The sequence below is a fragment of the Fusarium coffeatum genome (genome assembly GCF_003316985.1).
Source record: "Fusarium coffeatum strain FIESC_28 chromosome Unknown BRIP53273_contig_69, whole genome shotgun sequence".
NCBI classification, from domain to species: domain Eukaryota; kingdom Fungi; phylum Ascomycota; class Sordariomycetes; order Hypocreales; family Nectriaceae; genus Fusarium; species Fusarium coffeatum.
The window spans coordinates 1-69,404 of record NW_022157865.1 but is presented as its reverse complement, the minus strand read 5'-3'; the positions used below and the strand labels follow the sequence as shown (position 1 = coordinate 69,404).

Genomic DNA, 69,404 nt, shown 5'->3' with positions numbered 1-69,404 from the left:
GATCTAAACACACTATCCGACTTGGCATATAGCTCCGAGACAGTAGAAAACTCGACTACGCGTCCAGCATCCATGACGATAACCTTGTCGCACGTAGCAACAATAGTATCAAGTCGGTGGGCCACTGTAAGGACAGTTGCGTTACCCATAACCTCGTTCAGCATCGCTTGTAACTTCGCATCGGCTCTGCCGTCAATTGAAGCCGTCGCCTCGTCGAGAATGACGATTCTTGAGTGACGCACGAGAGCACGAGCGATGGAAATTAAGGAGCGTTGCCCTTGAGAGATATTGGAGCCGTTCTCCTTGACTTCAGAGTCCAGGTTCAGACTTGGTCCGTCACTGGAGTCAGAGTCTTGTTTCTCGGCAACCTTGTAATGTTCGGAGGTCAAACCAACGCGGTTCAAGCATTGTTGGAGCCACTCGTCATCGTATTGCTGGAAGGGATCGAGGTTGTAGCGGATCGTGCCGGCCAAGAGGACAGCGTCTTGACTGATGACTGATAGGTTGGATCGAAGCAGATGGAGGCCGATCTTGTGGATGTCGACGCCGTCGATGAGAATTCGTCCGGTGGTAGGCTCGGCAATTCGTAGGAGAGCAGATATCACTGGGAAGAGGTTAGCTAGCTGCTATTCAAGGCGATTAAGATGTGGACTTACGGGTTGTCTTGCCAGCACCAGTACGGCCGACAACTCCCACCTTCTCACCAGCCTTGATATCCAGATTAATTTCCTTCAAGGCCGGCTCCAAGCCAGGTCGGTGACTGAGGGTAAACTCCTGGAACTCAACACGCCCGGCAGTCGGCCACTGCTGCCTCTCCAACTCCTCATCCAGCTTGTCAACCCGATGTTCAGGCTCTTGCTCAATATTATAGGCATAATGCAGCATTCTCTCCACCGAATTCATGTTATTCTCAATCTCAGCGCTCTGGCGAATCATGTTTCCAAAGACTGCCTGCGCTGTAACGATGTATGATAAGACTACACCACCAGAAGATGGGTCAATGGTGCCGCGGAGACCGACGACGAGAAGCCCTGCTGCCAGGACGAGGGTTGCACCACAGAGATCAAGACGGAGGTTGAGCCAACGTTGGCAAGCAACGGAGAGCCAATACGCCGTGTTTTCTGTATCGATCTTTCGCGCGTTGTCGTCAACGAAACGAGGAACTGCACCAAAAGCCTTGAGAGTGGGAAGACCTGATAGAGACTCGCCGAAGTGCTCATAAATGCGACTTCGAAGAAGATTGTTCAGTCGACGAAGTTCTCGCGATGAAGGCCGGTAGTACATTCCCGTCCACGTGTAGACAAGCAGTAAAGCAAAAGCAATGGCTAAGAATGCTGGAACGACGATGCTCACGACGATAATCGTACCCAAGACCTGGACAAACGTAGAGATGAAGAGTCGCAACGTCTCGCCGACCACGTTATCAACAGCATCAACATCCTTACTGAACCGATGTGTGATTCGTCCTTGAGGAGTCGTATCGAAGAAGGTCACCGGCGCAAGCAAAACCTTGGACAGACTAGCCTGATGAAGCTTGTTCGAACACCAGAAGCAGAACAGGGCAAAGGTAGCGCTCATACAGAACAGACCGATCGATTGACCTGCTCCGAAAGCTGCGTAGCCACCCATGTATGCGTCCTCGGAGATAGATATGTACTGAGTTTTCTGCCACCAGCTTAGCCAGAGTGGTGAGACGATGCTGGTTCCTTGGTAGATAGCGATGGACAGTATCAGGAGAGGGACAGTGAGGAATGCGTTGCCGAACTGGGCGTAACGAATGTAGGTTCTGCCGCTGACGGAGCCGACGACTCGTTCCTCTGACTGCATGACTTCCTTTCCACGGGTCTCTGATGGCTTCTTCTCAGTTTCTGACTTAGAAGACTCCTTCTCGGTAGGCTCATCGATAGCTTGTTCGGAGCCACTGCTGCTGGCCGTCTCGAAATCAGAGTCTTCGAGCAATGGCGTAGATCCAGCAAACGCAGTAAAAGCACCGTTTTGACTTTGAAGCTGTTCATAAGAACCCTGCTCCACGACCCGGCCCTTCTCCATGTACACGATCTGATCAGCCTGTCTAGCAAATCGAATAGAATGCGTAACCAGCACGATCGTCCCTTCACCATTTCTCCGAGCCTGGTTAACTACCATGTCGAACACACGAGCACCGACATGAGCATCCAAAGCAGAGAAACAGTCATCAAGAAACAAAAGTGAGCTTCGACCGTAGATGGCTCTAGCAAGACTTATACGTTGCTTCTGGCCACCAGATAATGAAACACCGTTCTCACCGACCACTGTCATGTCACCATCGGGAAGAGCCTTCATATCAGGATGGAGACAACATCTTGTGAGGACTTCGTTGTACCATGCGTGATCGAAGGGTCTACCAAAGACGATGTTCTCGCGGACGGTCTCACTGAGAAGCCATGCGCTTTGGGGTGCGAAGGCGATTTGGGACGAAGATTTGGAGAGACCGAGGTGGAAGGATCTTGCTTGTACGAGATGAAGATCGCCGAGAAGGGCTTTCAGGACGGATGATTTTCCTGATGCCACTGCTCCGACGATGCCGACTAGTTGATTGCGCTTGACATGGAATGAGTCCAAGCATAAGCGTTGGCTGGTGGAGGCGCTTTGCTTCTCCTCGTTCTCGGCCAAGAGCTGCTCATCGTCGTGATAGGCAAAGGTAGCGTCTTCAACGCGAATAACGGTATCAGGCTCAGAATCAGAGGGATACCCAATATCTGACTCAGGATCCGGCTTCTCGCTTTGCGATACATCAGACGCAAGCATGAACATAGCCAAACGCTCAAGGGCAGCTCTGGCATCAGCCACAGCAGAGAGAGCAGTAGGAAGAGCCATAAGTGGTGTTCTCAGTAGCATGAAATATGCAAGTCCGGAGAACACGACACCGGCATCCATACCATTCTCAGCGGTTGCACCATAACAGACAATGGCCACAACAGAAGCTAATGTGGGTGCAGTATATGAAATGGCAGTGTTGAAGGCTCTGAGAAGCATTCTCTTACGGATATAAACCACTTCATCAGATCTCAGCTTGCCAATCTTGGACAGTAGACTCTCCTCGTAGGCGTTTGTCTTGACTAGACGAATCGCAGCGACTGCTTCCACCACAGCCTTAACGCGTGCGTCCGTGAAAGGCATACTTCCCCTGCGAAGAAGAAGAAGTTTGCGCATCATGAATGACTGGAGGGGATACAGCAGAGCGAGCAATCCAAAACCTGGTAAAGCACTATATCCCATAGTCCAGATCGTCAAAGCGAGACAAAGTAGCATCTGAAAGATACTCGTCCAAGCAACATGAAAATAGCCACAACAAAAATCCACACGTGTGACATCAGCACTGATGAGACTCATCAGCTTACCCGTTCCGAGTCCATGTTTGAGCTTTGCGCGTTCGCTGAGCTGTGTTGTTGCTCGGCGATAAATAACATGCATAAGAGCACCTCGTAAAAGAACACCAGTGGTGTAAGATCGGTAGAAGCCATGGACGTTGGATGTGACTGAGAAGACCAAGAGTAGAAAAAGTCCGACTGCGTAGCCAAAGCCTGAGCGAAGGGCTTGTTGCGAAGGGTCTGATAAAGTGCCGATGAGGAAGCGAATAAGAAGTGGTGAGAGAATCTGAGATAGATCACCGGCCAGCTTGAAGATGCCTCCTAGCCAGAACCACTTGAAGCAGACATCGTTGAGCGCTAATGTCAAGACAGTGGTATCGGTTGTTTTTCTTGCCCAGAAAGGTCGCCATTTCGCTGGCTTTTTACCATGGTTTGTGGCAAGTCTCGTAGCCCAGGCCTCTTCTAGGCGATTCGCATGATCTTCTACCAATCTATGGTTTGGCATATCATACAAATCGTCTGTTTGGAGAGGTCGAGTATAGCCTGTCCGTAAAAGACGACCTAGCCAATTGAATGTCAAAATTGACAGCCAATTGGCTTGTGTTTCAGGAAGAGGAAGTTTGTCTTGTGCATTGTTCTGATCTTCAATATTTGCTGGTGATGGTGAAGATTTGGGAGCAGTGAGACGCTGCTGTATTGGCGTTGTGGATAGAAGAGGGACTCTTCTGTACCATTTCCTCGGAGGGAAGCTCTTCCCATCGTTGGTCGCCATGGCTGGGCTAGAGTTGGAGTCTCGAAACAAGTGCTGCCAGGCTAGAGCACAAGTCTTGGTCTTCTCTCTCTCCCTTGATCAAGATCCAGGAGACAAAGATTAGATCGGGTCCCTGCAAAGGCGTCCGTATTCGGAACGCACATCCCTTGACCTTCCCAAAAACAAGTCACTGTGCGGGTCGGTACTTGGTGTGCAGATCCCGGCCCTGACGTTACGGTGCGGATCCTCACAGTGGGCGGAATACGAGCGGTTTAAGCTTACGGCCGGGCTCTACTGAACCGGGTCTACGGCCGGCACTTTTGTGCGCTAGAGAGGGCCGATCCCTGGATGTTTTTTAATTTTATGCTTCAGACGGTGAAAAACAAGCATAAAGTTAAGTAAGATCATGACGTTTTGCGTGGGAGAGGGTGGGATAGGAAGGTGGATGTCCTGTAAGCTCTAGGGTACAATAATAGACTGCTGGTAAGAGTGGGATAGACTGATCAACTTATTTGGTCTCTTTTGGATCTGATAATTCAGGGAATGCGATGCAGGTCGGTTTCTTGCTCCGACCATGCCTGTTCCCATGTGCTTGTAGGATTGATCAGCGGCGTGACAACGGACTCGGAATTCCGTCAAAGGTTTCATCGAAACGTCAGTGAGCATTTAATGGCTTTAATCCTTGGCTTCATGATCTGGGGCATGTCTTACTGTAGACTCGGTAGAGGATCTGAGGTTGGGGGATGCCATGTGGGTTAATGGCCGTTGATCATTGTTGACCAAACAGAGTCAAGGGAATGCGCATTACAAGTAGTATAACTACCGAGCTGTGTCGCATCTTGGCCATCGTAATTGTTTCGTTGTAGTGATTAAAAGACTTGGCCTCTGTATTATTTTATCTACACTCTATCCATCATTCTTGTAAGTTATGCTGTCGTTGTTTAACGTGTCGGTGTCTAATACCTGCTAGATCGCCCATAATGGCACCAGGCCCAATTGACGTCGTTCCCCCACGCAACCCAACACCACCAAAAGAGGACTGGCAAACCTCCAAAGAAACCTCCTTCAGACTCCCCGACGGCCGAACAAACATATGGATTGCCAACTCTAGCAGTGACTACCTCGTCGGTTCTGGCGAAGCTACCCTAGCGCGATGGTCGACCGACGGACGAGAGACCAGAACATCCCCGCCCATGATCAACGATGACAGAGCGCAATCTGGTCCCGTCTTTGAGCTTGAGATATTCAATGCTGAGGTCAATAATCCTCACTCGCCGTTCGCGTCCCATGGTGAACATGGCGATTTGGCGTTGGCCTGGGCTTCTGTGTACGCGCTGTGGCTCCATCCCGAGCACCGAGACGACGACTTGATCGCCATCTCCGTCGACAGCCAAAAGATTGGCGACTACATCAGAAGCACTGGTCTGGGTGTTCTATCACCTTACTCATCGGCATCTACACCGCGCGAAACTGTTTACTGGCTCTCTCACGATACCTTCTGGCAAGGCGCTGGAGCACCAGACTCGCTGCACTGGCTTCAATCGCGACCCGAAGTGACAAACTTCCCCGGCTTCAATGGCATAATGGGCGTTTTCGCAAACCAGATGGGCTTCACCCGCAAAGGAAACGTCTGCACCGTTCATCCCCAGCGACCGCCCAAGCCCACGCCCGGCACACTCATTTACTCTCGCTTCATTGTAGAGCTTGGTCAACAGCTCTCAATCCGTCACATCGACGCGTCTAACCCCGAGCACTTCACAGCTTACAAGACCTGGCAAAACTCGGATCGCGTCAACAAAGCCTGGAAAGAGCGCGGCCCCGATGAACATCACCGCAATTATCTCGCTTCCCAACTCGCCGACCCGCATACAATGTCATGCGTCTTCGAATGGGATGGACAATTAGCGGGATATACCGAGATCGGGTGGGCATTGGAAGACAACGCTGCATGCTTCTACCGAGCAGGCTGCAACATTACAGTGGGCGAGCACGACCAAAACAGCCACATCATCGTAGGAGAGGAGCGTTTCCGCGGGGGCAAACGGTACCAAGCTGTGGCGACGTCCATCAAGCACTGCTGTTTCCTGAGGGATCCGCGTACTAAACAAGTTATTGCGGAGCCTGAGTATGATTTGAACCACGTGCAGATCCAGGACAGGTTTTTGCCGCAGGAAAGGAAGAAGAGGTTCCATCTGCCGCACAAGACGGCTATGTTGTTTGCACTGCAGCGTGAGCGATTTTTCCAAGAGGCGCATTTCGTTTAGTTGCGGTAGTATAGTAAAATATTATGCAGATCACATGAATCGATTGATAAAATTGATTGATAACTTGTTCTTATGTGTCATGACGTAGCATGGCTTGTGGGTGTTGACTTGATGACAGTGAGACACTGCTACCTAGAGTACAGTAGCCCAAGCACCTGTAAGGGTTGTACCGCACTCTGTACAGTGCTCATTATAGAGGGCGGCCGCTGGGATCGGCGTAAAAGTACGTAACGAATTTGGGGTTACATTCGGCTTCAGACTTCAGACTGGGGTAGGAGACCAAGCCGTAATCTTATCAGATCATCAGCTGCCCACTTGGTACTGTGCTACCGAAATGAGGGTGCATCGGATGTTTCACTAATTATGGAGGGTCCCATGAAGAATGGCACACTGTGTTGAAGTTCTCGTTTATGCAGAGGTCGAGGGTGGATATCGTCATTAACGAAAATGAGAAGCGATAACGGCCGACGTAATTTTTGTGAAGGGTTGGTTGGGCATGTCTAGATCAGATCTGATAGATGATTGTGTAAACACCACAGCCAAGCATCACAACTTTGACATTCAGTTACACGTATATACTCGGTGTAACAGACGTTCAACAACATGGAGAACGGATCGTCTCCCCTACGGCTACCTATTACGCAGCTTCGGCCACTGCATACCTACCAACAATCTCATCAATCATCTGATGGAGAGACAATCCATTGGACTAGCTCATTTGAGCCGAGACCAGATGGGAAGACTGCCGTACAAACATTTGTGAAGCTGGCATCGCAACTCATTGTCCTTGATGAGGGAGAGAGCTTCTGCATACAAGATTCCAGAAACGGTGGATACATTCTAGCCCGTTCAACTCCTACAAAGGATATCGAAATTGATGATACGGCCAAATCTGATGATGGTCAGGGTATTCCTACCGACTTTTCTATAGGCGATGGAAAGGTAGGTTTCCAAGATCCACGGGGAAACAGATATGCTAACAGATCTATCAGGCCTTGCAGCTTCACATCGAAGCAAATGGTCAAGTTCATCTGAAAGCCAAGTCGAATGTGATCCAAGAAGCAGCTCTCAAGGCACTGGGAAGCATGTTTGACAGCATTATTGGAGACTCTGAGTGGTCTCAACCTTCTGTACTCAACTTTCCACCCAAGGCGAGGCCCATGGGCCTTCCTCGCCAAGATTCAAATCCTTCTCAAAACGAAGAGAACAAGACGACTCTTCTACACCACTGGTTCGAGCAGCGTGTGGTCGAGAGTCCTGAGAGTACCGCAATCGACTACCTCAGCAGTTTTGAAGATGGCAGCAGAGCTCAGTTCACCTACCGACAAGTTTCCAATGTTGCAACAGCGTTGGCTGCTAAGCTGGCAGAAACTTGTGCTCAATCATCTCAATCTTTCAAGACGGTTGCAGTTCTCATGGGCCCTTGCCCAGAACTTTACATATCTTATCTGGCAGCTTCGAAGTCAGGAGCGGCTTTCTGCCCCCTTCCCGTGGATGCACCTCAGGAGAGGAAGGAGGCACTAATGAAGGACTTGCAACCATCAGTCATCTTGACTCTCTCGTCTCTCATGTCCACGGACTCGTGGTTGGCTTCACCAGGTTCATCTTCACAAATCGTCGATGTCACTCCTTTCCTCTCTTCCAGCGACATCGAACCAACAAACCATCCATCTCCATCAGTCACTCAAGATGACATCGCCTACATCCTCTATACATCAGGAACAACCGGCCTTCCCAAAGGTGTAGCCGTTAGCCATCTCTCCGCCTCATGTACAATCTCTTCTCTAAGCGCTCACTACAACTTTACTCTTCCGCCACCTGGAACCAAACCTGTCCGATGGTTCCAAGGCGCAGCACCAACATTTGATATCTCACTCTTCGAGATCTTCTGGACTTTGAGTAGTGGCTCTACTCTCTGCTGCGCACCTCGACATCTAACACTTCAAGACATTGACAAGGTCGTCACAACTTTGGAGGCTGACATCACTAATATCACACCCAGCTTCGCTAGTCTTCTGGACCCAAAGTCCATCAAGGGGCTGATGGTTGGTGGTGAGACTTTAAATGCGAGACTTCTGCAGGATTTCGCGCCACATAATCCTTCAGGAAATGAGGAGAGTTCTCATGCGCCAAGAGGTATCTTCAACGGGTATGGACCTACGGAGACGGCGATCTATTGCATTGCGCAAGCGCATGTGCCAGAAGGTCAGCGGGGTTCCGTCATTGGAACACCGTTGGCAACTTGCGGAGCTCTAATCGTGGATAAGTCGCAATCTGGTCTGGAGCCCGTTCCAATGGGCGCCGTCGGAGAACTCGTCATCATAGGTCCTCAAGTGAGCAAGCTCGGCTACCTCAACCGCCCCGACGAGACAGCATCTGCATTCATTGATCATCCACAGTGGGGCCGAGCGTACAAGACCGGCGACAGGGCAAGAATCGTCTTTGATCCCGCAGGTTCACCTGTCATTGAGTTCCTGGGCAGAATATCGGATGACCAGGTTAAACTCAGTGGGCGACGAGTCGAGCTCGGTGAGATTGAGAGCGTCATCGCTAGCAAGGTTGACGGTGTGAGAGAGACTTTGGCTTGTGTCTGGAAACAAGGTGTTGAGGCCGGCTCAGAGAAGATAGTCAGTCTTGTTGTTGTTGAGCAAAGATCTGGGGTGAACTTTGACGAAGCCCACAAGAGGTGCGTGGAGGCGTCGCAACAACACTTGCCAGACTACATGAGACCTTTCAGGGTCTTGGAAGTTGATGAGCTTCCCAGATCTGCTTCAGGAAAGGCAGATCGAAGGGCCGCTTTACGAATTGTCGATGAGATATTGGGAAAAGACATTGGTCTTCAGCAGAGCTCTACGGCTGGGGATCCAGCGCATGATGTCGAAACTCTGAGTAGCCCCGAGGATGCGAAGCTGGAAGAAGAGATTATTACAATCGTTCAGAATGTTATCAGCGATGGTTCTACCACTACCAAGTCTGTCTCGCCTGCTACTGTTCTCGCAGATGCTGGAATTGACAGTCTTCAAGCAATGCGCATCTTGAGAGACATACGGAAGCTTTTACCTGACGCCAATACTCTGCCAGCTCATTCCCGCGCAAGACTTCAGCCATCACTTGCTCTACTGCTTGACTCAAGCACCACTATACGTTCGGCTTTCTTCCCCAGTGCGCAGGATCTGGAGGCACCTAGTGCGCTCACCAGCAAAGAGGCCGGCGCCCGAGCCGATCTTGAAGCGTTCTCCGCCAAGCACTTACCTGAGGCCGTCAGCAAGCTGAACCTGAAGGATTCCGACATCGAAATGGTACTCCCTGCGACTAGCACGCAGAGTCAATTGGCTGTCAGCTTCGCCATGGACAAGCGAAACTACATCAGCCATACTGTTCTACGACTTAAGCCCAATACCTCCACCTCTGCTATGAAGCATGCTGTCGAGGCTGTACTTTCTAGGCAGGCCATCTACCGTTGCGCAATGCTTCCTTGTGATGATGATCTGTCGCCGTTCATTCAAGCTATCTTGAAGCCCGATGCCTGGGTTCAATTGGTCGGAGGATCGAATGTCGTCTTGCGCGAGGGAGACACCTCTGGCGACGCGCAGGTGTGGCTTGACTTGGCTGAAGGCGATCTTAATCTCGAGTCTTACAAACTGTATCAAGTTCAAATCGTCAAACCTGAGGCCTCAGACAGCAGTGGTCTTCTGATCATTAGCGCAGCGCACTGCATTTGCGATGGCCCGTCTCTCGAGGTGTTGATGAGCGACATCGCCAGACAATACGCTGGATTGGAACCCCTCCCCCGACAGGGCATCTACGAGGCTGTCTCTGAATGGGCATCGAATGTCAGTACAAACACAGATCAGCTTTGGCAGAAGGCTCTCGAAGGTTGGGAGACCGAACCACTTGGCGCCATTAGCGGCAACAACGTCAAACCACCAGTGCCAGGTGCCCGTCAACACGCCATGGTCCAGCACGCCAGCAACATTCCTTGGCAATCTCTCGAGTCCAGGAGTCGAGCGTTGGGTGCATCGCCACTCACTGTGCTCCAAGCGTCCTGGGCGATGCTCTTGCATATCCTGTCGGAGGCAGACACTGATGATGTGACCTTCGGAAGTGTCCTTTCCGGCCATGATCAATTCATCCACGCGCCTACTTTCTCTGTTGTTCCATGTCGCGTCGCATTACCCGAGTCGCAAACATTACGCCAGCTCATCGGCAGTCTGATGGACCATTCGCGATTTGCTCAAGGCCACAGACACACTTCCTTCGGTGTCTTCAAGACTCTTCCCTATAACACGGCTCTTGCTCTCCAAGCGTACCCTTCATCTGATGATAGCAAGGATGAGGCTACTCTTTGGACAGAGGTCTCGAACCCTGCTATTCGTTACGACTTTGCCATGTTCGCTGAGGTCTTCCCCACAAACCCAAACTCTGCGGATCGGAATGGCAGGTTTGATGAAGTCTTCTTCAAGGTGACTTATCGCGACGAGACATTCTCGGAGACTTCTGCAGCGTGTATCGTGAAGCAGTTCGCGGCGCTTACCCAAGTTTTGCTTTCTTCTGTTCCTGATGACCTGGTGCAAAGTCTACCAGCGCGCATTGAACGAAGCCTGTTGTCTGCAGAAGGAAGCATCCCAACGCAGCCTGAGTGGGAGACAATGGATGAAGAGACTCGAGAAGTCCAAAGCAGGACCCAAGTCTTGCATGCTCAATTCGAAGATCAAGCTATTACCACTCCAGATCTCCAGGCCCTAAGCTTTTACCCGTCGCTCGATGCTCCTCCGATCACTCTGAGCTACGCTGAGCTTGACGCCCGCGCCAATGGCCTAGCCAACGTTCTTCACGAACAAGACATCGACATCATCCCCATTTGCATGGAGCGTAGCGTTGAGCTTTACGTATCGATCTTGGCTATTCTGAAGGCAGGCTCTGCATGGACTCCGATTGACACAACGTCTCCTGTTCAGCGTCGCACTTCTCTTATCGCTAGAGCGCAGAGCAAGGTGCTTCTTACTAACACTGAGTCCCTTCCTCTCGTTGAACCTTGCCTTGCCCAGGATGCGCTCAAGGATGTGCAAGTCATTCTTGTGGACAAATACATGGACCAAAAGACGTCCGTCCGAGCCAGGCCACGCGACAGCATTTCTTCGCGCAAGGTCAGTGGCGAAGATCTTGCCTATTTACTTTGGACATCAGGAACTACTGGAGAGCCCAAGGGTGTGATGATCCAGCACAGCGCCGCTGCCTACGCCATGCGCGACCTTCAAGTCCAGGTCGAACACGATGATCGCGAGCAAGTCCGCACCCTCCAACTGTCGGCCTACAGCTTCGATGTCTTTGTACAGGACCTCTTCTACACGTGGGGATTGGCGGGCAGTGTCATCAGTGGCACAAGGGAGCTTGTACTCGGCACCTTCACAGAATTTATCTGGAAGTCTCGCCCAACGCACGCACACTTGACACCTTCCTTTGGTGCAAGCATTGCTGTGCAGGAGCTCAAGGGCTCAACTCTGCAATACGTTACGTTCATTGGCGAGAAGCTTACTGAAGACGTCGCTGAAGCATGGGCGGCGCCTGAGATCACTACACGTGCGTGGAACACGTATGGTCCTGCTGAGAACGCCGTTGTCTCGACCATGAGGCGCTTTTATGGCAAGAGTCGAGACGATGCGAAGGCTGCCAATGTCGGTCTCCCTCTCACTCCCTGCACAGCGTATGTGATGCGCGAAGTCGAGACTGCCCAAGGAACAAAGCGGTGGGAGCTTGTCCCTCGTTATGGTGTTGGCGAGCTGGCTCTGGGCGGTGCGCAAGTCGCCAAGGGATATCTTGCGAACGAAGCCAAGACGAAGAAGGCTTTTATCGCAGGCGGTCCTAGTATTGACGAGCGTATTTACCTGACTGGCGATCTTGTCCGATTGAATGACCACGGCTTCGAATTCCTCGGCCGCAACGACGATCTTGTCAAGATCACTGGTATCCGCATCGAATTGAGCGAGATCAGCGCTGCTTGTGCAAGCCTGAAGGACGATGATGCGGCGATTGAGCATGTCGAGACGCTATACCTTCAGCGACCAGGCGCTCCCGCGGAGAACAATAACAAGGTCGTCGTCACGTTCGTGTCTGTCAAGGCCGATGGTGTCGATACTGGGAAGATCAGAACACAAGTCTTCAAGCGAGCGAAGGATCTTCTACCTTCCTACATGGTACCCGGACACGTGGTCGTCCTCGACACAACTATGCCTAGAACAGCGTCTAACAAGGTTGACCGCAAGGCGTTGCAAGCCATTTACGCCCAGTCTGATCTCAACGTGCTGGCTGGTAGGGATGACTCTGCCGTCTCGCAAGGCACGGCTCAGCCGAAGCAGCAGTGGACAAATGATCAGCTTCCCATTCTCCAAACAATCGCTTCCAACTTCAATATCCCTGTTGAGAGCCTATCTCCCGAGGATAGCCTGGCAGGTCTTGGATTGAGCTCGCTGCAGGTGACTAAGTTGGCTTGGCTTCTGCGACGAGAACTTCAGTGTCAGGTCGGTGTACTCGATCTCATGAGATGCGAGTCACTAGGCGAGCTAGTCGACGTCACTTTAAGTCGCATGCCAAAGCAGGCCGAAGCTCAGAAGACTAATGAAGCAGAGCCTACCGAGAGCGCATGGATTACGACGATCAAGGACGCGCTCACTACACACATCCAAGGCGAGCTGCGACCAAGCGACACGACTACCATCCTACCCGCCACGCCGATGCAGGAGTCTCTCATCGTTGAGACTATGCTCGAACCACAAGCTTATTGGGCTCACCGCGTGTTCGACTTGAGTCACTTGGATGAAGTTGACGCTCGCCAATTGAAAAGAGCCTGGACTGCAGCTGCTAAACGCTTCGACATCCTTCGCACCATTTTCGTTCCTCTAACGCAGCTCGAGGTTGAGGGAAGCACCAACACTGTCGTGTGGGCAAAGGAGAAGGGCGTACAGTCTACTATTCTTCAACTCATTCGTGAGAAGCCGATTGTTCGCTGGACCCAGCTTCCTAGCGAGGGCGACCGAAGCCTTGGGGATGTGGCTAGGTCGCTGCAGTCCGAATTGTCCCCCACGACAACCATCGAACCACCTTGGGCTGTGACCTTCGTCGAAGACTCCAACAAGATGATGCTTAGCATGCACCACGCTCTCTATGACGCGGTCGCATCCGAAGTCTTTCTTGAGACTGTCACCAAGTTCTACAACATGGAGCCTGTGACTGACGAAGTTGCGCAATTTGACAAGGGCCTCGAGCTGGGTTTACTGCCTCCTCCTACTAAGAGAGATGAAGCGGCTGCCTTATGGAACCGGCGGATGGACGAGATCAGTAAGACGGTCGCTGGAGGCATGTTGAATGCGCCTTTCCCCGACTTGACGCAATCGCGTCAGAAGCAGGTACAGAAGATCCTTTTAGCTAAGCAGAGTCTTCCTGTATCGCTCTCTTTATCTGATACGACTGTCTCGCTTCCGGCTCTGCTGCAATCCGCGTTTGGCTGCGTTCTGGCGTCGTACTTGGAGCTGGAGTCAATCGTCCTTGGCCACACTGTCTCTCAGAGAGCTCTACACCCAGACCTTGAACGCGTCGTTGGTCCCGCTATTGCAACTCTGCCTCTCATAGTTCGCTCCAATGCCTCTTCTGCCGAAGAGCTGTGGAAGGAAATGGCGCGCGACTCAGCGCAATTGTTCAAGACTACGCACAACCTTCATCCTGTTGATGTGAAGAAGATGCTCAATCGGGGAAGCGGAAGTAGTAACGCTCCCTTCCCAGGTCTGTTTGTCTACCATCCAGCTTCCGAGGACGAAGGTAGTCTTTCACACGAATTGTTCAATGAAGTGGGACAAGCCCTTTCGCTTAACGTTGAGCACCCTCTTGCATTGAACATCTTTGAGGGTAGCAAGACAATTGAACTGACTGGCGATGGACGCCGCATCTCGCAACCACAGCTGGAGCTCTTGCTGAACCAGATCCTAGAGCAGGCGCGGGTAATGGCTGAAGCGCCTGCCACACCTTTGTCTCAGCTGCAGAACAGCATGAGAAGTAGCCTTCTGTCGATCAGCGGAGAGGCTGCCGAAAGCGAGAAGGCTCAAGCAAATCCGACCGACAGCGTCGCTTTGTATGCCTCTCAGCACCCAGACTGGATCGCAGCCGAGGAGGTCATCTTCCACTCCACCGGTGACGACGAGCAGGTCGTCTCCAAGACTGTCACGTATTCGCAGCTAGACAAGCTTACCAACGCCATCGTCGCCATGCTTGCGCAGCATGAAGCCAATCTGCAACCCGACGATCCGGCAGCGATGTGTTTGGGCAGAGATATAAAGTCTCTTGCGGTCACTCTAGCCATCTTCCGTGCTGGCCTCATCTATCTTCCCGTAGACGAAGACCTGCCGTCTGCTCGCAAACAGCTCCTCATCCGGGACGCTGGTGCTAAACTAGTGATCACCACTGGGGAGCTTGTCAATGACCTCGGCCTCGACGCTGCAAACGATGCCCCAGTAGTACTGCTCCCCGACGGGGAGGGAGATGTTGACAACATGCTATCTTGGCCTGCATCTGAGCATCGCTTCGACAGTGGCGACGGAGGCTATCTTCTCTACACCTCCGGCTCTACAGGTCGACCCAAGGGCGTTCGAGTCTCCAATAGCAACCTGTGTCACTTCATCTCTGCTTTTAGCGACCGTCTAATTGAACACTCGCCCGCAACCGCGAAACTCGGCGGTGTCGGCAAATACCTCAATCTCACCTCTCGGGCCTTCGATCCTCATCTCACTCAGCTCTTCGTGCCTTGGCATTTGGGCCATCGAGTCGTCATCGGCAAGGACCGTACATCCATGATGGCGAATCTGAAAGAGCTCATCAACGAGTTTAGCATAACTCACTTTGGCTCAGTCCCTTCTGTCTTGACTCAATTGCGATTGGCACCTGAGGATGTTCCTTCCGTACGAGTGGTGACAACCGGTGGCGAGAAGGCTTCGAATGAGCTGTTGAACACCTGGGCGCAAGATTCCCACAACGGAGAAGACAAGGCTGTCCTCTTCAACTTCTATGGTCCAACCGAAGTTACAATTGGTTGTCTAGGTCATCCCGTCAATCGCGACTCCAATGCACGTAACCTTGGCCTTCCTCTCAATGGCCTTGAAGCTCTTCTTCTCTGCCCCAGCTCCACTTCTGATGAGCTCGTGGTCGCCAGAAGAGGGCAACCAGGTGAGCTTTGCATTGCTGGCCCGCAAGTCGCAATGGGCTACCTCAATCGCCCGACCGAACAAGCCAAGAGCTTCCAGACTATCACGATCCTCGGTAGCACCAAGAGAGTCTACAGAACTGGTGATATGATGCGCATGATGAACGACGGTTCACTTGAGTTCTTGGGTAGAGCGGATCAACAGACCAAGATTCGTGGCCAACGACTTGAGTTAGACGAGGTTGTGGGATTCCTGAAGCAGGTCGCTGGTGACAAGGAAGGCCTGGACTTTGCTGCTGCGGTCGCGTCAAGCGGGGAAGGGTCAAGTCAACAGCAACAATTGCTGGGCTTTGTCGCGAGGAAAGCGAGCGGCCCTAAGGCCCAAGGCGATCTGGAAGTCGAGTTGCTGGATGCCCAGGATCACGAATCTACTTCACTATTGGAGTTGATCGAGCGAGAATGCCAGGCCAAGCTTCCCACATTTATGGTACCTACTATGGTCTGGGTCACCAAGATTCCTTACTTGGCGGCCTCTGGCAAGGTCGACACCAAGCTGTTAGGGCGGTTGGCAAGCGACTTCGTGGCTAAGCAGCAAGACCAGGACGGTGACGCTGGTGCCGAAATCAGCTCTGGAGGTAGCCTGAGTCCAGAAGAGGTCCTCGTCGTCTCTGCGATTGAGGAGGCCGTGGGCGTCAATGTCAAGGCTACTTCAATCAGCAGCATTCACCGTTTGGGCATCGATAGTCTCTCTGCTGTAAATCTTGTTTCGCTTCTCAGAAAGCGAGGCTTCTCCCAGCTCAAGATGACGCACATTCTCAATCCTTCATTTACGGTCGGGGACATTGCCAGACTTGCTGACCAAGCTATATCGACAACTAACAGTACCCCTCTTTCGACGCCGCCCTCGACAGATGACCACCAGGATTTGCTACACGATGCGAAGACATTTACAGCGACTGACCTTGGGCCTCTTCCAGATGGCCTCGATATGAACAATATTGAGACTGTGCTACCATGTCTTCCTCTTCAATCTGCGCTCATCGCTCGCTCATCGGTATGGCTGAGCGCTTATGGTGGCGGCGCGGAGGGACATGACGTTCCTTATGTCGCGCAGTTCAATTACCATCTGAGTCGCGATACCGACGTTGGAAAGTGGAAGAAAGCTGCCAAGCACGTCATGGCTTCTGAAGCAATGTTGAGGACATGCTTCATTCAGCGAGATGAAGATGGTCAGGTGTTCCAGGTGGTGCTTCGATCGCCGACTTTCTCCCCGATGCAAGATGCTCATCCAGCCGACATCGTAGCTGGGATGAACGTGCAGCCTCCCGTCCGCCTGGTCATCACGGAGAGTTCAGACGAATTGACTGTGTCTCTCAAGATCCACCATGCACTCTTCGATGGTGTCGCCATTAAATCGCTAAAGCACAAGCTCGAACAAGCCTACAATACTCAGGTCGACTCAGCTTCCACAAACAACAGTAGCCTGGCTATCCATTCAAACATTTCTCGCCACTGTTACCTGACCAGTGGTCAGCTGGAAGCCACCAAGGATTCCTGGCAGGCTCAATTGCGCAACGTTCAGCCATGCCGCGTCGGCAGTATTGATGACAACAACACGGACGGTTCAATGGCTCGTTCAACTCTTCGTCTTGGCTACACCACTTCTGAGCTCAATGCTAAACTCAAGTCCATGTCGGGCGCTGCGATATCGACGTCTTCAGCATTCCAGCTGGCGACCAGCCTGTGCCTGGCTCAATTGACACAAAGCCCTTCTGTTATCTACGGCTTCATCATGTCACTTCGGCCACTGCTCGACCACGTAGCCGAAGGCGTTGATAGCTTCGTCGGTCCATGCCTCAATACCCTTATCCGCACTTTGACCCTTCATGGACAAGACGAGACTCTACCTCAACTTGCCGAAAGAGTGCACGAGGCTCATCTCGCTGTGTCTCAAGGCACTATGCCACTAGTCAGCGTCGACAAGGTTCAGCGATGGTCTGGATCAGAAGATAAGTTGTTCGACAGCCTTCTCAGCATCAACGTTATTCCAGCATCTGAGGCTGGCGACGAGTTTCGACCCGGGCACATGACTGCTCTGCCTACTCGTAGCAGTAGCGACATGGCTCTAGCCATTGATGTCGACCTTCACTCCGATGGCGAGATCATCCTGACTCTTTCTTCTGCAGGCGTTTTGAATGAGAAGCAATTGACCGAAGTCGGCCAGTTGTTTGAGAAGGTGGTGTACAGCTGTGCTGACACTGCCGTCAAGGTGTCAGACATTGTACCTGGGCTTCCTTCTGCCAGTGCGACTTTGCCGGGTCACCTTCACACTGAGAGCCACAACGTTGACCAAGTCACAACTGACAAAGGATACAAGAAGGCTCTTTCTGAGGTACAAACCACCATCAGCCGACTCCTCCGTCTCAATGCTTCCGAAGTATCCTCCAAACCGGAATCTACTTCTTTGTACCAGCTCGGACTCGATTCCATCACGGTACTGCCATTCGTCAAACAGATCAACAAGACAAACAAGACCAAGCTTTCATCACATGCCGTCATCAAGGCTCGTACCATCAAGGGTGTCGCTGAGCTTCTGCGAGACGCCCTAGCCAAGCAGACTACAACCACCAATGGCACCCAAGCATCAAAGACTGATGTTGGCGCCATTAGCGACGAGGATGTCTACGACAGAACCCTCAATAGCCTCGCTAAGGATCTCATGTTTGTCGCAACACCTCTGCAAGAGGGCATGCTCAGTGCATCACTCGCCACAGGCGACGCCTATACCTATGTCCACGCCATTCAATTGACCGACCATGCTCTTCAATCCGACACCCCAAATCTTGACAAGTTTTTCGCTGCGGTCAAAGATACGGTACGGTCATGTGAAATCTTGAGAACTCGCTTCATGTTCACTGAAGACGATGAGTCTCCATGGGTCGGCATTGTTTCGCCCACTGACCAAAGCGACCTTGTTAGCTGGAAGGTCAAGGCAACGACGCCTGGCAGGATTGATCTACGCATTCATCACGCGCTTTATGATGCGACATCCATTCAGGCAGTCTGGCAGATTTTACGCAACAATTACCGTCGACATCTTGAGGGTGGTGTAGCCGATGCGACGGACAGTTTGAAGCATCTGTTCAGACCTTTCGCTAAGACTGTCGCCTCGTCGCAACGAGCATCAATCGCGTATTGGACCGACGTTGTTCGTAATTACACCTACAGGCCGATTGAGTTCCCGGTCGATGAGCTCAAAGCATCCTCTGCCTTCCATTTCTCTTTGAGCGAGCATGACCTGTCTCTTCTGCAGTACAAGTGCAAAAAGCTTGGTGTGACAGTCAAAGCAGCGCTTCAATTGGCATGGGTCAAGGTCCTCTCCGAGTCGCTCTACCATCAAGCGGATGTTGTATACGGAGAAGTCGTGTCCACCGATGCAGATGACGACGTTGCTATCGTCGGACCTACTATCAACACTCTACCTATGAGAGTCAGGTTCGGAACTTCAATTGAGGCTGCCACCGTCTCGCAGGCTCTAGGTCTCGTGCAGAAGCAGATTGACTCTGCGAGAGGCACCAACTCCATGGCGTCTTTGAGGAAGGTACAAACGCAATGGCGATCAACTCAACAAGACAATACCCTGGCGAGTCTGTTCCAGAGTCTCTTCGTGTTTGACGGTGTGCTCGGTGCCTCAAACGCGACCGACAATTCGGAAGCGCTCTTCGGTCCAGTAGACGCCGACGCGACGGACTCAACTGGACCGGCCTACGACGATTACCCTCTGATTGCCAGCTTCCATATCAGAGACAATAAACTGAACGGAAAGCTGAGAGCTAAGATGTCGATGGAGGATGTCAATGTCGCGGGTGAACAGCTGGTCGCCGCGTTGAACCACGTACTTCACGGTTCTGATTCCCCAGTGATTGACACGAAGCAGCTTCTGGTGGCCAATGAGGCTGTGTCTAAGTCACGAAACGACCCGGTCGAGTCTGCAGAGCTGAACGGGTTGACCCCGAAGGCTGACTTAGTACTGAACGTTGTCGAGAAGGTCATCGGTTCGAGACGCGGATCTAAGAAGATCGGTTACGACACCCGATTGATCAGTGCCGGTCTTGACTCGATCCTAGCCATTCGCCTATCGAAGCTTTTGAAGGATCAGGTTGGATTGAGTGTTAGTGTGTTTGAGATTATGAAGGGAGCTACTGTTCGGGATATTGTTACACGGGCTTCATCGAACAAGACTGTGAAGAAGGATCCGGTGCAGAAGCAGTTGGTGGTGGATGACGGACTCATTCCAGCGATGGCCAAGAGTCTTGACTTATCAGAGAGTTGCATTCAGTACGTTCTGCCTGCCCTCTCTGGTCAACGATCTCATTTGGAGCAGTGGGTGCACAATGGGAAGAGGTTCTTTGAACCACCGTGGGTTTACACAGTTGACAGCTCTCTCACGGAGGAGAAGGTGAAGAGCGCTTGGGAGCAGCTCGTGGGTGCTCACGATATACTGCGAACTACTTTCGCGTGTGGTGGTAATGGTCAAGATCTATTCCAGGTGACACTCAATTGGGAGTGGTCACCTTCAAAGCACTTCTCGGTCATTCGGGACTCGTCGCAGACCATCGAGAGCCTGATTCACGAGCATGTTGGCGAGCAGAACCTCCAAGTGTCTGACTTGAAGGAACCACCAGCGAGGTTCTCGTTCTTCGAATCTTCAAATGGCAAAGCAGTCGTGCTAAGACTTCATCACGCTCTGTACGATGGATGGAGCATCAAAATGATTGAGAATGACCTCGGCCAGCTGTTGGGTTCTGGCAAGCTCACGGGCGAGCATCAACCGCTTGTACGTGTGATCGAGCAAGTCAACAACGTCAGGCAGCCCGAAGCCGAAGTCGAATACTGGAGACAGTACCTGTCTCGCGCTGAGGACACTATCTTCGGTCCTGGCAATGCCGCGACGGCCTCTCCTCTTGGTCCGCAATTCAAGTCAACCTTCGCGACTAAGCTTGCGCCATACACAATTGACTATCTTTCGCAGCGAAGTAACTCGGAGGTCTCTGCAGCCATTATCCTCGCCTACGCTAGGGCTCTGCATCAGAGAACGATGAACACGACAAAACCGACATTTGGTCTGAACCATGCTTCAAGGTCTCTTTCATCACGCGACGGATCGCAAACGCTTGACTTGACAACTTCCAGTCTACCAACACTCACTGTGACGCCGCTCTCCGTGGACCAGGACATGGTGACTCAAGATCAGCTTAGTTCTGTCCAGGACCATCTTGCTCAGCTTACTTGCTTTGCACAAGCAGATGGTATCTCGAAGATGAGCCCTGCGTTCAATACATACCTCAACATCATTCACCGCAAGGAATTAGCGCAGTCAGAAGAAAGCGAAACAGCTCTTCAGAGATACAGACTTCCCGAGTCGCTTGCTTCGAGTTACTTTACCACTACGGAACCGTCGTCTACTGTGTCTACCATTGATCAGCTCGATGCGAGTCACTTGTGTGCGCACCGCTTGTTCTTCAATGTCATTGTTGGTCAGGACAGGGAGGTCAAGATTACCGTCAGCGCTGATGAAGGACTCCTGGCTGGAGACCGTGGTACGATTGATCGCCTGGTGCATTGCTTCGATGAGAATCTGGATGTGGTTGTGGGTGAGATAGAATAGACAAATTTGTCAAGTTATTTGTATTTAGTTTGGAGATCTTCGACCTGTTTTAGTCAATACTTAGTTATAGATGATACAATTCTTTTGATCAGGTTGTGTCGCATTCTCATTTGCACAAGTTTGGCCCGACATGTCTTTGCCCACGGTCCACCATTTATTTACTGGGCGTCTTGTCACCAGATGTCTTCAGTCAACGGTGTTTGACCCAGTAGCTTTAATAGCACATGGAGAGTCGATAGATTCTGCTTCAAGGTCCCGTGATGCGACTCTCGTGATGCGACAACCTTCCTTTGCTCAGTTCTCGCTACCGAGCCCCAACAATAGCTGATCGGCTTCCGTAGCTCAGTTGGTTAGAGCGTCGTACTAATACTTCAATCTGAATATTCAGTGATGCGAAGGTCTCAGGTTCAAGCCCTGGCGGGAGCAGAGTCTCTCAGTGCCTATCAGCTATCTTTTTGCATTTTTTGAAGATTTTTGCGATATCGTTCTGGGTGCAGAAGGGTTGGTTGTGTGTAATCCATCCATGTGTGTATGGTCTTGTGAGTTGCGACGCGTCTGTGCTGAGTACAGGCGCTGGGCGACGTCGCGACAGTGTTGATTGCGTAATGAGGAGAGAAGAGGATAACGCGCCAAAGAATAAAGAAATGTTACCTACTCACGGAACATTGATTGGCAGGCTTTTGGGTGATATTTTAATTAATTAATTGTTCTTATGAATGAAAGCTCTTTTTTGAACTGCAGTTTGGAAGGAGGAAACTCCGTGGGTTGCGCCTCGGAAACTTCAGGCAAAGAGCGAAAGTCGATACATCAACAACCGATGAAGGGCATACAATCTCAGAACAGGTCCCTCAATCAGTTGGAAATAACCAATCTAAGAAGAGACAACAACAGTTCATGAAGAATTGTAACGAATTAACTGCACTTTGAACAAGACGCTGCAGTTGCAATTAAAGGTTTTCTCCAGGGTAGTGTTCGCGCTGTTTTTTCAACTGATCGCCTGTTAGAGCTTGATTGCTGCTGTGTCTTTCATCCAATCACCGGTGAGATGGCCGAGTTGGTTATGGCGCCAGGTTAAGGTTAACCTTAACACCAATTTCCTGGTGGAGCAATCCTCCTGGGTTCGAGTCCCAGTCTCATCAGATGATTTTTTTTTGTCTTTTTACCCTCTATCGATTCGCTTTGAAATCAATCGATCTTGGTTTTTGTCCTTGATTGTAGCAGGTTGTACAGATGATTGTAAGATTGCTGTGCTGTGCTGTGCTGTGCTGTGCTGCTGTATTTATGTTGAGAGATGACAACTACCTAAATATCTATGCCCAGCATGAGTTCAGTATAGATCACGAAAAGTGGTGATTTCTAGGGTAGCTAACCGTGAGGGCGTCAAAACCGCTGAGAACATGAGAGACGGAATAATCTAGGCACCTTCAGCATCTTAGAATAGCACTTAGGCTACTTTACTTTTGGCGCACTGAACCTTGGAGGACAATTCTTGTCAGCCACCGAACTAACACACAGCCTCATAACTATGGTTGTTAAATGATCACAAGATTAGAATACATTAGTACTAAAGCACGTTGCATATCAAGTTCTATTCGGAACACCATAGTTTTCACAATTGGCAAATATACCATACAGGTCTTCCTGCATTCACATTCATTCGTAAACAGAGTGATCGTAATCAAGTCTATTTGGCTCTAACTATTTGCCAACCTCCAAACCACCATGTCGAGGCTTAAACACAGTTGGGATCCTCCAATCCCCCATGTCATTTCCTCATTCCTCCACGGCGGTAGTCTAACAGAGCAGTCCGTCTATCGGAGCCCAAAAGTGCAGTCATCCATTACCAAAAGACGCACCAGTAACTTTTTTGATCAACGCATGACAAAGGAAAATGGTATGTAATCATCAAGAGAAGTCGTCACAAGAGATGAGTATACGTGTCGAGAGGATGCGTTTACAAGTCCTCCTCGTCACTGAAGACCTCCTCACCACGCTTTCGGCGGGCCATACGCTCCTTCTTCTTCTTTCGTGCCTCAGAAGAGCTCAGCTTGACCTTCTTCTTGGTGGTGACAATCTTGTTACCCATAGCGTCGAACTTCTCCTCCTCATCACCATCGTCAGCCTTGAGACGAGGACCAGCACCCTGACCCTGGACCCAGTTGTGGCCGGAAGGAGTCATCTTGCCGTCCATGACGGCCCAGACCTCCTCAGTCAAGTCCTTGGTGAACTCGGCAGAGTGAGTAATGATGATGACACCACCCTCGAACTTCTTCAGGGCCTTGGACAGGGCACCGAGAGAGTCACGATCAAGATAGTTGGTAGGCTCGTCAAGAACGATAAGATGGGGTCGCTGCCAAGAGCAAGCGGCAAGGACAGTCTTGACACGCTGACCACCGGACAGACCACGCATACGAGAGTGAGAAACAAGCTCAGCGTCGAGACCGAAGTTGGCGCAGTGAGTCTCAATCTCCTTTCGGACCAGAGGTCGGAACTGACCAGAGGCAAGAGCCTCCTTCATATCAACGTCAGCAACCATCTTCTGGTGAGAAGCCAGAAGCTCGTTACGGGGCAACCAGGCGTTGTCGGCAGTCATCATGGGTGTCCATCGCTCGTTCTTCATACCGATGTTCTCACCAAGGGCGAAAGAACACTCGTACTCGTAAGAGTTCTTGAACTTTCTTCGGCTGTTGATACCGATAACACGTCGCTGAGTACCCTCAACGCGGAAGATCTTGTCCATGGCCTTCTCATCAGCCTCGGTGATGATCTTGTTGGCACGGTCCATGGTCTCACGATCCTCACCAGTCTGGAATCGCCACTGGATGTACTCGGAAGGAGTCTTGTCGAGATGGTTATCGATGTGAGCGAAAGCGTGCTGCTTAATGTAGGCAATACGGATGTTCTCGTGCTGGTAGATCTCACCCTCGGTAGGGATAAGCTCACCAGTGAGGACGTTGATCAGAGTAGACTTGCCAGCACCGTTGGGACCAATGACGGCAATACGAGAGCCCAGAGAGCACTGGAAGGAGATGTCGCTGATCTGGGGCTTGGAAGTACCGGGGTACTGGAAGGACATGTGGGTGGCACGGAGAATGGCCTTGGCCTTGGTCTTGACACCCTCGAGGAAACCGGGCTCAGGGAAGCTGAACTCGATCTCGGACTCACCAAGCTCGTAGTAGGACTTGGCAGAGGGGTTGCGGGCGACGAAAGCAGCCAGGTTACCCTTGTAACGCTTGAGCTTGAATCGCTCGTAGTGAACGATGTGCTGGCAGACGTTGTCGAGGAAACCAGAGTCGTGAGAGACGATGATGGAAGTGCAAGCAGAGTTCTTGAGGTACTCCTCGAGCCACTTAACGTTCTTCACATCCAAATGGTTGGTAGGCTCGTCGAGCAACAGAATATCGGGAGCCTCGAAGACAGCACGGCACAGAGCGAGCTTCATCTTCCAACCACCAGAGAGGGCGCTGATCTCACCCTGAACCATCTGCTCAGTGAAACCGAACTCGTTGAGTTGCTTCTCGACATCGGCTTGGGTGGTTGTGACACCAGCCTCCTCAAGCTTCTTCATGGTCCAGTCAATGGTGGTCATCTCAGTATCAGCGGAGTCCAAGTCGTGCTCGACGAAGACAGTCTTGACCTCGGACTGCTTGGGGAAACCCTCAACCTGCTCGTTGTTGATGGCACGCATGAGAGTGGACTTTCCGGAACCGTTGGGACCGCAAAGACCGTAGCGCTGACCACGCTTGAGACGGAGGTGAGTCTGGTTGAGAAGAATCTTGGCACCGTAGGCAAGAGAGAAGGTGCAGTTGCAGAGATCCTCACCCTCTTCCTCGTCCTCCTCGGCCTCGGCCTCGGCGACGGCACCGGGGAGAGAGGTCTTGCGGATGTTCTCGACGACAGACTCAGCACTGTCGATGCCAGAGATGACAGAGACGTAAGCCTTGAGGTTGTCGACCCAGATGGTACCCTCAGTCTCCTTCTCGTCAACAAGCTGACCAGCGATGGCGGAGATGTACTCAGTGACGGGCTCCATCTTCTCGACGTAGTTGGCGAACTTGGGGGAAAGGGCAGCCTTAACCTTGGGCAGGATGATGTTGATAGCACCAGGGTAGGTAGGCTCAGGGATGACACCGTTCTTGATGTCACCAACACGGGTGAGGGTGTCAAGAGCCTGCTTGGTCTTGTCACGAGCCTCGGGGTCAGCCAAGTTCTCGTAGTTCTTCTGGAGACCTGGCATCATCTTGGGCAAGAAAGGAGCAACGACGTTGGGGTCGTCGACGAGCTTGCACATGTTGTCGACAATGACAGCGGTCTTACGCTTGATAGCGGTGTCACGCTCAGCAAGACCACGATCCAGAAGGGGGACCATGAGGGCAAGTGTAGGCTCCTGGACCTCAGTAACGAAAGTGGTGGCACCGAGCAAGTGAATGGTCTCGGGGACGTTCTCGGGCTTGGCGATACACTTGATAAGCTCAGGAATGAAACGCTCAATATCCTTGTTGATGATCAGCTGGCAAAGCTGCTCCATGGTCTTGTAAGCACGCTCCTTGACCTCCTTCTTGGTGTCCCACATGGACTCGGAGATGACAGGAATGAGCTCAGGAACACGCCAAGCGAGCTGGGCAGGAGAGTTCTTGACGAGGTACTCGACGAAGTCAAGAGCAGCCATCTTCTCGGGCCACTTCTGGGCAGATCGGATGGACTCCATGACAGAGGGAAGGGCAGCCTTGACAGCGTTGGCGTTGATGCCGCCAGCGATGGCGAGAACAGCACTCTGAGCGGCATTCTTGACAGCGGTGATCTTGTCGCCAACGGCGGCAAGGACGGCGGGGAGGAGGACAACGAGGTAAGGCTCGACGGCAGCGGAAACCTCGGCGTGAGAAGCGATGGCCTCGATGGCAACGCAAGCCTTCTCACGGGCGGTGGCGTCCTTCTTGTTGGCGAGCTGCTTCTTCAGGCCCTCGATAACACTGTAGACAAGAGCGGTTAGCATATGAACAAGGCTCAATTTTTTTGTGGCTCATAGAAGGGGCTGCCAAAACAGGGTCTAGCGCGTCCATTGCACCCAGTCGTGGAGGGGCAAGATTGGGCACCCAAGCGGAGGGGGAGGGGCAAACGATTTGCAGAAAAAAAGTTCTGATGCTCGTCTAGTCCAACGCCAATACCATCAATTCATGCCGCTTTCCAGCTGAGTGCCTCAGACGCAGAAGTCAGACCAGCATTAACTGCTGACTGCATCTGTCAAAGAGGCAAAGAGCCAGTGCATAAATGATAGATATCTGTCGTGTAGACTAAGTCCTCATCCTGTTGGACTGCCCGATGATCCCTGAACTGGAGAGCCAAATGATGGCATGGTGAAATAAAGTAACTTACTTCTCAGGAACAACCTGGTCACCGATGCGACCGTTGATGAAAGAAGCCAACTCGTTGGAAGACTCCTTGATCTCAGAGGACTCCTTGGACACGGTGAGCTTCTGGAAAAGCTCGTCCAGGACCTTGATCGACTGCTGGTTCTCGGTAGGCATGATGTCGATTTGGGATTTTATTTTTTGGGGTATAAGGAAGAAAAGAGGTCGTCGAAGAGACAGAGATCGATGGAGGAGTCGACTCTGTTGTATTCGGCGATAATGGAAAGTTCCTCTTTGATGAGGGGCGGTGTTCGTTCAAGGGAGGTGAATCCGAAGAACAAACTAGAACGCGAGTAAAGAAAGTAATGAGAGGTTCGTCTGGAGGAGGACGACCGGAGAGCGATGGAGGAAGAAGAAAGAGAATGAGGAGAGATGGGGAGGGAGAAGGGTGGTTGAAAAAGGAAGAGGAAGGGCCACAATTTTTATTACCTCTACCAGTGCACTTTAGGTTCGCTGCACAAATTTTTTTTACTTTGCCTCCGGCCACCAAAATTTTCAAAGCGCTGCCCATCTCTGCACTACCCCTCCAATTTTTCTACCCCTCCTTCCTCAGTGTTCGGCGGCGACTCAGCTTATCGGGTTTATCAGCGCTTGAGCTAAACCTAATATAGTAAGTGGATGAGGGCGGTGAGTGGTTTTGTCTTGAAAAGCATTGAAAGTTCCCTGGAGGCATCTCCGATTTAGTGCCTCGCTGGGCTAGACCCATGCACAAATTATGTTCCTTGTAAAGGACAGCGATTCACTATTTGCTGTCTTTCATCCATAGCCTGGGCTGTACTGTACTGTACTGTATCGATGTCAGATTCGGATTGCCTTATCTGCATCTCGTAGTCTTTACAATCTCTTCACCCTGAAGATGCTATCTCAAGACACCTGGCTTCCTCGAGGTAGTGTAGTCTGGTTTCCAACTGAAACTACCCCTCCAAGGTATCCATGCCCGCACTGGATCCAGTGCTCCAGTGCAAAAACTCCGTTGGGCTGTCGAGCTTGTTCCCAACGGTGGATGTTCCATGGCATTGCCATCAAAAAGGCTGGCAAGGCTCTCTCACGACCATCCAAATCTACGAATGAGCAAACGACTGCTCCAATCTTTTGTCCACCTTGAATATCCACTTCCCGCCGTCTCCCTGACGACCTTTACTGTTTAGCCGCGTCACAGATTCTTCGAGATCCTTGTTCCAACATCGATATCCAAATTTGCCATTGCCATCCTGACTAAGAGTACAGTATCACAGTATGTACCGTAGTATTCCTAGTCTCCAAGCCAATGACCTCAGATATGAACTCAACCATGTGGCTACTATCTCCGTATTCGTACTACCTCTTCAGCCTGGGAAATGGAGAGTCTTGACTCGTTGTGCACGGTAAAGCCGTTAAGCCGCCAGCGTGGATTTTTTCTTGTCGAGTCGATACTCGGAACAGCCCAGGATCTGGATATACTCCATCAAATCCGGTTTAGGTTTAGACAGTCACAGCTTATTGGAAGTGATCGGGCATTTAGAAAGTCTATTGAAGAAAAAACAAAGTGTTGGATATTTAATTCTCACTGCAGGGTATTCAAACCTCTCTCCATGGTTGGCTGCATGAATGGGCTTGACTTTGACAAGCTCAGCTCTTGTACACCAGGATAATGAAACAACAACTCAAGTCTGCTAGCCGTCGTTAATTTGCTACTGCCTTTGTCTTTTCCCGGGTCAAGACCTTTGCCCAACAAACGACGGACACGCCGAGTCTAAGTCATGATAGACACCCTAGTCCTCTTTAGGTAGCATTTGCTCCTCGACCTCGACCTCGACCCTTATTTGATCATGGGTGGTGGGACCGGCTTTACAACCAAGATGCTGCTTTTCCCAGCCTTTCCCTCCGCCACGTTGCCACGGCACTTGTATTCTAGTGGCTCATGATGGATGCCTACTCGTTAGTCGCTCTCTGTACTGTAACTGCTGTACTGTACAGTACAAAGAAATGATGATATGATCATTCCAGAGAAGATCGCTGAAACTTGATTCACAGACCAGATTATTGTGAAGATGATTCCAGGACTCGATATCGACATATCGTAGGTGCCAAATATTCCGATTTTGACCCCAGATAAGAATATCGCGGGGCCCCAGACCACCCCAGATTTGTGCCCCCAGCTCACCGACAGTTATCAGACAATACGTACTGTAATTAATTGTGCCTAAGAAAAGTGACGCTTCAGTTTATTAACAAAGTTGCGGGACTCTAAACACGTGAGAAGGAGAGGTGTGCTCTTTCATTATCCTCAGTCCCCCTCCCCCATGAAATCAGATTGATGCTATAGCTGCTTCTCGGACCACATGCAGGTCATGGTCGGCTTTAGCTTCTTGAACCCATATGATGTCTCTTTCCTTTTCGTGTTGGCAAGTTAATGCACTTTGTACCGGGTTCGTCATCTTAACGCTTGCTTAACGGCTCCAGCTGGCCACTCTCACTGTCTTCCATATAGATGTGCGTTACTTTCTCGAAAGAACATTTCTGGCCATTATTGGAAAGGATCCCATTGCAATATTGGATTCTTGTTATTTACATTATGCTCTGTCTGGGCTCAAAAACACGAGTTCACGGGGGTCGTTACCGCAACGAACTGGCTCGATTCAAGTCTTTGTTCGCCATAATGAGCCCCAATACAGTCAATTTTCAGTGCCTCAGTGTACTTGGGATATAACATCTAATATGTCTTTGTTGCTTGCTCTTGCGCTAAGGTCTATTCGTTGAAAGACTGCATTTGTGACCAACGCCCTCGATGTTCTTTGTTGACCGGATGAATCCAGTTCTGTAGTTTGATCTTTGTCCCGGAAAAGAGAATCCATGTGGCTACAAATAAATGCAGAAGCTTGACATCTATTAATATACCTGTATAGCACCCGGAATTTTGGACGACTTTGTAGACCCAGCTTTTCAAGTGACATTCCGAGATATCTTCCTCATTTCTGCGCCGCTTACGATCCAATAGCTGTCTTACCATGACAACAAACCCTCGAAGCTCGAGTCAACCATCTAGAAAACAGCCTCCTGATGGCTCCCCAAGTCTGCCAGAACATGGATCACGTTATCCTATACCGCGCAAAGCGAGTGTCCAGGGCAGTTATGAGTACATCCATTACCGCCCCATCTGGACAGATCCAACATGGCAAGACAAAGGCCCTGCACGAGACAAGACTGCGTTCAAAATCTGCGACCCTATCTTTGATCGACTACGCCCTGCTCTGTTGCCTCGAGATAACTTCAGCAACCCCACCATCTACGCCCAGCGATTCGGTATCTTCCCCAGTCGAACTGATGGCCGTTCTAGAGCATCGCCTACACGATCTGAGAGTAGAAAGCTCTTCAATGTCAGTACCGATATAAAGACAGGGAAGCAGTTGTTTGATCGCTTCGACGAGTTGGCTAAAGATGCCGGCCAACATGTAAATGACTACATGGAGCAAGCGAGGCCGGACATGCAAAAGATGAACGACACGGATCAAAAATATAGGCAGCAATACGAGGATCTTCTTATTGATGAACACTGGCAAAACATCCTCTTCGGAAGCTTGACTATGGATGAAGTGAGTGTTACAAGCTAATAGGCAACTTTTGGCATTTGCTAACAAAACCAGATTCTAGCGGAAGGATATTTCGTTAGGGACAACACCGAAGTGAATCAACTTTCGGGTCCTCTATATGGGTAAACTTGATCCCTTCTTCTTATACTTCTATCACTCACCGATGACTCTAGCCTTTTCGATAGGGAGCGCTGGGCGGATTGTCGTAAGCTTGGAAAAAACGCTGAAAGTCCTCGCTACGTGTATACTCTTGACGGTAAACGTGAGGAGTGGGATCCCAGGGTATGTGTATTCGAATTATACATGTGAAAGATACTGACGACTCATGATTCAAGAATAATGATCGTGTATGGGATGTCTTACAACCAGCTCTTCAGCTCGCCACTCGATTACTCCTAATGGATGAAAACTTCATCGATGGTCTGAAAGACATCACAAACCGCTTCTGGATCGACGAAAGACTGTTTATCGACATGGAGGATCAGAATAGAAACAAGAAAGTCCGCTTCCTGCGCGATCGAGACGCTCTAGGTCCCAGAAAGGTCGAAGGCGCCCAGAAATTAAAGGACACTGGTATTGATACCAACTCTCTTTCTTGGGAAGCCCTATGTCGAGTCTTTTCGATCAAATTGACCAGCGGATTTGATTCAAAAGGAAAGACCACGAAAGATCACTCCAGCCTGGGCTATTGTTTAGCGCCGCAGTTCTTTGATCATCATACTAAGATCATTGTACACATTGACGCGGAGCTGGTCTGGCCATTATTAGTAGACAAATATACCAAGAGCGAAAAGTTGATGGCTAACACCGTACTTGCGTCTTGTATAGCTCACGAGATGATGGTAAGTCCCCTCAGTTCCCAAAGTACCTCTGATGTTGACTGGTATAATAGCATGCATTTGTGTCCAGCACCTACAAGTGGCTACGCGAACCCGTTTCATTCGGCATCACAGACCCTGAACAAATTGCAGCCTGTAGAACACTAGATGTTGCACTTAGAGATTATGAGAATATAGACCGATGGGATGAGCCTTGCTTTGAAGATGACCACTTTGGCGAGGCTGGTCATGCCTATCAAGAACATGTAAGTGCCCCTCTCAATTCAAATATGCTATATGAGATAGGGGATGTTGACGAGAGATATCTAGGTCATGGCAGGTGGATACTGGCCTTTTACCTATAGTACTACGAAATTCAACATGCCTCCGCTCCTCCGAACAGCGGCCGGGCTCATATGTCTACATCTGAGAAGTGAATGGGAGCGCAAAGAAGTACCGAACCTCGAGGAGTCGGACGCTCATTTCACCGATCTCAGTCATTTTATACGCTTCGAAGATGTCAGCAAGTTTTTCTCGCAGAGTTTTTGGGAAGTCGCAATTGAGAAATACGGTTCCGCTGCCCTGAGGGAGCCGTCCAAGAAGCCTCACAAGTTCAACTTTTACCCTGCGGACCAGGAGTATAACGATTTAGCCATCGAAAGTTTGAATGTTAGCCCTGAACGCGAGGAGTTTCTTATAAAGGTCACAGACAAGTTGAAAGAGGAAGGGAGGTATATCCTGTACAATTATCTTTACAATATCGTTGCCGAAACAGCGTCTTATGATCTGATGAAGGAACGACTCCTGGGCGAGATTGCTAGATGGGTGGATGTACAACGCTGGGCTAAACTCGGGGGGGAGATTCAGATGATTCTCTGTGAGTTCGCGGCACACATCAACCAAGTACATCTGGCCGATTTCGATACAAAAAGCCTCGAGTTACTCTATGAGATCTGGGATAAAACAAGGGAAAAGCTGGGATGCACGGCGGACTGGGACGCCGAAATGCTCTACCAGAACATAGCACCCTTCGATAATCGTCGAGAACTGTGGGCACAAAAGCTACAGTCGGGTAAAGTCGAGCACTTTGAAGGGCGTGTGGTTCCCAGACTCATGGATTTCGCAAAAGTTGTTGAGAGAGAACTTGCTCATCACGAAACCCTGCTTTGCGAATTGTACCAGGGCGGAAGCACCCTTTTCGATCTCTGGGTGAGCGATGTACCGGAAGCCATGCCAGTATGGAGAGAGCATGTAAAAGACCTTCAAGTCGTCTTCAAAGACCTTGGAACTCTCCTGAACATTATAGGGGACGGTATGAAGAGACTTGAAGGGGACTGGGGACAGCGAATATTGACCCTTGGCGGAAGAGTCGAAGACTTGGTGAGGCTTCTCGAGTTGGATGCCTCTAACCACAACTGGCGTGATCTCATGTGGACATTGCCTATGCTACGAAAGTCACGCCGTCTGCCGCATCAACGATATTATTTCCTCGCTAAAAAGGAGATGCTGAAATTGACAGGTACGGATCTGCTGGATTTCGAGTCTTTGAGAAGGGACTTCAACAGAATATTCTTCCTTCAGGAGTATAAAATACCCCTTTCAGGAGAGAATATAGACGAGTTGAGCATTGCTCAGCGGCTGTCTGGGACTCTAGATGACGACCGCGGCGACAACGCTCGAGACTAACAGATCAAGCGACCATCCACTGGCATTTTCGACCTCGATGGAGTGAAGAATCTTGTCGGTCGGCTCAACGAGGAGCAAAAAGCAGCGCAACAGGCCAATAACGACCGCATCGCCTCCAATCTTCGTAGCAACAGAGGTGCTACAACTCTGCAAGGAGAAGCTGTCGCACAGGCTGGTCGCACACCTCTAATCCCGCCCAAGTTCCAACAGATGCAAATGGACAATCAACCAGTTCCGTTCTCTGAATCCAAATCATTTAACGGCAACAGCGGTTCCTTCTCAGTTTACTCGGTGACTGGTTCTCCTTTCCCAGCACATGAACCCAACCAGCCCTCTGCGTGGGTGGCCAACTCTGCCGCCGATCTGGCAGTCCAGGCAAATCGGCCACTGGGCGGTGCTACACCAGCAGCGCATGGTACCATGCCCCATCCTTATGCTATCCGCGAGACGGTCACGGAAGATCTTCCACACACAGCAGCGTTCTCTATTCCCAGCAGGGATCCCTCAGCTTTTGTCAATCAGCACCCACGAGAAATCATGGCAGCACCTGTAAATACTCCTGGAGCTGGCCCTCTTGGGGTCACGTATCAGCAACGGGAGCAAGTTATCGACTCTGACTCGGATATCGACCTGGCTGATGTGCCGGCTGGTGGCCATGCGGCTAAAGCTGGTGCAGTGTTAGACATTGGGCCTAGCAGCAGTGACACTGACCTTTCAGAAGATGAGACGGGAGAGGGCAGTAACACAACTCCACTTTGGACTTCAGATGAGAATGAACAGGTAAGCACTGGAAGTGACGAGCTTTCCAGATCCAAGAAGTACGAGAAGGGAGTGAAACGGCAGACTTTGAAGCGCAAGTCAAGTTGGGCACCTGCTCCTGTGAAAAAGCAGAGAGTTGAGCCTTCGAAACCTGAGCGGAAGGTCAATCACAGAAAACGAAAAGGAGAGTCCGTGTCTTGGAGGAAGGTTTTATCAGGCCTATCTGGTGGTTATTGAGTGTGTTTGAGGTCGTGCCTTTTGAAAGTTGCTTTTTATACCTGTATGTATCGATTCATGTAGATTCTTACTCTGGGCTTTTATACTTTTCTTTTTGATTCAAGGCAGATTCGTTCGCCTGAACTTTACATATCTCAGTCAGTCTATTACAATTATCCGATCCCCAAGTGACCCTGAAAGGGTATTGATGAGTTTTGACATTGGACATTTTGTATCTCTGCTTTGTATAATCGGCCCAACTTTGACTTACTCACTGACTCTTGAATGCTTCTTGAAGAATGCCTCTTGAAGTTCCATTCATACAATGGTACTCCAGAGCTGATGCAAATGCTTGGCTTTCATGAATGGGTGTTGCCCCTCCTTCCCAAGCTTCGAAACCGACCCACTTTGCAGAGCTGGAGCTTCCACTACTAGGTACCTCCTTAGGTGGATGACAGAAGAATTATCCCTCCAAGGCCCAAAGTGACAAAATAAAGTAGCCCAAGTTACCATTCTAGGCATACCTTACACAAGGTAACAAAATTATTTCGTCTCCTATGCTCTTGGCAGCCAATCTTCTGACACCTTAACGCTCATTCACCTCCATTGCTCTTCCCATTCAGACTTGAACCAACAAAGTTCAAGGCAGCACATCACGAGTCCATATCTCCTTCGAGTATAAAAGGCCTGCCCACCCCAAGCTTCTACTGACATTTCTTCATTACACCTTCAAGAACAGAAACAAGCAGATTCCACTTTGTACCACCTCGGGCTATTGCATCATACCCAACCTCACCAACAAACCAACAACAAACTTCAGTCATTATACTAAGCCTTAGTATAAACAAAAAGGTTTATTTTTCTTATTCTCTTGGGGAAAAGAAGATTCATGCTGACCATCTGACAGTTCTTTCGAATTGCTACCCCACTACACCTCTTGCACTTTCATGTTCGCCAGAAGACTCGTCACAATGGTTACCCGAGCTGTCGACGATATTCCCACTCTCTCCCAGCTCTATCGGGACACAAATTCTCCTCTCTCCGCGGCCGCCTCCAAGTCGACCTCTAGCTCTTTTACTCCAGATGGCTCTCTCAATGACCGCATCGGCTTGACCCAGGGAGATATCACCAAGTTGAAACTCGATGCCATCGTCAATGCTGCCAACAGGCGACTCCTTGGCGGTGGTGGCGTCGATGGCGCCATCCATGCCGCTGCAGGTCCCGAGCTAGCTAAGGAATGCCGACCGCTTGGTCCTATTGAGACTGGCGACGCTGTTATTACCAAGGGTTACAACCTTCCTGCTAAGCATGTTATCCACACCGTCGGTCCTGTCTACGGCATGAACGACACTCCCGAAGAGAGCCTTGCCAGGTGTTATCACGAGAGTCTGAAAGTTGCCGTCAACAATGGCGTGAAGACCGTCGGATTCAGTGCTATCAGCACAGGTGTCTACGGATTCCCCAACGAGTCGGCCGCTGAGATCGCTTGCGAGACCGTGAGGGAGTTCCTTGAAAGTGAAGAGGGAAGCAAACTCTCTCGAGTTGTGTTCGTCACATTTATGCCCGTCGATGTCAAAGCGTACGACAAGACGATTCCGTCAGTATTCCCAAACTTCTGAACTATACACCAACTAACCAACTTGATACAGAAAAGTTTTCCCTCCTGCGAACTAAAGGACCGAGGAACCAAGGCACGATGCGAAGCACTTGATAAGCAAAGGAAAGGGTCATGAGCCTATCTTAGCCTTTTTGTAGTAACTTAGTTCACCTGGGAGATATTTCAATGTTCCCCCTAGTAGATTGTTTAAAGAAATGAGAAAAGTTTCATTGATAGAATCTCTATCGGTCTACCTAACTGCCCGTCAGGGTGTCAGAAGAATTGGTATTTGAAAGTATAAGAGACGAACTAATAGTCAACTCATACTAACTTAAGCTGTAATACCTCAGTGCTCGTTCAGTTCCAGATTTTAATCTTGTTTGTACTTAAAAGCTCTTCTACCATTGCATAGGTACGTATAATTTATACAATTATCGCAACAATTCATTGGATATATAAACCATCAAAGTGCTCAGAACCATAGCTGTCCGAAAAGGTAACTCCAACAGTCCCCAAAACGAAAGCGAAGCGCAATATAAGTACTGAAAACACAACATAAACATACCATAATCCAAATCAACCACTCCAAATCAACCACTGTGTGACCCCGATCCCTAGTTGCTAGAGCCACCCTTCTTCTTGTTGTTGTTTTTCTTTTTATTCTTCTTTCCCGACTTATTATCACCAGATGCCGCTTCTCCCTCAGGGGCATCCGATGTGTCCTGTGTATCTAGAGTCTCGGTGGCCTCTGACGCAGTCTGGGTCCCATCATCTCCAGTTTCTGGCGCCTTTCCGGTGTTGGATCTCGTGATGGCTTCGTCACCGCTCCCCTTGATGGTATCACTGAATTGCGAAAGCATTGACTTCAGTTCATCTACCTCAGCTCGCAGTTTGCGAACTTCAATTACGGCGGGCTCGTCTTCCACATTCGGCTTGGCGGTCTCGCAGGTCTTAGTCCAACCTTCAGCCTCCATATCCAAGTCTTCTTGGAATTGTTCCCACTCATGAATCTGGTCGTCATCTTCTTCGCCTCTCTTGCGGTTACTTCGAATCTTACGCGCATCTCGTTTCTCGAGTAGAGCAGCGACAAAAAGGAGGGGTGAGTATAGCACAGCCATAACACAGTCGTTGATAAACTCATAGGTGGCCTTTGGCACCCACCATTCCAGTAGACCTGAAATGACCATCTCGATAAGGTTAAATGGAGCAATATAGACATTCTCGTCAGGAGCTCGGACGAATTGCATTGTCTTCTGTGCAAAAAGCGCCAGATACTCGTCGTCAGCATTCGAATAAATACCCTCGTAGGCTGAGTTGTAAAGCGCAATGAGGATGTTAAGCAGAATGATCTAAACCATATTGTTAGCTCCGACCTCCTAGATTGCCTATTGCGCATCTCTTCACTTACCATGACAACAAAAGTAAAGCAGTAGTAGAGAATTAGACCAAAGGGATGTCCAAAGTTCTCGAATCCATCAAACTCAGGACTTTGCATGATGGCTTTGAGCATGGATTCGATAATGAACCAAGTGTCCCCCATAATGTTATCATCGGCGATGTCCAGGCCAATGAAGGCTTGAAGGAAGCCAACGATGACAACTATGAGTAGCGCGAAGAAAATGAGCGACTCTTTCATCATGACCTTCAGCACGACTAGCATAGCACCAAAGAAGCGGAAGCTATCGAAATAGAGCAAAAGGCGTGACCAAAACATCGGCGCGACGAACGATAACAGATTATAGCTGAGCTCGTTGTACTTGTTGAAAACTTTATCGTTGTCCCAGTACACTTGTCCTATAATGCGCAGGACCAACGAGGCAGTTAAGAAGGTGTAGAGAATGAAGTTGAAGACGTTCCAGAATCCGATAATAGCATAGCCGGCCTTCCAAAACTTGAGGCATTCGTCGCAAACATAAGCAAAGGTGAAGATATAGAGAATAATCTCAGCACCATCAAGCACTCCTGTCGGATTTGCAGAGTTGACTGCAGCCGTGTAAAGGCCCAGGTAGATGACAGAGAAGAGTAGCTGGGCAGCATTCTGATAACGAGGGGCGCGCATACGGTCAGGATCCATGTGAACAAGGAAATTTGTGTTCGCCTTGTTCTTGTAGTCAACAAACTCGGAAGGGTCGTCTTCGTCTTGAACCAGCCAGCCACGCCAGAGATATGCAATGCATTTCTGGTAGCCGGAGGAACCAATAACTCGAACAGCGTGCAAGTCCACAGCTTTCTCGATGACATTGGTTGGTGGAGTAGGAACCTTGCCAATCAGGAAAGAGTACCGGCGAAGAAGGACGTGATGCAGGAGATATTCTAGGTCTTCTTCTCCTTCGATGCTAGCTATGGTCAGCTAATGTCGAGTGGCAAGCAAGGGCAATGGATAGGCTATGCGTCACTTACATCTGTTTAGCGATGACAGTGCAAGCAACAGCGCGAAGATCATGAAGGTCAGCATCCCACAGCTCGACGATCGCCTCGCGCTTGAACCATTTCATATTAACTAGCAGAGCATATACCTGATGATATCGAGTCAGTAAAAGATTTCAAATGCACAACAGGACAGGTTTAACTCACGACGCATGCACGATACTTCTGACCACCAGCCTCTTTGGCCGCCTGGACAACATTTTTGGTAATGACCGTACTGTGAGAGCGCGTAATGGCACTTTCCTCGAGCTCGCAGGGAACGCATTCGCGAATCAGATGTCGGAGTCGTAGGCAAACTTTCATGACCTCGGCAGGAGGAGTGGCAGATGTGATGCCCTGGTTACGGTGATGAGAGAGAACTGATAAGTTAGATCAATGGCCAATTGCTCTTCGCTAGGGCTAGCGGGGGAACTTACGAGCTCTCTCCTCCTCATGAAGCCATTCACGACGGCTGGAACCATTGGAGGCATCACCACCAAACAGGCTCTTGAAGCGCGCCCAAGTGCTAGGCATAATGACTGCTGTGAGCCACGAAGCTCAGCTGCTGATTTGAGTAAGAGAGTTAGGTGTGCTGAAGACAAAGGGAGTTGAGCTGAAGAGAGTCTCAGTCTCAGGCTCCGGAGGGAAAGAGTTGGCGTCGCGTACAGTTGAGTTAGTACGAGTCTGTCTTGGTTGCAATCGGCCGATCCACGAAAGCGCAATGCTGCTGTGTCGCAACGGATCAAACTAAATTTGGATCCAGAAGCGATGCTGTCTCAGAAAGATCTCTCTGTGCAGCGATTGATTGACGGCTGATTGCAGCTTGCAAGACTCAGGCCTGGACAAAGGGCCTCGGAGATGAGATTGAAGAGGAGAAAAGGAAAACCAACTCTTCCAACTTCTTTCCCTCAGCTCCTTCAAGGTTCAATCCACCGGATCTACCTGCGGGAAGGAGCTACTTTCGCGACAGTGATGACGTTGTGAAGGCCATCAATTGGTTCACGGACCTGGGAAGGTCTGTGCTCTTGCTCCATCTTGCCCGGGAGCTTGTTTACAATGGATGCTTGCAGCATCGCGGGGCGCGCTAATCCAATGAATATCCGTGGGAGACAATCATCCATGATACGTCCTTCGATTGTCGACAAATGAAGACTCTTATAGGTTCATTGATTACAGATTATAAAATTCAGGAGCGTCATCTTTGGTATACCCGGTATTGGAAGGTCTAGATATATATGAAATGATGAATTCGAAGCAGTGTCTCAAATACTGCAAGCTAACTAGTAATGTGCACCAAGGGATCTGTGAGAGGGGCTGGCCAGGTTTTTCTCGGCTCGTTTACAAAAAGCTTGGACAAAGTTGAAAATACCAGACATGGATCTAATCCCCGGTGATAACACGCTGATAACTTATACTGGGTCTGCTCTTACATCTTATCTCAGGCGGACCTCACACGGATCGTCATCGTTTTCTTCATTGGTGCTTCTCGTCCAAGACGTTTAGGTCAGGTCAAAGTATCGAGGGATCCTCCATGACTCTAGCGCCTCATTAGACGTGAAGAGTCCTACCTGATAATCAACCTCAAAAGCTGACAGACACAACAGGGAGCACATACTTTGAGGCAATCACTGACGAACATGATATCTTTTCACATGAAACATGAATAGCAACATCACGTTGTTGCTGGACTACCCGGTACCCGACCATCGAATTTTAGTCAACCTGGAAACTTATTACCTCCTATGCAACTATCCTAAAATTATCGTCTCGACTGCCCGATGAAGTGACACTGGGTGCACAAGTACTGGACGGCGTTTGTCGGCTGCTTCATGCTGTGACCAGTTTCTGCACATCGCCAGCACATCAGCAAAGGTGGTAACCATACAAGCAGTATCTACATGGCGCTTGTTCGCTATTATTGATGATAGCAGTGAATGCAGAAACTGTTTACCCAGACAAACACAAGCACTGCATGTGGGTTCTTGCAGTAGAATGTCAATCTCAGCGACTTCACTCTGTCATCTATCGTATTCATGATCTTGACATTGCACCGATACGAGCGGGGTAGGTTAATGTTGCACTCATGGACAGCTTCAGCCAAACTTTTATTGAGGATAGGTTTGCTACAAGGCAGGTAACTTATTGGTTTGCCTGCCAACCCAGGTCCGATGCAATCCCTTCTGCCCTTGTATTACATGTGAAGTATAATTGAAATTGGCCTTTTCGCCCCGGCAAGGACTCATAACCAGTATTCTGTTGACTGGTTTGACAAAATCTTCTCTCATTGGTCAATAAAAGAATGGTGAGGCGGTCGACATTTGTTACAGATGTATTGGTGGCAGGCGTTAGAAAGGCTATTCGCGGGGTGACTAAAGATGGGGACTCTCTGATTTGTCTCAGCAATGCGGACTGGGATACATGGTACTAAAGACCCTTTTTCAACCTTGGCAGCAGTTGTTTGTTACGGTGTCCATTACCTGCAGTGATACCCTTCCATGTTTGTAGAGTTGAGGCTGACGGAGTAAAGATCATCAACTGTCAGTTGGTTGTGGCTATTTTAGCGTCAAGGCCTCAGATCCACTAAGTTACATTCTTCTTTAGCGTGTCTGATGGTGTAGCCAGACCTCCATGATAATCAGGCTCCATGCAAGCACCAACCTAACGCTATGTGACTTGCTCGATGTGAACTGGAATAACCTCAAACGTCCAACAACTATCTGCCTCGCTGTAAATCCCCTGCAATTCTTCACCGGATCATCGCCGAACGTTATACAAGAGTGCCTAGGCGTTTGCATGTAGTATTGATGTTGGCATCCATGGATTGCTCTTGGCTGCCTGTAGGCTTACCCAGCCAGAATCATGGATTGTCATCTGCAGCCGACCTATAGTCCTAATGTGGTGGAATGATTGTTGCTGAACCATCTGCCCTTGTCCAATAATATCTTGAGGATAGAATACCCCTTCACGTTTCTGTGGCTTGATGCGGTTGGTGCCTGCCTATTTCTACTTCTCCTCAGCCGCTGGGAACATAAGAGACAAAATAATTTGGTCATTTTATGCCAGCTTAGGTAGGTACCTAGCCACTTTTATTTTAGCACCCTAAACCTAGGACGATTCTTACCTGCGGCCAGTGGTTGACTGCGTTGCTGCTGCCTTCTGTTATATGCAGTCCACGTAAGTACTAAGGTAGCTATTTCTACCTCCATCTCGTTCGGCTGTCTCTTTCTTTTCTTCAACCCTTCTCTTCTGTAGGTATTCAGTGGCCTATTGATACACCTTCATCCTTTCCACAAAGAATTAAGAATCATACTATCCCAGCAGAAAGAAATCACACCTCTCATCAGAATGGATCCCAAGGATTCCATAAGTCCATCAGATCGCCAGGGTGGCGAGGACACCACCCAAAAGCCTGCCCAAGACGAGTCGGATACCAAGAATGCTAAGGACACAACCGCGACAAATCTCGATGTAGCTTCTTCTGAGACGGCAAAGCAAACCAACAATGACGATTCCAGCTCAAAAAAAAAGCGTCCCCAAAAGAAACCCAAGAACAGAACGACCAAAGCATCTTCTGAGCAGGAGGATGTGGATGGTTCTGGCAATTCGAATGAAGGCGCTTCGTCGGATTCAGATGACGATGACAAGCCATCTAGGACTGCAGGATCACTCAAGAAGCGAGTCGGTATGAAGAACAAGGACAAAAAGAAGACGAAGCGTGTAAGCAAAACAAGTTCGACCAAGGGCAAAAAATCTATCAAGCAAAAGAAGAACAAGAACAAGATTCCTGACACTTCTTCCGACTCTGATTCGGGGACTGCCTCGAATGACGATGACTCGGATTCATCTGACTCGGATTCTTCTTCAGACGATGATACGAAATCTAAAGACGACAAGAAGTCATCGAAACGTGATCTAAAAAGCCAGTTCAAGGCACTGGAGCTCCAATTTGCCCAACTCCAGCATCAGCTGGCCAGTTCAGCTAATTATGCTTCCTATGGCGCACCGATGCACCCGTATTCATTGCAGCCCACTTCCTATCCGGTCCCTTCCCAAAGTGCAGCCGCAATGGATCAGGCATCCGCAGCACTTGGCCTGGGTAGACGCCGTCCGGCTCGAGGACTTCCGATCCCCACAGAACTCCAGAATAACGACTCGGAGGACGACGATGATTCTGACAGTTCGGAAGGTACCAAGAAGAAAAAGAAGAAGGGCAAAGACAAAAAGATCAAGAATCCGGCTTTCAAGCGGGTCGATCAGGTGTGGGACAGCAACATTCACAATTACAAGCTGCAGGACACAGCCGACGCAGATACCGATTCCCAGTACGAAGATTTCATCTTTCATGTCCGCCGAACCTTTGACTGGGAGGGCAAGTATAGAACGACCCTTGTCGATATTAAGAGCAAACTCCTTCGCGAGTGCTTGCAAGATGTGATCGGTAACGTCGAAGGTATCAGTCTGGTGGATGAGGTCCCCAAGATTAACCCCAATCTCCTGTTCCTGTAAGTCTCAGACACTACGATGTGGTAGAGAAGTTGTCACCCAAAGCATATGACGCCAAAATGAGTTGGTCTAAGTGCTAGTGGAAACTTGCATGAAGGATCTGAATTATTTCGTCTCTTAGGCTTTCGGTGGCCACTTTTTATAATATCTTGACGGCAGGGAAACTTTGAGACATACCTGCTAACTCGCTCTAGGTACTTAGAAGACATGCGCAGCCATCTCAAGGCGTTACGGAAAGCTAAGCCTGCTGGCGAGACTAAGAAGGCTCGAAAGAAGAACAAAGGACGACTCAAGGACAAGAGGAAACACTTGAGAGTAATGATCAAGTACCTCGATCATGACTTCGAATCTACGAAGGAAAGCCTCTACCCCATGCTTGAGAGCGGTCTCATCACGTTCGACTTGCTTTGGGCATTGTGGAAGCCCAACACACTGGCCTATACGACGACTTACGGAACCACCCAGGAGCCACGAGTCTTCAAGGTCGAGATGGCACAGCTCCATCGCAGCATCATCAAGGGAGAGTTCTACTACGTCGACGGAAAGTACTTCGAGTTTGATGGCAAAAGATTCGGCTACGGCAGCACGTCAGTGGAACTAGAAGAATTCCAGGGAGCCAAGAAGATCACCAGCCTCTCATGTTACCCGCTACAGTATCATCAGAACGAGGATAAGCTCCGTCGTGACTTGATCGAGCGAGGTAAAAAGTTCGTGTCACTTGGTGGCGTCCACTACAAGAGCTACCAGGGCATTGCTTTCATGAAGCGAAAGAAGGGCCAAGTACTGAAGTTTAACATCCAACCTAGTCGTGTTATGATTGATCCAACTATCTTCCGAAGGATCAACCCTAACTACAGCGTCTCAACTGTCAAGCCTAAGGATCCTGACATTCTTTCCGATAGTGAGGATTCTGACTCGGACTCGGACAACTGCTGTGGCTGCTCGGATTCCGATGGAGAAAAGGTCAAGTTTGTCACCAAGGTATACAAGAACTCTGACGGAGAGGTACGGATGGTTCGATTCCCGAAAAGCGAAATTGAGGACGAACCAGAGGAAGCCGAACTTGATAAGCTTCCATCTAAGAACGGCGGCGAAGAGGAGAGCGAGACTAATAGCAAAAAGGACGACGAAAGCGACGTTCTCGAGTTCACTGACGAGGAATATCTTATTGCCTCGCCAGTAGTGCTTGGGTTTGCCTTTTCGGAAAAGCAATGGCTTGAGCTCGCTGTCTCTGGGGTTAATGAAATCAAGTGGAACGAGAAGGCCTGGGATTCTTTGGTTCTTGAGGATGGCACCAAGGATTTGATCAAAGCTCTGGTCAAGTCTCGCAAGTACCATGCAGCGAACACGATTGATGATGTGATCCAAGGCAAAGGAAAAGGCCTTGTCAGTAAGTCAAACAAATGTCCTTTTTTGTGAGGAAAGCTAACTTTCGAAGCTGTTTTGCATGGACCTCCTGGGACGGGCAAGACACTCACTGCTGAGGGCATCGCGGAGCTACTTCAGTGCCCGCTGTATATGGCCTCAGCTGGAGAACTTGGAACAGACTCGCGGTTTCTCGAGGCGGAGTTGCAGAAGATACTGGACATCTGTCACGCATGGGGCGCGATTCTCCTTTTGGACGAGGCAGATGTATTCCTTGAGAAGCGTAATATGCATGATATCCATCGCAATGCCCTTGTGAGCATCTTCCTCCGGCAACTGGAATACTTCCAGGGAATCCTGTTCCTTACGACCAACCGGGTAGAGGTGCGTATCTTATTAACTTCGCAGTTGTTATTAAGGTGCAATTACTAATCTGGGAGTGTTCCAGACATTCGACGAAGCGTTCCAGTCTCGAATTCACATCGCATTGCGGTACGACAACCTTGACTCCAAGGCGAAGCGGACCATCTTCATGATGTTCTTGGACCGCGTTCAAAAGTTGGGCAAACTCAAGGTGGAACCGCTGACAGAGGATGATTTGAACGCGCTCTCGAAGCAGGATCTCAACGGACGGGAAATCAAGAACGTGGTAGGCTCGGCTCAGGACCTTGCCGTTAACAAGGGCGAGGCTCTCAGTATACGACACATCAAACAAGTTCTTGACGTTCACGCCAAGTTTGGACAGGACTTGAAGGGTGGTACTGGCTACGAAGATGCTATGAGAAGCTACTTCTGATACATCGCTTGCTTTCGGTTTTTGTTTTGGAAGTGCGGTTGTATAGTTAAACCTTGGCGCGCTATCTCGAAAGGTTGAAATGAGCAACAACTGGTCTCTGGCGGCGTTAGCTAGAACTCAACAGAGGTGATTTATCCAAGAGGTCTCTCTCTACAACGTGGATGTTCGTCCGCCTTGCCTTGTCTCATCTCCTATCTGACTGTTAATAATGTCCCGACGTATCACCGTGTTGTACTAGTAGTACACAAAGGGATCTTACCCCCAAATTTGAGATAAATCATTCTTGTAATACGCCTAACCTTGAACCAGCCAAGAAATGTTTCAGTGTCAATTCTAGAATCTAGAGACTCTCCCGGTGCCCCATTCAATAGTTTCCGCTTTGGCATGAGATCAAGGACCAAGCGAAATAGGAACCGGAAGATCTACTCTAAATCTGTAAGACACAAGAAGGCACTTTGCCTTCTTTTGCTCGCCCCTTTCTTGACATTCACATTGCTCAATCTCGCTCATCACAGACCCTGAAAGGTTATCTCAACGACCATCCATCTCCAGACGAACATGGTCTGGGGAGTGCCTTGACTCCATAATGCTAGGAATAGCAACTTGGAAGCGGGGAGTCTCCACATCTTCACTACATTATACAGCCCGGGATTATAGTAATATCGTATCAGGAAGGATCAGCTACTAATAACGGGAAGGGTTTTTAGTAACAATGCTTAACACTTTGCATTGGAAAATGGCTCATGGTGTGCAGTCTTTGTCCTTGGTTCTAGAATGAATGACGATGCGTGTCTTTGTTGAGATGAGATGAGACAAACTAAATCGTCGGGAGACAAAGATACCGTCTGGTATGCCGATGCGTTGCAAAGCAAGCTTTCAGATAACTATTTTAGAATGAAGACGCTGTGAGTTTAGCGTTGAGCTGAAGCGTCGATCCGGTATATGGCGAATTGCTTGTGGTTGCCTCCTGAATTGCAAAGGAAGAAGGATCGATAGAACATGCTAAGAACATGGGTAATAACTCGATCTAGTGTTAAAGCCGTCTGTACGCTGCACCCCCTGTGTGGTCCTGCCCTGGTTCTTGTTGCTGGGGTCCTTGTTTATTATTCAACTTCCGGACCAACCAATCATTGATTCTGAGAGTTTAAGGAAAAGAAATGGTAACAGCAAGTGCTGAGCGTCTACAACGTTCGAGATGTATGGATTATCTGAACTTGGATGTTTCATGAATTCTTTGTTCATCGACATTCCTTTGTGTATTGAGCGAGACATCATCTCTGTAATGATGGCCCAGTCGTGTCATTGACTGTTCTGCCATAAGCCACCGCCTGCTGTTATCAATCCAGCCAAGCCTGGAGCGGATCTCTCGAGTCAGATCAGAAGCCTCCCCTAAAAGACGTGAGTGGCTGGATTGTCTCATTTCCACAGCCCCCAGGGACCATGCCATCGTCAACCGTGCCTGCGACCGGCCTCATTCCAATCCGGGAAGCGAAAGTGTCTAATTTGATTTGATTCGACCATGTCAGGTCATCAGCGGCAGTCAGCTTAGTTACGGATACTGTCACCATGTTGTTTACAGCATTTGTTTGGAAAAAGGAGGGAGGGAGGGCGGCTGCGGCGTGAAGCGTCGTCTGGGGGAGAGAACGCTACCAAAATTACGAAACACACCAACGACGGGTCGAACGGTGAGAAAGAGGGCGCCGCCTCTTTAGTCTTTAGCGAATCGGACTCTGAACAAAGAAGCTTTCGACTGTTGCGATTAAACGCTTGGCCCTCACAGCGGTTCATGATACAGGCTACGCGCATGCACTCAGATACGATACACGTATACGCTGCCGTAAACATCGTGGCAGGCGATTTACAGCACACAGCATCCGGTCACTCATCGAGTGCGTTCCCCACGCTACCGCTATGGGTCCACGTATTCAAGCATCGATTCACCGCATTGATCATGGCTGCCACGACAGACAACGATTCAATCATTCGCCAGTCATAGTCGTAGTCACAGTCACAGTCAGGCTTCAACACAAGACACAGTGAGCGAGATGCAAGTCTAAGCAAACAAATGCAGGTCAACTGCAGGTCGGGACGAAAAGGCATTGTCCGAGCAAGAAACATTCATGGATGTCATTTTCCTTCTCAAAGTCATGTTGCATTTGCTTTTTCGATCCCGTTCATGGCCTGTTGGTTTCTGAAAATCGCTACTGTTTCTGTATTTTTTTCTGGAGATGAACAATTTCTTCGCCTTGATACCAGCTTCATCGACAATCCGAATTCTAGACAAGATGATCAGCGATCGCCATACCGTCTTCCATTATTAGTTCTTCTCTGGTCTAGCCGACCGCTGGAACCAGCGGCCCTGTTTTTTTCCCTCTGTTTACACTTACTGTACCTGGCAGAGCCTGCTGACGCGGCCGGCGATCTGGCCTGGTAGGGGGAGGAAGGGAATTGACCATTTCGGCATGGGAATTGATGTAGGGCGACATTGACCAATCCAGTGGGCTTGGTACCTGACAGGGATGAGATCCCTTACCCCTGGGACCTGTCGGAAGCAGAGCTTGAATTTGGACTCTAGGGTGGTGGGCCATCGCATCACAAGTCTGATTAGCGTCGTTTCTGCATTGGTTTTGGCGTCGGTGTAGGTGCTGATGCTCGCCCACATCCCAGCTCCACCGCTGACAGTGCATCTTCTGGCGGAGCAAAGAGGAGAGGAGAGGGAAAAGCGATGTGGGAACTGAAGCAAGGGCTTGTTCAACATCCTTGGGCTTGGGGCGTGCCCATCTGGAAATGCGGACGAAAGAAGGACATGACAGAGACATGGCGTTCAGGCACACACCACCCACAAGTGGTCAAAGGGGAGTCAAGACACACACCCCTTGCTCACCTTTATAACCCTCACTTCCTCCCTCGTCTGTTTCTCCTTCTATTCCTCACTCTTCAGTCTTTGAATCACGGCCGTTGCCTTCTAGTCACTCCTTCAAAAACGCTACGCGTTAACACACTCCCTTTAAACCAACTTGCAACACAGTCCTTATATAAAGGCAACCCAAAGTGATCCGGAAATACCCCAAAAGCAACGTCTTTTACGAAAAACATTCAAAATGAAGTTCAGCTCCTCCGCCGTTCTCCTGGCTGCCGCCCTCGGCGCCTCTGCTCACCCCAGCGGCCACGCTCACCAGCGTGCCCACGCCAAGCGTGACTTCATCGTCGCCAACAACCCCGTCACTGTTTACGAGACTCACGTTGTCACTGCTGCCGCCGCTCCCGCTACCGCTGTCCCCGAGGCTCCCGCTCCCGTCGAGCCCAAGAAGGAGGAGGAGGCCGTGCCCAAGTCCTACGCCGCCAACGGCCCCTCTACTCCCGAGCTCCCCACCCTTAACAAGGGTAAGAAGCACAGCTCCGGCTCTGGCTTCAAGCCCTTCTGTGGTGGCAAGAAGGCCAAGCGTGCCACTCTTGAGGACATCGCCTCTACTGGTAACACTGGTGTTGAGGGCAGCTACGGTTGCAACATGATGACCGTCGACTCTGACGTCGCCGACAAGTACACCTACACCACCACCTTCAAGAACGACCACAGCGAGGACAAGCAGTGTGCTTGCTGGAACAAGATCGGCCCTCTGGGCCTGATCGATGGTTTCTTCGCCAAGAACATTCCCCTCCACTTCACCGTCTCTGGCAAGAGCTCTCAGGTCGTTGCTTTCGACGAGGACTCCCAGGGTGGCTGCGCCTGTGCCTCCAAGGAGGTTCCTACCACCGCCATGGGTCTCGTTGCCGGTACTTGGCTCGAGTTTGACTTCGGCAGTGAGCGCAACGGTGGCTGGTCCGGCGCCGATGCTTCTTGCCTTGTCTCCGCCAAGGAGAACCTCGACATCCCCGGTCTCCGAGTTTGCGGTCACAACACCTGCTCCACCATCAACCCCGGTGGCACTGGCGAGAACGCCTACCTCGGCGGTATGGAGGCTGAGGATGGTATTGGTCTCAACATCAACGACAAGAAGGTCCGCCTCACCGTCGACATTGACTACTCCGGCAAATAAGCTATGACATTGCTATCAGCTTGACATTTGCGTAAACTTGATTTTATAGAATTGGGCTTATTCTATCTATACCTGGTGTTTACGGTGCGCGGGAATCAACATGTTATCCATCATCATCTTGGATACTGTCTTTGGGATCTTTATCTATTACCACTTCTAAATTATATATTATATGATATATATTTACCTTCACTTCTTATTTCCACTTCGTCTTGTGATAAAAAAACGTGATCTCGATTAACATTAATGTGTGTCCTTGCTGTTGCCTCAGATATATTAACTGTCAAAATGATCTTCCAAATCCCCGCGTTACAATCATCTTTACTTTTGTCTGTACTTGGGACTTGCTTGAGCCAACCTGGTCTGCCAAGTCTCTTCTCAGATCTTTGGGTACCTGAAGAGATTTTGAGCCTGTCAGTCACGCAAATTGATGAAATAAACTACATGGGGAGTTACACCGATTGTTCTAACTCTTATCAACTGATTACTACCGTGTGAAAAATCTCTTCATTTGGTTGCATAAGTTTTCTTCTTTTGCAATTCTTGGTGCGTTTTCTCGATGGGTACATGAGAACGATAATAGGCTCCGAGGTTCCCACGAGTGCCCTGTACTGGGGCTTGTGTAGGTGGTGAACTAATGCAGGTTGGTCTTGTTTCAATAAAGGGGCTAGCTAGCAGTGGACCTTGCTTTGTGCGCTCTCACGGACTGTGTAGGCATTTGTTTCTTCGGGGAAGATTTTCGGCGACGGAAGTGAATAAGCAAGTTCCCGGACATTGTTAAGACATTAATAACTTTGAGTTACCTGTGGAGGATAATAATAACTCAGCTGTGACGAAGGTGGTTGGAAAAGAGTGTCACACAAAGCTGTCAAAAATGGCATCTATTTCTAAATCATATTCCTCGGTAGCGGGCCGCAAGAAGCCCAAGCCCAAGTCAAGCCATGTGCTTGTTTACTGTAGGGAAAAGCAGCTAGAAGAAACTTGGTGCTTTTGGTTGCCACCACTGACTCAATTGTGGTGGTAGTTTATGAGGCATAAAGTTTGGCTTTTGCCCTGCCGAGAACTGTTTTGCCTCCCAACGGCTGCCCTGTACCTGGACACAGGGCCAATCAGACAATTGTCTGCCTTGACTAGCGTGCAGTTAGTTGTCATTGTGCCTGGCAGATCGCAGCATCACATCACGGCACAGCACACAACGTGGCGTAAGGTGGAGATGACCCAGAAGAGCCCTGCCCTACCCTACAGACTAGACAAGACAAGACACTTTGCTCTCTTGGCATTGGACGAGTGATACGCCAATGCAGCCTTTTCTCTCTCATCACATGCTTTGTGATACTTTACTGTTTTCGTCATCTGCTGTCGTGGACATCTTTGACTCAGGAAGTGCTGTTCTGTGGAGTTTCGCCGACCAGAGCTGGTGGAGACTGACACCGACACAGAGGGTCGCAAGAGAGGTGGAGAGAACTTCTAAAGTGTGTGCATCAAGGAAGCTTGTAGTTTTTGTCGGGATTTCTTACAGCGAGGTAATATTGGTCAAGTTGTTGAGCTGCAGTTGTGTTGTATTGCAGTAGCTCTATATCTTACAAGCATCAGTCAAGATACCACACCCAGTAACCATCTCATCAGAATGTTGAACAAATTGCGCAGAAATTTCTTAGTAAAGCATGTAAATCGCTCAAATTCAGTATCTTCACTCTTAGTGACCGACTGACAGAAGACTAAATCGAACCGATCATGCCGCGGATCCAGATGGCCATGTGTCAAGCTCGAGAAACAACTCGGGCCGTAGCGGAGCGAGAGAAGTCTTTAAACAGTGGCGAAGAAACGTGAAAAAAGACTTCAGAACCATTCTGCTGGAAGACTGTGGATAGACTGACATGCGGATCTCCCGTTGAAGCGAAGAATGAATCGTGTGTTCCTCCACTTTGTTCGGTGGAAGAGTTGTTAGAATATGCAAAGATAAAGGTTTTCACGGCTAGTGAGTTATTATGGATATATAATGTAAGTCTTATGCACGAAGAAGAGATTTAGCACTCGGTTGAACAGGATGATGGTAACCTGTAGAAGGTTCGGAGGTTGAGAAACTAGCAAAGACTGCAAGAGGGGCAGGCAGTTGAAGTTTAGCAAACTCTACCAGCACTGTATACAGATGCTAACGTTAGCTATTAGAGTGAACCGTTGAAGTGCCTTGCATGGGTTTAATGCACGAAAAGGCAAGACCAGTTACCACCACTACTGTACAGTACAGCATACACAACGCTATATTACAGTTGACAAGATATTTACTCAACAGTACATGCTTCGACTTACACCCCTCAGAAACCTGAACTTCCACAACTGCTCCCCCCACCACAACTCGAACTTCCTCCACCACAACTCGAACTTCCTCCACCACAACTTGAAGTCCCTCCTCCACTATTAGAATGACCCCCTCCATGAGAATGTGAAGCACTTTCTGCCAACGCAGCTGCCTCTGCGGCTCTGATAGTCTCTCCACTCGCACACTCGGCCGCATTGCGCGTAGAACTTCCGCACCCGCTTGCGCATACATGACGAGGCTTCTCCGATGTGGGACTGAAGTGTGAGTCGCTATAACAGCCGTCTACCTTATCCATGCCGATGTGGTGGTGACAAGGTGGTGCAGTATCATTGGCCGCGTTGAGCTGCATAAGCGTCGTCTGGCCTGAAAAGTCTAGGTAGTTGTACTCTGGCAGTTCTATGTGGCGAGCAAAACGACGCTTGCGGGACGAACTTGGTACATCGGGGAGGTTAACACGGCCGTTGCGCTGTTTTTCGTAGGCTTCGACTTGCCTAGGCCGTGTAAGTGTAGCCCATGGGGCGATGAAGTAGTGGCTATAAACACCTGCTTCGAAGTAGTGACTGCATGGTTGAGCACGGTGTATACCACCCAGTTTAACTCTTTTCAGCGACGGGTCTAGAAGAGTATGCGACGGGCCTTTGTGTAGCCATGCAGTGGCCTTTTGGAACTTGAGTGAGTGAGCCATGGCTGTGGCAGCTCGGTGAAGGGTAGACATTGCTGACAGGACAGTAAGCCGGTTGCGCATCCACGAGCTTGGCGTAGCATCTGGACCAACGGCTGTTAAAGTCTTATCAGTCAATGCTGGTGCGTACATGTGACGATCTCTTGATAAGTGATGAGAAGACATAGACCAGGAGTCAAATGGGAATGCCCAGACGTGTTTGGCGAGGTTACAGTCGCCGCACTTAGTTGGATATCTCCCATAAGCTTCTGTGCAATCCCACGGGTACAAGTCCTGATACTTGTACAGTGTACTGCCAAAAGCACCCCAGTCATACCAGTACTCTTGATAGGTATCGATGATATCGGCCTCACCGTGACGCCCGAAGTGGAAGCGGAGGAGGTACTCTTCAGTGAGCCCGAACGGAACATCGAACTTGGTTCGTACACCTCTAGACTTCTTGTAGCCCTCATCTGGGCATACGAAACTCATGGCGTAGAGAGGAGCTGCGTCCGTGAAAGTCTTAGGAGGTTCTCCGCTGACAAGAGGTCCAAATATGTTTTTGTCGATGAGCGAACTGCAAAAGGTTTGGCAGTTGTTGCTTGTTGTACTCCACGCCAGCTTGATGTTCTTATCCAACAGACGTTCAGCAATGCTGCTGAGATACACTTTCATCCTTGAGCCAAGAAGAGCCTTGAGCTTACCCAGGACTGGCTCTAGTGCTGAGTTGAGGAGTTTGAGCTGGTCAGTCGTAGACAAGCTGGGATCATCGAACTGTTGCTCGCAAGCGGCCAAAAGATCACGGACAACAGAAAGCTCCTGATCATGTGGAAGTGTATGACCTCCACTGAAGGGCACACCTATGACTTGTTTCATGAAGGCCTTGTATCTCTTGCGATCTTTGACTTCCCTCTTACGTTGCCAAAGAAGACGATCAGAACCACTGCCGATCGCTAGCTCACGCCCTGGAATTGTATGAAGATGAAAGCGTTGTTGGAAAACGGGCATCTCCCTCAATGAGACAAGAGCGCCGCCTTTGGTACTACAAGAATGTGAGATAGTGTACTAAAGCGAATTATAAGGATGGGTACAACGGAATACTTACTGCGAGACACCATTCTCAACGACAAGAGGCCCGACCCTGAGTGCCATGTGAACATTCCCAAAAGGATTCTTCTCTGCGTGTTTCCTGAAGAACAGCGGTATGTCGGTATCTCCGACGGCCTCCTCCGCAACACTGACATTGCCCGAGACACCCAGCTGCTGGACAGCCTTCAAGGCACTGAGACGTCGGTTGCGACCTTCGGCTTCAGGTCCCGGCTCAAGCTCTTCCTCTGCCTCAAAGTCACTCTCACCAGCCCTTTCCTCATTTAAAATAGAATTCTTGTAAAACCGCGAGCTGAGTCCTCTCGAATCGGCCTTTGCCTGCTTCTCAGCCTTTTCAGTGTCTTTCTGAGATCGTGGCTTGACCCCTACACTCTCTTGCAGTCCGTGATATTTTGCAAGAGCGACCATGTCGCCGAGTTGGAGAAGTTCGCACTTTTCCCCTTCACTACCGGTATCTTTATGTTTATTGGGTTCCTCGATGGGAAATAGACTCTGTGGTTCACCTGTACTGGTATCTTGTAGATTGAGACACTTGCAGATCTTTCTGCTCATCTCAGGGGTAATAGCCTCTGACAGGATGCAGTGCTTGTAGGCTTTTGTGTATGCCTCTTTTCCGTAATAATGATTTCGGTAACATTCTTCGCAAATGATACCAGGTTCAGAGTCAGTTTTGTCATGGACAAACATGCTCCCTCGGATAACCTTTTTGCATCGCTTTTGCATGCAACGAAGTGGTTCAAAGTTGAGAGTTCCATCTTGTTCAACATTTGATAGAGTAACTGTATTTGCGTCAGTACGTAGCTTGAATCTACAGGAGTTGGGACTTACGCTGAGGGATGGCTGGTCTCTTCCATAATCCTAGCATTTCAGGAGGAGAACGATGTTCAATCAGCTTCTCTATATCCAGAAACCCTTACCAATCTTGTCAGTATCTCCTTTTAATCGTGGAGAGAATACATACCGGCGGCTTGAAGCAGCATCCAGGCTCGCTGCTCTATACCCTTGAGCTTCGTGACAGCTAGATAGCAAGTCTTAGCATAATATCAAATATGAAGGTTGATTATTGTACCTTTAATTTCCCGTCGCACGTCGATCTTGATGCCATCGCTCACCTGCTGCGCTATCCGATCCGATATGCTGTCTAGAACAGCATCTCTAGCAAATTTAGTGCCGAAAGGTTTGGTGTTAGGATACCAGTCTTTCTTCTTCTTTGTTTGTTTCTCTCTCATTTCCCCTTTGTATGTCAGTAAAAGAAATACACAATTATCTGGAACAAGGTACTGACCATATCTTATGGCATGTGCTCGAGCCTCGTGGGAAACCTGATCGAGAAATGTATCGAATCCATGGATATGATCGTCATCCTCATCTTGGATCGTGACTTGAGCATATTCTGGTTGCTGCCAGACTTTGAGAGTGCGAACAATGTTCTCAAGCTCAGTCCTGACGCCATCCCAGTATAGACTCTCGAGCTCTGAGAGAAGATGGTCTTTTCCAGAACCGACTTTTGTCCATGATATGTCAGGTCCAGACGTGATATGGGATGAAGGTAAAGAAGATACTGCGAGAACAGGCAAGACTTTGTTCCTTAGACGCGACATTGTGAATGATTAATGTTGATTGTGATTGAGTTGATTTGGTGGTCATTGTGCCGATGGGACGCAGCTCTTATTCATACAATGAGCCATTTTCATATATCTAACAAACCAGGCACCCGTTGCAACTATATCCATTCCTTGCCGAGGCCATCACCAAAGGCCTAACTACAACATCGCCTGATACTTCGCCCCATTAAGGACCCTGTCTAGTGTGTTCAGCTCGCCCGTCTAGAGTCTTTGACGACCCAAAACAGCAAGATTGGCAATGGGAGGTCAGCCTTAAATTCCGCATTCACGCAAGTAATTTCCGCGTAAATAGTCCATTTGGGCGGAGTAGAAACACGGGATTTAAATTGTTGCCTGTAGATAATTCCCTCTTCGCTGCGCGGGCGAGATAGGACTTGGAGAGCGAATGTGGGCAGTGTAAGCTGTAAAAGGTACAGCCGCTATCTCACAATTTTGGTGGGTTCACAAGTACCTCGGCCAGGTTACGATACAACATCACATCCAATTCTACCTCACCTGACTCTTGACTCTTCCTTGTCCCCATGATAACCAAGCTATCCTACTCTTTATATGAACCTAGAAGTATTTGGTTCAAAAGTCCTCTCACATCTTTGACTAGCCATAGTGCTCTTTAAGAAACAAAGGCCGCATTGCTCTCACCTATCATTCAATCTTATACCCATACTGGACCTCAGAAACATGTCCCATTTAATCGGATACAACTTAGGCGCTCTTCATCAAGCAAGCCAAGAGTTGAACAGAAAGATAGACTCTTCATACTACATGTCAGCACCCACAGTAGACCAGAACCCAATAATTCCCAAGCCAAGCACCTTCGACGATCTTGACGATTTGCACCGCAACTACCTACCCACTCCAGCACAATGCGCAGTTCATCTGGAACTAATCGAGGTCTTTCATGCACTGCGGATCAGAGTGTTGGACTCCAAGTCATTGGACAAGGCATTCGGCTTGGGAACAGCTACTAAGAAGGTCTACCGGCGTAGATACGTCAAGGCTTTGAAGAAGTGGGTGAATGAAGAGATCACGTTGAGAGATCTTGAGTGGGAGAGAAACCAGGATAAGAAGTGGACGTTCTACCTTGGTGAAGCTGTGCAGAGATTTAGGGTGTGGGCTGAAGAATATGATGCTTCGCTGGCCGACGATGGCCAAGGAGAGATACTCATGACCGATCATTCATCTCTGCCTCCTGTAGGTGTGTATAGCATACCAATTCATCTCATAGCTATGTCGTGGCTGACCCTTTCTAGATATTCTCATGGTCTGGCATGCTTTCTTGCTCAACCCTGCCGACTTTCTGGAGTACTGTCAATCCTTCTCCCTGAAGCACCTCCCCAGGGTGAATTTTCCATGGAAACTAATTGTAAGTCATCAACGTCACTACCAATACAGATCAGCTTGCTAAAGGCTGTGCAGCACGAAGCCATTTCTTCCCAGGGTCCCATCCGCGACACCTGGAAATATTACTCAAACAACTGGAAGGGTAAAGAAGGAGATGGCGTGTACTGGGATGTTCTTCTCGATTCAATCATCAAGAGAGGACAAACAACGACGCTGAGCATCAAAAAGGTCTTTCGTCCAGCCATAGTCGGCAAACTCGTTGATAACGTCGAACGCCAGCGTGTCTTTGTCGATAAGATGAATGAACATCTCTGGATCCGAAGTCCAGCTCTGCAAGGAACTATGCAGAGGGCCGTCGAGCGCTACGAGAACTATCTCGAGCTCTTCAAGCTGTATCCTGGCAAGATGCTCGTGCCGACGCTGGACATCGACCTAGTCTGGCACACTAGCCAGCTTTCGCCCGCAGCGTACAAGACTTGTATGGAAGTACGCTGTGGCCGCTTCATCAACCACGACGATAAGATTGGAAAGTCTAAACTGGCTGTTGGCAATGATGAAACGCAGACTCTCTATCGTATCCGTTTTGGGTTGGAGTACTCTGTTTGCCTTTGCTGGGAATGCCAGACTATCACGTCTGCTGTGGAAGACTCGGATAAGGATGATTATCTTGTGGAATCACGAGGTGACTCTTTTGCCGAAGATCTCACCAGGCAAGTAATGGCAGACATAGAATATTATCGTGCGGTAGAATCAGCGAGGAGGAGAAATCATGTCAAATTACCTATTCGTGATAAACACCTTCAGACAGCATAACATACTCACTTTCTGAAAGCGATTTAGGTGTTTCGAAACTTACTGCAAGACCGTATCTATCACATTGTTCCTTGAACACGTACTCGATGGAATATTAACTTCTGAAACTGTGGGCGTGACTTCAGCCGCTATGAGTTTCATCTCGTCGTTCTAATCGCATCATCAGCACAACAATGGGACCGACGTGACTATATAAAGGTTGCGGAAAATGCCGTATTTTGAAGTTCCATCATGTGGTTTTTCACTCTTTCGGCAGGTCGTGTTGGTTCCTTGTTCTGTGTGGCTTCGAGGGAGGCGTTGGCGATTTCACTGCTCGTTTCAAGTTCAGGTAACGTCTTGAGTGGCAAATCCAAATCCGACATGATTCTCGCGACATCGACCAGAGACAAAACATGTCTATTCATGTAGTTTGATCTCTGTAAAGGTTTCGCCAAGCACATGGCGTGGTTCGACTGTAGTAATCGAGGCCTCTTGAATGGTGTTGGACTGTTGGTGGATTGGGCAGCCTTGGAACCGGAACAACCGGCGACTCAAAGAGGGAGTTAGAATTGAATGCTACCATATTAGTTTGTCGCTTTACTAGGTACCTAGTAAGTGGTGGGTTTACGATGCATGTTCAACGGTCGTGGGGCACCGTTGGGCTGAAGATTGTTGTGAGACAGCACAGACAATTACTCTTAGAGAAGGCTGACTCTATTAATATTACGTCTCTGAAACCAACGTCTTGGTATGCTGGAAATTGCTGGTATTGAGGAATTGATCTGCTCAAGAATAAACAGATCAGCATTAGGGCATGTTTTGATCTACCTCGAAGTTACAATGCTTGGTCTAGCTCCAGATCTAATCTAATGCCCGTTACATGCAGTGCATAATTACATGCGGTATTGCCGTTGTTGATCTCGGTTATGCCCAAAGCTCTGGAGACTACTGAAGCAAAACAATGGAGATGGCGTGAAATGGGACGACACTAGTGACTTTCGAAACCGTGCTTGTGCTTGACATGGCAGCTCGCTTAGACGATTTCTCCGGATGAGTCTGGAACATTAATCATTGAAGCATCATTGAGACCTCTACCTACAAGTGTAGAGTCTACTCACTTCTATGACTGCATGGATCATCCCATTGGCATAATTTGTTTCCAATGCCAAGAATCGGGCATAATTTCGCATACCAATGAAAAGTTCAAGCGCATGGATAACAAGGATACCCTCACTTTATGCACACAATCCCTTTCCTTGTCCATCCGGGGAATAAAACGTCCCTTTGGGTAATTCATCCTGAGCTAAATGCTCACGATTCCACTTGTTTTTAACATTTCTCCGCCAATATCGTCCAGTATTTCTTTGTGCCCAGCCTTGAGGTGCAGCTCGAGTGAGTGTTCTACCTAATTTCTAAACAATACCCGCAGCAGGACTCAGGTGAGCGAAAACGATAAACAAGAGCCACCAACTGAAAGGGTTGCAGTACTATCATAAACCCTGACCAATAATTGAAACCAAGTCACCTGCTGTGCTTGTGCTGCAGCCCAGCCTACGAGGAACTTTGATTCGGGATCTCATCCCAGGCACAAGAACCCCTGCAAAGACAACCCCCGTTTCACCTAGACTCGGCTTATCCATCCCCTTGTGGGCTTCCATCTCCTGAAGCGATGACATTTTGAGGCTCCTCCGTCCAAGACATGGGACGGGGAACTGCAGGTGCCCAGAGTTTCTCTTCTATTTTCTTCTCCAGTACTGTGCAGGGCACCAACCATTAGGTCATTGCTAACCAAGGAACATCTATCTAATAGTAATTCCGAGTATATGGTATAGACCAATTACTACCTAGTTTCTCTCGCCTTATGCGAGCGAGCAAGGAATCCCTTGATATTCAACATGCCAATCTGATCTGTCTCTTCTCTCATCTTACTCGCTCTTCCCAAACTTTCACCTCTATCCGTGACGACTTTTCCTCTCGTCTCTTTTTTGCTTCTTCTCTGCTTACGTCTGTCATTAACAAAACCTTGTTCCAATTATTTTGCAGCCCTGGTTCTGGCTGAGTCCATTCATTTACACGTCACTCTTCCTCATCATCATCACCATCAGGCTGCCAAACTTCAGCTCCCCTCTCACGAGAGCCTCATCCACCAACTTTTAACGATTACGACTATTCTCCCTTTACAACATGGCTATGTAGAGCTGTGGGAACATTCCACGGTAGCGACTACTTTCAGAATCATGCTCTCGCCATTAAACACGACGAATCGACGATGCGCAACACTGAACACTATAGATAAATACACGAAATCTAGCAGCAATGAGCTCTGAAGCGAGTCAGAGCGCCAATGTTGCTCGTCCCAAGTACCGCCAATCTTACGATTCGTATCATCGACATGTTCGCTCAGTTCACGGGGTCAACGATGTTTCTGAGCCTGGACCATCAAGCGCTCTCGATAGTACGAACTCGCACCGGCACGGGTCGGGCCTCTCTGGTTCTGTTTCTGGCTCTGGTCCTGGTCCCAGCGTTATTAGCTCTCAACCTCAGCAGCCCGGAAATATCGCTTCCTTCTTCGATTCTGAGAGATTAGCCAGTTCAGCAGCACCATATGATCCAAGTAATAGGAGTACACAATCTACAGCCAAGGGCATCCGATGGCCTTTTCTTGGAAGCATCAAGTCGCAAGTCAGTCTACCGCTGCCTCCTTCGCCGCGAGCAGGAACTCCAGCCGAGCCTACTGAAGTCGAATTACCATGGCGACCCGTCTTTCTCCATCGACGAATCTTGGTTCTTTATGTTGTTGCGTTTTTAGTTCTCATTGCAGGAGTACAGATCGCACTTCAACTATCCGAACACAACGATGGTCTCCACGAAGCTGATGATGCGTCAAGGTATCTGTGGCAATATGGTACGACTTTGGTATTCATCGTTGTGGCTGCTTTCTGGAACAGAGTCGAGTTTCAAGCCTCGGCCGCTATGCCCTGGATTCGCATGCTGAACAACCAACTCGAAGTCGACAAGTCTCTTTTACTGGATTACGTTTCTCTTTCTGAGCCTATGGCTATTATCAAAGCTGTCCGGAATAGGGACTGGCTTGTTGCAGCTCCGGTCAGCGCCGGAATAATATTTAAACTAATTGTTATATTCTCCACGGCCTTTGTCACGCCCAGAGTCATCACTGTTGCTCGTTACGAGACTGCTATCACAGTCGAGACCGAGTTCTCCAACAGTGCTTCCAGGCTACAAGACACTGGATCGTTACCTTATTTTACTCTCGCTGCTTTGGCGGCCGACAACATTTCTTTTCCGAACGGGGTTACTCCCGAAACAGCATATACACCATTTTCTAGCGATATTACAGATTTAATAGGCATTACGGCGGACGTGGATGGATTTATTGGGGTTTTGGAATGTGAAGATGCCGACGTATCTTTGGATTCGATGAGGTTGGATGGAGGCTCTCTCACGTTGAACGTGACGATGTCGGAGGCGGGATGTTCCTCAACACAAACCATTTCGAGCACGAAACTTGCGACTACCAAAGACGAAGACCTAACAAGGGCATTTCTGGCATTTCAACCAGCCAGTTGTGGTGGCTCAACGAAAGACGACGAACAGCGAGTAGCAATTATGGCTGGTATTCTGGACCTCGATATCGATCAACTGAAACGGCAATCGAAAACCTCGAATGGGCGACTCGGCAACATCTCGTCAGCGACCGGATTTCTTTGCAAACCAAAGTACAGTATCACCGAAGTTACAGTTGCCAAGAGTTTTGAGACAGTTCTCTCAATCACTCCCAAACCTGAAGCGAAGGACACCACTCTCGACCAAGTTCACCCGTGGGCAGTCACCCGGGCTCTGTTCAAGTCCTTAGAATCCGATGAATTGTCTGAGAAGCAGCTTCTATCTACATTCATAAACTCGTCATACAATGGAAGCGCCATTCTCGAAGTCGACGAGGCTATGTCGGCTGCACTCGCGCTGGGTTTAAGAAACGGATGGGATTATCCTAAGGCCGAGTCACTAACAGACAAGGACATCCTAAGACATCTTTCCAAACGATTCTACGCACAATCTTCAGCTCTGATTGCTCAATACGCCATGATGGAGCCATCACCTAGCTCTTCGACCGCTGTCACCAGCTTTATTGGACGACGACTCATCGTACGACCCGCTCCCGCATACTTGATAACAGGACTTCTGGTACTTTGCTTGCTTCTTAGTTTGGTCACGATACTCCTGGTTCCGAGAAGAGGTTTTCTTCCACGAGATCCCAGTACTATCGTTGGCATGGCCTCGGTAGTCGCACACAGTCACCCGCTCGTTGAATCGCTCACGGGCATGGGTCCTGCACCTAATAGAGTCCTCCGATCAAGGCTCGAGGCTTCGACCTACATGAGCGGAGCTGAAGGCCACGAGAAGCTGGACAGCCCCAACTTGGGCTACTTTCACATCTTCGGGGGCAGAGTGCCTACAGCAACCGCTCAGCCGAAGAAGTACGACTCTTCTACTTGGAGACAGCCCAACTCGATGCACGGCCTAATCCGACTGATATACCTCTTTGCCCTCGCATGTATCATCATAGGTTTCGAGGTTTCTATTCGCTTGTCGCAGCGTTACAATGGGTTGAGGACGATGGATGACGATGCAGCATACTTTGCATGGACTGTTGTGCCAGCTTTTGTCTTACTTTTGGTGGCCATGTATATGCTGTCGTTAGAATGGTGGACGAGGCTCCTCTCCCCATTCTCCCACCTAAAACACCGGGGAGACTTTGATGAGACTGTTGGCTTGAACTTGGCTAATGCTTTGAGGCATGTGGCTTTTAGACGAGCCTTCAAGATCCGTGATATCGCTGCCTTGGCTGCCATTTCTGGTGGGTTTGTGGCACTCCTCGTGGTAGTTGCGTCTGCTCCTTTATTTGATCCCAGGCCCATTGAGCTTGACAGCAGCCTTCCACTACGTACCGAAGACTTCTTCGCCAACAGTCTAGCATCTTCTGTCGACGACCCTATATGTACCGATTGTAACAACGACACCATCATGGCGTCACTGATACTCGCCGCCGATGCTCCTTATCCTCGGTTCACCTACGCCGATCTCAACATGCCGAGTATATCCTTAGTCAACAAGGACAACAGTGATAATTTGATGGTCAGCGCACAGCTCACAGCAATACGGCCAAACATGGCGTGTCGACTGTACAAGTCTGAGGATATTTCCACCAACCTCACCCTCGAAGTCGAGCCCAATGATGGAACGGTCAACCCGTTGCGTGTGGACCTTGCGGGTGAAGCCTGTGGTGGACTGGGACGACAAAGTAGCAGCAACGCTATCATTGGAACGACAAAGGGCTCATCCCGAACGCAAAGCACCAAGAGCTTGAGCGGTAGCACAGTCTTTGGCGTTGGGCAAGGGAAGACAAACTCGACATCACAATGTTCCGATTGGATATACATCTGGGGCCAGCTCGATAATCTGGGAAGCAGCGATATGTCGGTGGGCAACATTAATGCTCTCGCCTGTAACGAGACGATCGAAGCAGTTGATGTCGATGTTGTCCTCCAGGGCGCTGAGCTTAACCTCTTCCCAGATCATCCTCCTGTTCCTGTCGAGCACAGCGTCAAGGACACGAGTGTCGCCATACCGGAACTCAAATATTCGTCACTTGTCAACGTCTCCTCGGATGGTCTGCTCGACCCTTTCTTTGCAATGCTGAACGTCTCTCAATTTGCTGTGCCCGATTCGACATTTGGAAGCTCATCTGCGGATGCTACAAATCAAACCCAGTCAGCTATACTGTCTCAGCATGGCATCATAAGAGCCCAATCATTGAATTTCAAGAGTCGACGCCATCTATCATCGAAGGGCACGTTCCCACAGACCAATAACACCGCTATTGTCAGCGGCATTGACCCTGATTCGGCAGTGTCTCAGGCTGTTCCGATCATCAGCGGTAGCAAAATAGCAAGAAAGGTCAGATTGCACCAAGATGAGATCGCTACGAGGGTTCTTCAGGGCCTTGTGGGGGCACTGATGCTCCTTCACCTTTTCTCGTGGGTGTATTGGCGACGAGTTCGACTGCCTCGCATGCCGACAACTATCGCATCTGTCACGGCCCTTCTCGTTGACGGCAACTTGTTCAGATCGCTACCGCGTGCTGCGCAATGGCAGCCAGATAGTGAGCTCGAAGCCATCTTCACCGAAGGGGATGCGCCACAGCGTTTCGAAATGGGATGGGATCGCAAAGGACGAACTAGAGGACGAGACGGACGGGCCAAGAAGAATGAAGGCAATTTCGGTATTCGAGCATTTATTCCTAAGGATTCTATACCAGAGGATGTTGAGATGAGGCCAATACCTCCCCCCAAACCAACACCAAAACCATCACTGGGAATGGTTCGCCAAGGGACAGCAACGTTGGGGGCTGACGGTACCCGACGGCAATCCGTATTGCTCACCAAAGGCTACACCAACATTTCCAAACCTAAGAGCTCTAAGAGCTCGAAGGGTTCTGAAGGGAGCAGGGAAGTAAGGCAAAAAAGATCCTTCTCATCGGCATTGAGTGGGCCGAAAGAGTTGGTCAAAGTGTGGTGGGCAGGAGGAAGTTGATACAATATTCATTGGATTTTAATGACATGAAGGGGAACTTAAAAGTATAAATTTGATTTGATAAATTAGATGTATGTAATGATGATTAATTTAGATATCCTACCTTCACGTCATATCTCTCTGACAGCTGTGATGCTCCATCTTCTTATATCGGAATTAGAGCTAAGTGATTTCTTGAATGTTGCTATTCCCGTCGACACTAAAAATCTGAGGTTAGTTAAATTCAACCAATTAAAGACCCCACCATCCGGGCCGATCTATCCCGAAGCCAAAATAATTTGCCCGACGAAAATTTAGCAATACGGAAGTGCAATGGAGATAAGATGGAGGTACTTTAGGGACTTGATAATTGTCTCAACACAATTATCAGCAAGTTGGAGAAGGATGCTTGATGCTTAGATAGGCTTGGGGCACTAGAATTATGAAGTTGAGGGAAAATTAGTGATGGCAGATCTCAGTTGTTGCAACTAAACATTAATGACTTACACATGCCCTGTTCGTTATTCTTATTCACCCGGACTTCGCTCATGTCGCGTAATGATCCCCCGAACTCGAGGTACCATGATGGCGTCTACAACCTTTTTTTTTCTGAGCTCCCAGTTCTTTGGCGGGTCTTCGTCTAGTTGTGTGCCTTATAGCGCCTCGGTCACCTAAATGCCTCGAAAAAACAGCGGAACTGCCCTGAAATCGCCCAAATGTTGCCCTCTCAACGGTCGCTTCTGCCTCCAACGCTGGGTTCTTGACAAGGCCCCTGCAGTCACTTTGGATCCCAAAAGGGCTTAGTCCACGCCAAAGCTTCAAAGTACCTCAGTCGTCGGAGCTCAACATGCAAAAAACTCCACGTCTGTCCAACCCCAAAGATTTCCTCCGATCCCGACTCTTTCTCTCCCTCTCCTTCTCACGACAGAGCTGCATCACTCTCCGTCCTTGACCTCTTCCCTCCGCTCTCGATTTCCTGTTCGTGACCTCACGTCACGTATTTGAATAATTCTTCTTTCAATTGCCAATCCGGCCGGTGAGTACTTTTTCCTGTGCCCCCCAATACCCCAAAAGTGGCTCAATTCATATTCGCGCTGCCCCCCATGTTCAACACCGACTAATATCTCTATCAATTAGAAAGGACCTTAATATCTTCCACAATGCTCAGCGCCGCTCTCCGAAGGCGCGTCCTCGCCCCTACCCACAGCGCTCTGCGAACCGGCTTCGCTGGCCACGTTGTGCGATACTATGCCTCGTTCCCCGAGCACCAGGTCATCAAGATGCCTGCTCTCTCTCCCACCATGCAGGCTGGCAACATTGGCGCCTGGCAGAAGAAGATCGGTGATTCCATCGCCCCCGGTGACGTCCTCGTCGAGATTGAGACCGACAAGGCCCAGATGGACTTCGAGTTCCAGGAGGAGGGTGTTATCGCCAAGATCCTGAAGGACGCTGGTGAGAAGGATATTCCTGTTGGCAGCGTAAGTCTTTCAATTTTTGAATCCACTCAGCCCACCACTCGGGGTTCGGGGTATCTTGGTCCTATGGCCAATATCGTTCAATAATGATGTATAATGTTACTAACTGCTTTTTAACAGCCCATTGCCGTTCTCGTTGAGGAGGGTACCGATGTCGCCGCTTTCGAGAAGTTCTCCATCGAGGACGCTGGTGGTGATGCCGCTAAGCCCGCTGCCCCTAAGGAGGAGAAGTCTGAGTCCAAGTCCGAGTCTGCTTCCACCCCCGAGCCTTCTCCTGAGCCTCAGCAGTACCAGTCTGAGGGCCGTCTCCAGACTGCTCTCGACCGTCAGCCCAACATTGCCGCTGCCGCCCAGCGACTTGCCCGCGAGAAGGGTGTCAGCGTCGACGGCCTCAAGGGTACCGGCAAGAACGGACAGATCACTGAGGCCGATGTGAAGAAGGCTATCAGCAGCCCCGCCGCTAGCGCCCCCAGCGCTACCTACGAGGACATCCCCATCAGTGGCATGCGCAAGACCATTGCCAACCGCCTGGTCGAGTCCACCCAGACCAACCCTCACTTCTTCGTCACCAGCTCTCTTTCCGTCAGCAAGCTTCTCAAGCTCCGCCAGGCTCTCAACGCCTCCGCCGACGGCAAGTACAAGCTCTCCGTCAACGACTTCCTGATCAAGGCCATCGCCGTTGCCAGCCGAAAGGTTCCCCAGGTCAACTCCAGCTGGCGCGATGGTAACATCCGCCAGTTCAACAACGTCGACGTTTCCGTCGCCGTTTCCACCCCCACTGGTCTTATCACCCCTATCGTCACTGGTGTCGAGGGCCGTGGTCTTGAGGCCATCTCCTCTCAGGTCAAGTCTCTTGCCAAGAAGGCTCGTGATGGCAAGCTCAAGCCCGAGGAGTACCAGGGCGGTACCATCTCCATCTCCAACATGGGTATGAACCCCGCTGTTGACCACTTCACTGCCGTCATCAACCCTCCCCAGGCCGCCATCCTCGCTGTTGGTACCACCAAGAAGGTTGCCATCCCCTCCGACAACGAGGCCGGTGTTGAGTTCGACGACCAGATCACCCTCACTGCCAGCTTCGACCACAAGGTCGTTGACGGTGCCGTCGGTGCTGAGTGGCTCAAGGAGGTCAAGAAGGTTATCGAGAACCCTCTTGAGCTTCTTCTGTAAATTAGGGGTAGAACATCTACCTACCTCTGAATTCAGATGCATACGGAGAGACCAAGGCAGTCGAGCGTGGAAATGACTTTTTATAGAATAGGAGGAGATGATCTCTCGGACAGAAGAGATGCGGCAAGGAGTTTACTTGGGGATTCGTGGGGATGCCCACGAGAGTGATCCCGGGTGGAAATCTGTTGACCAAGGCGACGAAGAACTATGGACATACATAGAGCTACATTGCTGGGTCACGTCGCAACAAGTGTGGAAGATTTACGAGGCGGAAAAGCCCATGTACAATGACCATTGATTAATAATGTTATATCCTTTCGAACTTGGGGGGTGTTTTGGACAAAGAATCTATTGCATATCCCTCATTATATACTCGCTCCTCTCTGTATTGCCTGTGGTTCATCCTTCGTGTCTTCGACGTCCCAGTATTTGCCATTGGCAGGTACTTGCATACGTAAATAAGCTTCATGGTCTACCAGCATTTTGTCAATCATCTCCTATGGATCCCACCCCAGTATTCGCCGAGGCCATCGACTGATGCATCAGTTTTGAAATAGCGAAGCACCATCTCAAGTCTTCGTAAACTTTACGATCAACGTAGCAGGTGCTCTTTGAATGCCTGTGCAGGGGAATGGATATCTTGTAAATATGTGTATTATATGACATGAGGTGAGATTAGTCTTGTTAACTCATTCGTTCGTTCATTCATTCATTACCATTAATCGAGACATGAGCCCTAGAATTGTGAGACCACTGATGGATCAACAGAGTCAAACTGCTGAGGCATGCTCATACTGCCCCGGGCCCAGTTGAATCCTCCCATCCCGTCCAAGCCCAGGTCACCCATCACCATCCAGTCCAACGGTATATCCATGATGCCCTGCATAGCATCGGCATCAAACGACGGCACATCAATCTGTATCGCCTCCTCATCTTCAGGATTCACCATTGTCACCCCTTCGCGCTCCGCGACCTGTTTCAACAGTTCATAACTCTTGTTGCTGGTACTTGCTCCAACTTCGATGATAGTCTGATCAGTGTCCTCCCTGGACAAACCCAACTCGAGGGCATCAGCAAGGGCCAAGGCAGCTCCAACGAAACAGTACCCCTTTACATTTGTCTCTCCTGCTAGCAAGCGTCGCTCGTACCACGCTTGAGCAGCCTCGAGAACAGAGCGAAGTTCTCCGTAGCCCATAGCCGGAAGCCCACCAAGACTATCGCGCTGTTCCTCTGACTTCTTGATGAATTCTAGTCCCACCGAAAAGAGCGTCTGGAGGGGAATTACACGGAAAACACCTGCGCCGTTTGTGATGAGACGGTTGAGGCCTGTCGTGGGGTCAATCGAACCACCGGGAGGATACGGCCCATATCGGGGCGTCGAAAGACTGCATATTTGTGCAAGCTTAAGCGACGAATCGAGACAGACCTTACGGGAGTAGTAGTAGGTTGGGTCGTCGTTGGAACGGGCTACCATGGGCTGATGAAGAGATAAGAAGCAGCGATATGTGAACATTTGGACCAGAGCGCTGTGGAATTGGGTAAAGATAATACGTGGCTGATGTCTCTGGGCTTGCGCCAGAGCTGCAAGATTCTCAGTCAAACTTCGACATGCTTTTGTGAGTTCAGAGTTAAGACGGAGTGTTTCGGAGTAGGAGTCATTCGCCCGAAATTCGTTGACATGTTTGATGATGACCAAACGCAGTGCATAAGACTTCTGAAGGGCAAGTTGAATTGACATGTCGGTCAAGGTCTCCGGATTGCTAGCTAGTTGTCTGTCGGCATCCGGCTCGTCTGTCAGTTGATCGTCGTTAAGGTTAGCTGGGAGTTTTGTATCGTAGTGCTTTGAGGACAGCAATGGCGGGCCTCCAGCGTCGTAAGAGGATTGCAGGTTGAGTTCCAAGATAGTTGCCCATAGGCGTCGACGCATCTCGGAACGATAGACAGACATATTTCCGAGATGTTTTGGGTCTCGGTGTAGTCCCATATACATGGCCTGCCTGACCAAGGATCCAGTAGAAACCCAAGTGAGATCCTGGCCAACAGCGCAGCATCCTTTGGCAATGCTCATCATACACATGATTTGAATGCCGGCTATCGTCATCCTACTTTTCTCCGGTGGCAGCATGAGCCAAATCTGGACCTCATGCACCCACTGCATAGCAGCAGGTCGCAAGCTAAAGACATCATCGTGGAGTGTTGCTCCAATGGCCATACAAAGCTGCATTTGCATGACAAACACTTGGCTAGCAGCTTCTGGGTTCTGCCAATACCTCTCGTACTCTGCTCGGAAGGTAGGCCGATGGAGAATCCGGATCGCGCCTTCAAATGTGTCGAAGTATGCATTGACAAGCTGATCCACAAGGCCACGTTCCGGGATGGTTTGTCCCAGCTTGTCTGTCGATACAGGTTTGTGACGGTTCGCTTTGATGATGCGAGCCAAAGTCTTACACTTGGCGAAACCCATATTAGGCTGTTTATTTTGTAACTCTGCCGACTTGAGCACATCAAGAACACTAGGAAACTATGTCCATATTAGAGAGATGACTTCAGCATGTAGGGTATCAGGGTATCAGACGAACCATATCAACACCATTCATCCAGTGGCTCTGGCCAAAGAATCTTGTCTTGGAGACAGTCCCCTTCATTGGGGCTGGATTCTGTTCTTCATCGTCGGGCTCCTCTATCCTATCTCGCTCCGGTTTAGTGATATAACATGTCTCGGCCAGCTTCTGCTCAAGCTCTTTCACCCTCGCGGCCAAAGCATCAACAGTCGAGGATTCTGAGTTTGATCCAACTGTTGAGCTTGGGACACTGGAGGATTGCCGTCTTGCAGATGAACTTGATGGGGATTGTCTTTGATTAGGGTCAATGGTAGGCGCTGATCTCCCTGGCACTTGCGAAGATGGGTCTGCACCAGCAGTATGGCTTGTGCTTTTCTTGTTTCGTGAGGCCGGTATATGTGTAGGGGCATAAGTACAAGGTGAGATCTTGGATTTGACACAATTTACACAAGGTAAACTGCGGTCGCATCGTATCTTACGGCGCCGGCATTGCTCACAGGATAGGGCCGGCCGGCGCCGCTTCTTCTCCGTCTTGGCGGCCGAAGACACGGCAGTTCCACTACCTGCAGTGGAAGTGTCGACCGGGAAATTGAAAGAATCGTCTACCGGAGCTTCGGCTCCTTCGGCAATGGTCTCTTGACTTACATCAAGTGGATCATTGAAGAAGAAGCTCGGAGTCGACAATGTGATTGGGGACGAGTTCTGAGGCATGCTTGAAGACCCAAATATGCAAGGAACTAGGATCAAAAACAGCGAGACGACGGTGAATTCGAGTAGTAACACATAATTAGCTCTCTACGAGAGAAAGGAAGCCGCACGCATCTTCGTGAGTCTTACGGGCATTGGGTATTAAACAATATGACGGGAATGCAAAAGACCGAGCCAAAAGACCGAGCTCTGTCAGTGATAGGGTATGAGCTAAACCCGAAGGGGGAATTATACATAAGACTTGAATCCTTCTTGACTATCACAGTGGTGCTTACTATTATTGATCGTTCGTAGAGTGCTTTTTTCGCTCTTCGATGCCGGAATCCGTTTCAACGGAAATAAGCAACGGTCCAGAGTTGGTCCGTCATTTGCGGAAAAATCGGACTCTTAAATCCATTGACTGTGATCTTGAATCGTGGTGGTGATTCTTGTGTGGGTACTGACAGAAATGGATACCATGACTCTAGAATGTAGCGGAGATTCGAGACTCAGCCTGGTACTGAGAGATCGTATGACGACCTCCTTCCTCGTTGTCTCTTCGACATCAAGTCGTGTTCCTTTATTGCACTTCGTACCTTCCACTTCCAAAATGTCACCAGCCACAGGTCGTTTTAGCCACATGGGGCACCTAGGTACAACTGTCTGCCAAGAGCCCAAGAGACGAAATAATTTG

General features: G+C 49.6%; 14 protein-coding genes across 14 annotated transcripts in view; 9 read left to right on the top strand and 5 right to left on the bottom strand.

Moving 5' to 3' along the window:
- FIESC28_03218 (uncharacterized protein) overlaps positions 1–4,122 on the bottom strand; it is a gene marked incomplete at both ends in the record, with an annotated part of 4,153 nt that extends 31 nt beyond the window's left edge. The window contains 2 exons of the mRNA XM_031157367.1: positions 1–604; positions 657–4,122. The exon at positions 1–604 is cut by the window's left edge and continues 31 nt beyond it. Coding sequence (XP_031018499.1) covers positions 1–604; positions 657–4,122 — 4,070 coding nt within the window. The remainder of the gene's footprint in view (positions 605–656) is intronic.
- A 959-nt stretch (positions 4,123–5,081) lies between these two features.
- Positions 5,082–6,365, top strand: FIESC28_03217 (uncharacterized protein; the record flags this gene model as incomplete). Its single annotated transcript, XM_031157366.1, has 1 exon — positions 5,082–6,365. One exon carries the CDS (start codon positions 5,082–5,084, stop codon positions 6,363–6,365), a length of 1,284 nt encoding a protein of 427 aa, XP_031018498.1.
- Positions 6,366–6,968: 603 nt separating this feature from the next.
- FIESC28_03216 (uncharacterized protein) lies at positions 6,969–21,220 on the top strand (the record flags this gene model as incomplete). Its single annotated transcript, XM_031157365.1, has 3 exons — positions 6,969–7,307; positions 7,358–9,051; positions 9,103–21,220. 3 exons carry the CDS (start codon positions 6,969–6,971, stop codon positions 21,218–21,220), a joined length of 14,151 nt encoding a protein of 4,716 aa, XP_031018497.1.
- A 1,954-nt stretch (positions 21,221–23,174) lies between these two features.
- On the bottom strand, positions 23,175–26,745 carry FIESC28_03215 (uncharacterized protein; the record flags this gene model as incomplete). The annotated part of the gene is made up of 2 exons (XM_031157364.1): positions 23,175–26,190; positions 26,594–26,745. 2 exons carry the CDS (start codon positions 26,743–26,745, stop codon positions 23,175–23,177), a joined length of 3,168 nt encoding a protein of 1,055 aa, XP_031018496.1.
- A 2,870-nt stretch (positions 26,746–29,615) lies between these two features.
- Positions 29,616–33,697, top strand: FIESC28_03214 (uncharacterized protein; the record flags this gene model as incomplete). The annotated part of the gene is made up of 7 exons (XM_031157363.1): positions 29,616–30,200; positions 30,252–30,319; positions 30,371–30,479; positions 30,533–31,039; positions 31,090–31,281; positions 31,346–32,534; positions 32,745–33,697. The coding sequence occupies 7 exons, from the start codon at positions 29,616–29,618 to the stop codon at positions 33,695–33,697; spliced, it is 3,603 nt and encodes a 1,200-aa protein (XP_031018495.1).
- Positions 33,698–34,647: 950 nt separating this feature from the next.
- On the top strand, positions 34,648–35,350 carry FIESC28_03213 (uncharacterized protein; the record flags this gene model as incomplete). The annotated part of the gene is made up of 2 exons (XM_031157362.1): positions 34,648–35,273; positions 35,326–35,350. The coding sequence occupies 2 exons, from the start codon at positions 34,648–34,650 to the stop codon at positions 35,348–35,350; spliced, it is 651 nt and encodes a 216-aa protein (XP_031018494.1).
- Positions 35,351–35,887: 537 nt separating this feature from the next.
- FIESC28_03212 (uncharacterized protein) lies at positions 35,888–38,213 on the bottom strand (the record flags this gene model as incomplete). Its single annotated transcript, XM_031157361.1, has 5 exons — positions 35,888–36,622; positions 36,682–37,609; positions 37,674–37,789; positions 37,848–38,059; positions 38,117–38,213. The coding sequence occupies 5 exons, from the start codon at positions 38,211–38,213 to the stop codon at positions 35,888–35,890; spliced, it is 2,088 nt and encodes a 695-aa protein (XP_031018493.1).
- A 2,811-nt stretch (positions 38,214–41,024) lies between these two features.
- FIESC28_03211 (uncharacterized protein) lies at positions 41,025–44,343 on the top strand (the record flags this gene model as incomplete). Its single annotated transcript, XM_031157360.1, has 4 exons — positions 41,025–42,181; positions 42,377–43,572; positions 43,621–43,931; positions 43,996–44,343. 4 exons carry the CDS (start codon positions 41,025–41,027, stop codon positions 44,341–44,343), a joined length of 3,012 nt encoding a protein of 1,003 aa, XP_031018492.1.
- Positions 44,344–47,444: 3,101 nt separating this feature from the next.
- Positions 47,445–48,380, top strand: FIESC28_03210 (uncharacterized protein; the record flags this gene model as incomplete). The annotated part of the gene is made up of 1 exon (XM_031157359.1): positions 47,445–48,380. One exon carries the CDS (start codon positions 47,445–47,447, stop codon positions 48,378–48,380), a length of 936 nt encoding a protein of 311 aa, XP_031018491.1.
- Positions 48,381–50,388: 2,008 nt separating this feature from the next.
- Positions 50,389–54,069, bottom strand: FIESC28_03209 (uncharacterized protein; the record flags this gene model as incomplete). Its single annotated transcript, XM_031157358.1, has 8 exons — positions 50,389–50,519; positions 50,691–50,954; positions 51,013–52,403; positions 52,467–53,247; positions 53,297–53,365; positions 53,430–53,486; positions 53,538–53,702; positions 53,754–54,069. 8 exons carry the CDS (start codon positions 54,067–54,069, stop codon positions 50,389–50,391), a joined length of 3,174 nt encoding a protein of 1,057 aa, XP_031018490.1.
- Positions 54,070–54,771: 702 nt separating this feature from the next.
- FIESC28_03208 (uncharacterized protein) lies at positions 54,772–56,247 on the top strand (the record flags this gene model as incomplete). Its single annotated transcript, XM_031157357.1, has 3 exons — positions 54,772–55,288; positions 55,344–55,456; positions 55,510–56,247. 3 exons carry the CDS (start codon positions 54,772–54,774, stop codon positions 56,245–56,247), a joined length of 1,368 nt encoding a protein of 455 aa, XP_031018489.1.
- A 2,295-nt stretch (positions 56,248–58,542) lies between these two features.
- Positions 58,543–62,838, top strand: FIESC28_03207 (uncharacterized protein; the record flags this gene model as incomplete). Its single annotated transcript, XM_031157356.1, has 1 exon — positions 58,543–62,838. The coding sequence occupies one exon, from the start codon at positions 58,543–58,545 to the stop codon at positions 62,836–62,838; it is 4,296 nt and encodes a 1,431-aa protein (XP_031018488.1).
- A 1,139-nt stretch (positions 62,839–63,977) lies between these two features.
- FIESC28_03206 (uncharacterized protein) lies at positions 63,978–65,462 on the top strand (the record flags this gene model as incomplete). Its single annotated transcript, XM_031157355.1, has 2 exons — positions 63,978–64,295; positions 64,413–65,462. 2 exons carry the CDS (start codon positions 63,978–63,980, stop codon positions 65,460–65,462), a joined length of 1,368 nt encoding a protein of 455 aa, XP_031018487.1.
- Positions 65,463–66,198: 736 nt separating this feature from the next.
- On the bottom strand, positions 66,199–68,734 carry FIESC28_03205 (uncharacterized protein; the record flags this gene model as incomplete). Its single annotated transcript, XM_031157354.1, has 3 exons — positions 66,199–67,983; positions 68,042–68,370; positions 68,521–68,734. The coding sequence occupies 3 exons, from the start codon at positions 68,732–68,734 to the stop codon at positions 66,199–66,201; spliced, it is 2,328 nt and encodes a 775-aa protein (XP_031018486.1).
- Between the last annotated feature and the right edge of the window lie 670 nt (positions 68,735–69,404).